Source organism: Humulus lupulus, chromosome 2 (assembly GCF_963169125.1).
Source record: "Humulus lupulus chromosome 2, drHumLupu1.1, whole genome shotgun sequence".
NCBI lineage: Eukaryota > Viridiplantae > Streptophyta > Magnoliopsida > Rosales > Cannabaceae > Humulus > Humulus lupulus.
The window spans coordinates 146,932,421-147,004,509 of NC_084794.1; the positions used below are offsets into that span (position 1 = coordinate 146,932,421).

General features: G+C 39.8%; 1 protein-coding gene and 1 pseudogene across 1 annotated transcript; both read right to left on the reverse strand.

Moving 5' to 3' along the window:
• Positions 1-28,267: 28,267 nt before the first annotated feature.
• Positions 28,268-29,692, reverse strand: LOC133814827 (uncharacterized). The gene is made up of 3 exons (XM_062247739.1): positions 29,414-29,692; positions 28,867-29,139; positions 28,268-28,795 (listed from the first exon to the last, which is right to left on the reverse strand). Exons 1-3 carry the CDS (start codon positions 29,690-29,692, stop codon positions 28,268-28,270), a joined length of 1,080 nt encoding a protein of 359 aa, XP_062103723.1.
• Positions 29,693-38,413: 8,721 nt separating this feature from the next.
• Positions 38,414-40,562, reverse strand: LOC133814828 (serine/threonine-protein kinase BSK5-like; annotated as a pseudogene).
• Between the last annotated feature and the right edge of the window lie 31,527 nt (positions 40,563-72,089).

The following is a 72,089-nucleotide window of genomic DNA, read 5'->3' on the forward strand; positions in this document are numbered from 1 at the left end:
ACAAGTGGACAGTTCCCAAGGACATAAAAATATGCAAGTTAGGGTACCCGTTGAGAAAAAATTAGTTAGTCGGCCGAAGAAGAAATAGGTAGGAAGAACGAAGACGAAACGTTATCCATCGACCGGTGAAGTGTTGCGCAAAGAGCGAAAGTGTAGTATGTGTGGTGGTCTTGGCCACAACAAGGCTTCATGCAAAGCTGGAGAAAAAACTATTTGTATCAATTTTGACACGCTTTTATTATTAAGTTTGCTTGGTTTCCCTTATTTTTCTTTTATTTTCCCCAAATTCTGAGTAGCTCGATATAAACACGACATGTTTGATAATAGCTTGATACAGACTCGATGACTGCTCAATATAAGCTCGATGACTACTTGATATGAGCTCGATGGTTACTCGATAATATCTTCTAAAATTAAATTTAAAGTCGAATATGTTTGTTGCTTGATAGAGACCAATTACAGCTCGATAGAGCTCGGTGCAGCTTGATGGAACTCGTTTACAACTCGATGGAGCTCGATAACACCTTTACAATAGTTATATAGTTCTATACTTATCACAAAGAAACCCTAAACACAAACAAAACATGAAAAGAACTTGTATATATACAGTCATCATAAAAAATGAAGAGCCTATCATAATCATTTTTACGAAATATGTCTAAATAAAAAAATATAAGTATCTAATGGTGTGGAAGCCAGTCAAGGTCACATATTCTGATACCACAAGTCTGTCGTCCACTTGTTCTTGAACAACTTTATATTTTCATCACAAATGGGGTCCAATGGAAGGTTGGAAATTATGAGCTCAATATGCTTGATAGCACCACAATTTCCGTTGTAAAAAAACTTATAAACATTAAATGTACAATACTATAAATTTCCTTAGAATCTGATATAGTATAGAGATGATGTTATTTACCTTCTCTTGGACTGAGTGAGCTCGTGTCTCTGTAGGTGGCGCCATACGAACTGATGTGGCATCTTTCCTGTTGCAGGAATCTTCAACATCAAGCTATCCTTGAACAATTTACTCTCCAGCAACAAAGAAGAAAACAACATGCACCATGGCTTCATAATTTCCTCCATCAATGCGTCACTAATCACCGATGTCTGAATCATATAAGGTGAGTGTCCAACAAGAAATAGAAGCCTCAAAGGCAAACCAATGAGATTGTCTATAGTTCTGGCACCAATATACATCCTGAGCTCCTTACCAAGACACTAGAAACAGTTGCTCGAGGTCGGTCACCATGGACATCACGTCAGCATTCCAAAGGTACTTTTCTTTGTTAGTATTGTTCTCGTATTGATCATATCTGTCAGGTATTACTTGTGAGAAAACCATGTTCATCATAATAGCACTCTAGCGATATGTTGGGGGAAAAAACTTGCGATGCCTACGAAGCATGTGTTGTGCCGCATCAATGTGCTAGAAAGAAAAAGTTAGCGAAAATAATCATATATGGCTGAAATGTAGTTTGAAAACCATGCATTGAGCTCATATCAAGCCCTACCGAGCCCTGCCGAGCTCATATTGAGCTACTATCAAGACAGTCAAAATAGTTAACCTCAAAACCTAGCTTGTTCCCCCCATCGAGCACCTCTCGAGCTCATATCGAGTACCTATCGAGCTAGTCAAAATAGTTAACCTCAAAACCTAGCTTGTTTCCCCCATCGAGCCCTTTTCGAGCTCCTATCGAGCTCATATCAAGCTCATACCCCCCATCGAGCTCATATCGAGCCAGTCAAAACATAACTTAACACAATGGTAAAATATGATACAATTTATTAACATTTTAAATAAATAACTTACCCCATCATCGAGCCATGACCAGGGTGTCTTCCAAGAATTTAAAAGCCTCTTGTAAGAGAACTTCCCCCATGGGTAGCTGAAGAAGTAGTCTATGTTGTCAACCATTTTCAATATATCTCGCCATATATTCAACTTTCCTTATATGGCATTTAGAACCCCCTCAACCAACAAACAAATACCCAGCTTGTACACATCTTCGACCACTGTACAAGTTTTGAAGGCATTCTCCAACTGTAGGAGCTTTAATTTCTCAACATCATTGAAATACTCCTTTATCAAGCAGTCACTGGTTAGACGCTCATCCAACTCTGCTTGTGGCGGTGCTAAACTGAAATTCAGCCTCGTCATCAGAGCAAACTCTCCCACACCGAATCTACAGAACTTGGAGCCCAAAAAGAAATGCACCTCATCTTCTTTCTAACTTTCTATTTTCGTCAACATCAGCTCGTGTAACAAAAATCTTGAGAAATGAAACTCTGAAGCCAAGAAGAACTGCTTGAAAGGGGATTCCTTAGCCCTTTCTGTAACGACCCAAAATCATTAATATGGCTTAAGGGCCTTAATTAGTGTGCCAGGAGGGCATAATTGGTTTATGTGTGAATTTATTGATTTAATGCATGATTATATGATAAGCATGCTTGTATGGTTATGTAAATGTTAATGTGATTATATGCTATAATTGTGAGAACCACATTATTATGTGGGTAAATCCGCACCATGCAACTTGAGGCGATCCTAGGGAGCTAGCTAGCGAGAAAGTCACAATGGGGCTTAGTACTTGACTCCGGGTAAGTCAAGGGGTATTTTTAGTATTGGATGGTTATTTAGGCTATTGGGTTATGGAAATAAATAATTGGAGAAATATTTGAGGTTAGGAAGTCTAGGTGGGAATACTGGGGAATCTTACCATTTTGCCATCGAGGATGTTTCTGGTACCTCGAGCCTTGGGATTAACTTAATTGCCTTAGAATAGACTAAGTAAAACATAGAATTCGCTATAAAACTAGGAACCGACCTACTCTCCTTCTCTCTTTTTCTCTCAAAGGAAACCATTTGAATTTAAGGGAAACCTCAGCTGGAAACTCTGTAATTTGAGCTGGGGTTTTGAGGGATTAGCTTAGTTTTAGCAAGGGAATCCAACTAGGACTGAGGTAAGGATTGAATCACACTTTTCTTGTTGAAATTCTGAGGTTTTGATTGAGTTCTAAGAGGTTTTTGGGTTTTGAATTTAAGGACTGAATTGAAGCTAGGAAGCTTGGGTTTTAGCTCAAAAATCGTTAAGGGAGTTGGTTCATCAAAGAAGGTAAGCTCTAATTCGTGATTTAGTGTTTGAATTCTGAGTTTTAATGGCTAGTTTTAGTGTTTTTGAGTAAATGAGTTTCAAAGATTGAAGTGGGATTTTGGTAAGTTTCTAGGCTAGGTTTCAGCTGGGTTGTGTAGCTGGAATTGTGTTAGAAGTTTTGTGATAATTAAGTTGTGGAATTGGGATAGTTTTGGATGGTTTTGGGTAAGATTTTAGAGTAAAAAATGGTGGTTTTTCTGGGTTCGAAGGGGTCGGGCCGCGGCATAGTTCTTGGTGAGCTGCGGCCCTTTGAAGCTGATGCATGCTGAGGAAGGAGGGCGGGCCGCAGCATGGGGCTTGTAGGGCCGCGGCCCGTGTCTAGTTCTGAGCCCAGATGGGCTCTGTTTGGGGGCCATGCCGCGACATGGGTGGCTTGAGCCGCGGCCCTTAAGGGATTTTTGGATTTTGGGACTTAAAGCATGGGAATTTTACCTAGAGTGCTCAGGATTGAATCTACTACCGTGTTTGGTGGAATTCAATGTTTCGGAGACTAGAACTCTATCTAGAAGCCCTTTTACGGTTATTGATGGTATCCCTTATCTTGGTTGTGACTAGGTACTAAGCTAGGGCTCGAGAATCAGATCGTGCTCAAGAGGCATCGCTCGTGACCAGTTTATTTGGAAACTAAAGGTAAGAAAACTGCACCCGGTTGTGGATTTATAATGAGACTAAGGGTTCCCTGTCTTGTATGCTTTGAAAGGATGGTATTACGCCATGTAAACAGTAAACCAACGGCCTAAGAGTGTCGAAGTTTACACTAGCGCACAGGGCATGGCACGGCCACTGGTAGCTAAGGACAGCTTATTATTCACTGAGCTCAGTTTAAGCGGGCTGGAGTCAGTGGGGTAAACAAAGGGTGCGACCTAAGGTGTTGACCCTGCTAATTATGTGATTTGCTTGTTATTATTGATTGGTGGATTGTTATGTTGTATAGTTGGGTGATGATTAGCTGATTCTTTGGTTGAATCTTCATGCTTTGTGATTGTTGTGGTATGTTAAGTGTACGAACATGCTTAAAAGGTTATCCAAATGTTACAATTTCTTGTTATATAATATGATATGTTTTCTTGCTGGGCCTTGGCTCATAGGTGCTTCGTGGTGCAGGTAAAGGCAAGGGAAAGCTTGATCAGCCCTGATTGGAGAGTTCTGAGAGCAGAATGTACATGATCAGTTGCTCAGCCGCCACGATTGAGAGGGAGTCAGGATCAGGAGAACCAGAAACGTCTGTTTTGCCTTAGAGTGGCTAATGGTTGTTTAAACTTTGGAAATTTTGTAAACTAACTTTTGAACGCTGTTCCTTTTGGGATCCCATGTGTAAAAAAAAATGTTAGTTATATGAAATGTTCTTATTGAGACCAAAACCTTTTAACCCTAGCACATTAATGATTTCAGTGACACGCTTTTAACTAAATGACTTGATTAGCAAGTCCTGCACCTTTATAAGTACACAGTTTGGCAGTCTTAGCTATCCAGGGCGTTACAACTTGGTATCAGAGTGTCCTAGGTTTAAGGGTTCCTGAAGATCGGCTGGACATGTACATTCGCTACTAGAGACAAGCTCGATTCAGGGTTTGGTAATGTGTATATGGGCTTATATGCTTGTATGCTTGGAATGAGTTATGAATGCTTATATCTTAGCTGTTGTGTGGAAATGTTGGGGCATGCTTATTAGCAGTTGGTGCATGTGGATAAATGTCTATATCTTGATTGTTTGTGATTGGCTATGTCCCTTTGGTTGATTTTGGAGAAGCTTTTACCCTGTCATCATAGTTTGATTGATGAGTCGTTGATTGTAGATTGACTTGGATAACTATGCGTCCAAGAAAATCTACACAACTGGTCGACACTAGGTTTGGAACTGGGGGTGATGACCAGGGCCAGATTCATCCGCCAGTCCCTGAGAACTGGCAGCAAATCATGGCAGATATGCAAGCACGGCTGCAGAGCCAGGATGAGCAGATCCATATTCTACGACAGCAGGTACCATCAAGGGGTGCTGCCACTATCGTACCACCTGTAGGGGTACCAGTTGTACAGCCAAGAGAGGTTGGGAACAGGTGGGAGCTGTTATATGAGCGGTTCAGGAAGCAGTAGCTCCCAATCTTCGAGGGTGGACCAGACCCACTGAAGGCCGAGCAATGGCTGACTATGATTACTACTATTATGGATTTTATGAGATAGATGGGTATGACAGAGTGGCCTGTGCCACGTATATGTTGAGAGAGGATGCCCGCATTTGGTGGGAAATGGCATCACAGACCAAGGACATCACTACTTTGAGTTGGGAAGGATTTAAGGACTTGTTCATCCATAAATACTGTAATGTTGCCATCAGGGCAGCAAAAGTTAATGAGTTTGTGGGTTTGCTGTAGGGCAACATGACAGTTACTGAATATGCCCTGAAGTTTGACAGACTTAAGAAGTTTGCACCAGATCTTGTGCCTACTGATGCAGCTAGGCAGGACAGATTTATCAGAGGGCTTAATGCTATGATAGCCCGAGATGTGAGGATTACGACAGTTCCTGGGGGGACAACTTATGCCCAGACTATGGAGAAGGCCCTTACCGCTGAGGAAGCAGAGAATAAGATCTAGAGGGAAAGTGCAGTAAGGAGGGAGGGCCGCAGAGTGGTGCCTCCTTATTCTAGGTTAGGTAGGGGCGGAGGCCCCAGTGATTTCAAGAGAAAGACTCTTGACACTTAGACCGCTGCTGGTCCTGATAGGAGGGATCGGGGTGGCCTTCAGGGCGGTAGTGAAGCATGGCGGAGTTACCTGAAGTGCCCAAGGTGTAGAAGACGCTATCAGGGCGAATGTCGGGCCAAGGCTTGCTATGTGTGTGGAATGGTGGGGCATCTCAAGAAGGACTGCCCAACAGTGAAGAAAGGGGAAGCAGGAAAGGTGGATAGCTTGACTCCAGCTCGAGTATTCACTTTGACACAGGCAGAGGTCGAGGCTAGTCCCTCGGTAGTGATAGGTCAGTTTTCTAGCCCTGGCTCTCCTTTTACTGTATTGATTGATTCTGGTGCTACACATTCCTTTGTTTCTAGTGAAGTGAATGATAGACTGTGTAGACCTAGTGAGTATCAGACTGCAGGCTTTGGGACTGTATTGCCTACATGTGAAATGGTAGTTTCTAGGAGGTGGATTAGGGCACTGCCAGTGATGGTTGATAGTAGGGAGCTTTCGGTAGATCTGATTGAGTTAGACATGGAAGATTTTGATATGATCTTAGGGATGGATTGGTTGGTTAGGTATGGAACTACTATTGACTGCAGGAAGAAGATGGTGACTTTTGAGCCTAAGGGCGAGGATCCTTTTGTCTTCGTGGGTGCGGTATGTGGACCCCGCGTACCCATGATATCAGCATTGAGAGCTAGAGACTTGTTACAGGGTGGATGTATAGGTTTTCTGGCTAGTGTGGTGAACACTACCGAGGTGTTTCCAGTGGGGCCGGGAGAGACCAGGGTGGTTTGTGAGTTTTTGGATGTATTTCTTGAGGAGCTACCGGGGTTACCGCCACACAGCGAGATTCAGTTTGTTATCGAGTTAGCACCGGGGATAGAACCAGTATCAAGGGCACCATATAGGATGGCACTAGTAGAGTTGAAGGAATTGAAGATACAGTGGCAGGAACTTCTGGATTTGGGATTCATCAGGCCTAGTTACTCTCCATGGGGCGCTCTAGTGTTGTTTGTTAAGAAGAAAGATGGGACTCTGAGAATGTGCATAGACTACAGGGAATTGAACAAGTTGACCATTAAGAATAAGTACCCTCTGTTGGAAAAACTCATTGCAGGATCTTTATTTATTTTTATGCAATTTACATATTATAAAAAAAACATGCAAATTCCTAGAACATGCTCCTATGAAATTGATACAAATACAGAGTAAAGTAAAAACTTACATTACGCAGCGGAACTGGAACAACTCCATCCTTCAATCTCTCTAACCCTTGATTCCTTTCTGTAGCAGAGTATTATCAAGAGATTGAACAGGATCAGCAACACAGTCTTCCTCACCAAGCCTTTGATCAACCTAGAACTAGTGTGGGCTGGTTCTCAACACATGAGATAGAGATCTTGAAGAGAAGAAGAAGAGAAAGTGGCCAAGAAAGGTTAGACTGTCTAGGTTTTCACTTACCAATCAACTGAAACTCACTTCCTTATAAAAACCATAGATATCATATTCCTTATATAGGCAACATAATGGGATTTATTTAAGTTTAAATTAATTAAAAATAATAAACAAAAATAAAAGCCTTGGGCTGCCATAAATGGACTTGGGCCCAATCTCTTTGTTTTGAATTTAAATCCCAACTGGGCCTAAATTCAAAACCTTTTATTTATTTATTTTAATTAATTAAATCCTTATTCAAATTAACTAATTATAATTTGAAACTTGATTTAATATTATTTATTTATATTGATACTAATTTATCAATATTAATAATTTTACCCAAAGATTCTCTTTTATTCTCTAAATCTCATATCTCTGTAAATTTTCAAAAATTGACCTAGTCAACTTTAAAAATCCTAATTGATAATTAAATCAATTAATTGAGACATTCTAGATGATATACTCAAAGGTGATGCGGGGACCATGGATCCATGAAATCAAGCTCCAACAAGTTACCGTGAATTTATTTACGAATAATTTCACTACCTTATTAATTCCTCGTGACTCCACTATAGACTCGGAATTGAACTCTTGAATTCATAGAATGTATTTTCAAAACCATAAATACGTTATCCATTGTTATAACCATTACAATCAGTCAATCCTCTATCGATGACTTACTAACGAGCTGGGTGCAAATTACCATTTTACCCCTCATCAGTATTTTATCCTTAACACCCACTAAGTTCCTTATAAATGATATATCCGTGAACTTAATCACAGAAATGATATCTCAATCATTTAACATTTTGAACAAAGAAATTAAGGAAATCATCTTTTAACTTCTATACAGAAGTTATAGATTTCGTATCTATGAATAATACTTCCACTCAATTACACTAATAAATCTCCAAGATGTAAGTATGGGCTAGACCGTAGGGTAACCTGGTAACGAACAAGTCAAAATATTTCAATAATACAATTAGTAGAATATTATCACTCAGAATTAAGATCGACTTAACATATGGTCAACGTTGTGACATTGATTAGATTTGATAAAAACGATACTTATTTATCAATCAATAATCAATATCGGTCCTAGTCCGATGTAACTAAATACATTCGATCTTATCTACTTGGTCAATGCCTTGGACAAGACATCACACCCTGAGTGTGTAAGTCGATCATATCATAGATTGCCTAATCAGTGAAAATCCAATGCACTGATCTAATCTTAGGACTCGTTCTTTTGAACATATAATTACAACTATAATCCACTGTGACCTAGTCACTATAATTGTAACTATCCATATGTTTGGGATTTTATAAATGTTTGTATTATTTCAATAATCATGTAATAAAACAAGCAAGCAACATGATTTTCAAACTAAATGATTTCTACTACTTTTATTGATAATATGAAATCGTGCTACATGTCCGACATGGTTTTATAAGGGTATAAAACCCAACACCCTCTACCAAGGATTGATGACTTGTTCGATTAGCTGCAGGGAAAGACGGTGTTCTCAAAGATTGATCTTCGATCTGGTTATCACCAGTTGAGGATCAAGGATGAGGATATACCAAAGACGGCCTTCCGAACACGGTATGGGCACTATGAATTCTTGGTCATGTCTTTTGGTTTGACCAACGCCCCGGCAGCTTTTATGGATCTGATGAACAGAGTGTTCAAGGACTTCTTGGATCAGTTCCTCATTGTCTTCATCGACAACATCTTAGTGTACTCTAGTTCAGAGGCAGAGCACGAGCGGCATCTTCGATAGGTTTTACAGAGGTTAAGGGAGCATCAGTTATACGCCAAGTTTAAGAAGTGTGAGTTTTGGTTGCCTGAGGTGACTTTTCTTGGGCATGTGGTTGGCGCAGAAGGGATTAAGGTTGATCCGACCAAGGTGGGAGCAGTGAGAGATTGGCCGAGGCCAAGGAACTCCTCAGAGGTGCGGAGTTTTCTTGGGTTGGCAGGCTATTACAAGCGGTTTGTAGAGGGATTTTCGAAGATTTCTTCACCAATGACAGAGTTGACAAGAAAGAACCAGAAGTTTTTTTGGTCAGAGAAGTGCGAGCATAGTTTCCAAGAGTTGAAGCCACAACTTATTACTGCACCTGTACTGAGTCTTCCTTCGGATGAAGGAAAGTTTGTAGTATACTGTGACGTATCGAGGATGGGTTTAGGCTATGTGTTGATGCAGAATGAGAAAGTTATAGCTTATGCATCACGGAAGTTGAAGGAATACGAGCAGTGGTATCCTACCCATGATTTGGAGCTGGCGGTAGTGGTATTCTCACTAAAGGTTTGGCGGCATTATCTGTATGGGGAGAAGTGCAAGATATACACTGACCATAAGAGTTTGAAGTATTTTTTCACCCAGAAGGATCTGAACATGAGGTAGAGGCGTTGGTTAGAGCTGGTTAAAGATTATGATTGTGATATTCTTTATCATCCGGGGAAAGCCAATGTAGTGGCGGATGCGTTGAGCTGGAGGGGCCCAGGTCAGTTGTATAGTTCCATCCAGATCTCGAGAGAGTTAGCGGATGAGATGGCCAGGGCAAGGATAGAACTGGTGGTAGGCCAGTTAGCCAATATTACCTTGCAGTCGACCCTACTAGAGGGGATCAAGGAGGGTCAATTGGTGGACACGCAAATGCAGAAGATTAGACAGCATGTCTTAGCGGGGACAACTAAGGATTATTCTGTTTCAGAGACTGGTATGCTTCGATATCAGGGGCGGATTTGTGTTCCGGTAGATGAGAGGATCAAACGAGAGATACTGGATGAATCTCACACTACGCCATACTCGCTTCATCCGGGTACCACAAAGATGTATCAGGATCTACGGACATTATATTGGTGGCCTGGGATGAAGAAGGATGTGGTAGGGTATGTGGCCAGATGTTTGACATGTCAACAAGTGAAGGCTGAGCATCAGCAACCAGCAGGGTTGCTTCAGCCTTTGGGTATTCCTGAGTGGAAGTGGGAGGACATCACAATGGATTTTGTGGGAGGTCTACCCAGGACAGTGGGACTTTGTGACTCGATGTGGGTGATAGTGGACAGATACACCAAGTCAGCTCATTTTCTACTAGTAAAATTGACTTATACAGTGGAATAGTATGCAGAGTTGTATATGAGGGAGATAGTTCGTCTCCATGGGTTTCCAAAGTCTATTGTATCTGATCGAGACCCTATCTTTACCTCTAAGTTCTGGGGAGCACTGCAGAGAGCCATGGGGACTCAGTTGAAGTTTAACACAGCCTTTCATCCTCAGACTGATGGGCAGTCTGAGAGGACGATTCAAGTGTTGGAGGACATTCTTAGGGCGTGTGTGATTGATTTCGAGGGATCTTGGAGTAGGTATCTTCCGTTGATCGAATTCTCGTATAACAACAGTTATCAGTCCCCGATTGGAGTGGCTCCTTATGAGTTGCTATATGGAAGGAAGTGTAGGTCGCCCCTTAATTGGGATGAGATGGGTGAGAGAAAATATTTGGGGCTGGACATGGTTTTGATTTTGGACCAGAAGGATAAAGTTCTACGGAATAAGACAATTCCATTAGTTAAAGTATTGTGGAGAAATAACAACGTCGAAGAAGCGACCTGGGAGCTAGAGACGGTGATGCGAGATCAGTATCCCGAGCTATTCAGGTAAATTTTGAGGACGAAATTCTCAGTAGGAGGGGATAGTTGTAACAACCCAAAATCACTAATATGGCTTAAGAGCCTTGATTAGTGTGCCAGGAGGGCATAATTGGTTTATGTTCGAATTTATTGATTTAATGCATGATTATATGATAAGAATGCTTGTATGGTTATGTAAATGTTAATGTGATTATATGCTATGATTGTGAGAACCACATTATTATGTGGGTAAATCTGCAGCATGCGACTTGAGGCGATCCTAGGGAGCTAGTTAGTGGGAAAGTCACAATGGGGCTTAGTACTTGACTCCGGGTAAGTCAAGGGGTATTTTTAGTATTGAATGGTTATTTAGGTTATCGGGTTATGGAAATAAATAATTTGAGATATATTTGAGGTCAGGAAGTCTAGATGGGAATACTGGGGAATTTTACCATTTTTCCCTCGGGGACGTTTCCAGTACCCCGAGCCTTGGGATTAATTTAATTTATATCAATGGACACTTTATTCTTTAATAAAGAACTCAATAAGTATATGTCTGTAACTATCAGGAGTTCAATCTCATATTTATAGTGGAATAATCATGAAATTAACAAATATGATTATTTAATCAAAGAGCTTTGATTAATAATGTATTATTTATTCGAGCTTGATATTATAGGTCCATAGGTCCCCAGGGTGGCTCCATCAACACCATATCAAGGTAAGAGTTGATACTGTTTGGAAAAAATAGATTGCCTCAATGGAAATAGGTAAGAATATTACAACTCTAGACAATATATTACAAATAAATATTGATTGATTGAATAAGGTTACAACTCTATAACTGAAAATACAAATAAACTAAAGAACAAGACGAAGAGAATAGTGAAAAATACAACTCGAAGCAAAATATTACAAGTAAAGTAAAAGTGTTTGAAATAAAGAAAAGAAGATTACAACTCAAAACAAGATTACAACTCAAAACAAGAAATACAAATAAACAAAAGAGTAGAATATGAAGATGAAGAGAAATAGAATAGAAAGAAAGAACAAACCAACTAAATAGAAACAACTCTCACTCACACTACCAAAGTGAAGAGTATTGGGGATCACCAACTTGAACAAGGTTTGAAACCTTTGTCCAAAAGCTTATTTTCCCCTAACTCAAGCACTAAGGGATCTCTCACAGATTATAGGAAATGCTTTATGGAATTATCAAGCCTCAAGGTGTTTCTAGCCAAGTGCTCCAATGGATAGAAATGTTGTGTCTTTCAAGTGAGCTATAGGCTCCTATTTATAGAGTTTAGAGACACCCTTTGAATTTCAAATTCCACCAACCCCCATGGCTGTTACCAATGTTTAATTGGATTAATATGGAATTAAAAATGAGATTTGAGAGTTATTTGGGCTTTTTGAGCCGTTCAACAAAGATTGAAAAAAATGAAAAATTGGTCAGTTTTTGGCTTGTGGTCGCGGCCACTACTCTCTGTCCCACTGGCCGCAGCCACTGACCATTTTTAGCACTTAAAAATGTGCTGTTTTTCCAAACGGTTCCAAACCCTCCCAAATGATTTTGTAACTCCCAAAACAAATTATTGGGGTTAAAATCATATCTCTAACAACCATTTCACATATAGCTTTATGAAACTCATCTCAATATTATGTGACACTAAATTTACACAATAAAGGGTAATATTTGGAAGTTACAAATTTGTAACACCAAATATGTTACATTATGTGACACTCTTGGTCATATTTATTTAATCTAAAACATTATATTATAAAATAATATAACATATACAAGGGTATAATTGTACTTTGAGAAATTAAGAAGAATTTTTTTCTTCGAGTCAAGTATGTAATTATATGATAATTGAGGTTGAATAATTAATTTGAAATTAATTATTAATTTTCGAAAATATATTTATGCATTTAAATATGTAAAATTTTGAAATTCATATATATAAAAAAATTAATTAATTTTTGAAATCAATTATTTTATTTGAGTGGGAGAAAATAAAATTGATAAGTCAAAAATAGTATTTTGATTTATTGAATTTTAAAAGATGATGATAATGATGATCATCAATTTGAATTTTGAATTTAAAATTTAAATCTTGAAACATGGTTGTCATCTAAAGATAAATACCTTATTTTGTAGAAGATTGATTCTAATTAAATAATTAAATAAAAGCAAAATGCAATATCCCTGAAAAGGATATTGTAGTCCACACATGACATAGTCCAAGGACTGTGCCATGTGTGTATGACTACACTGATATTGTATCAGTGTTGTTTTTATTTTATATATTTAATAATTTGAAAATAGTTTTTTCAAATTTGGTAAGTTGGATATTTACCTAAATCAAATCCTATCATCATTATGATGTTATTATTATTATTATTATATTACTATTATTATTAGGAATAATAGGATAATATAAATCTCTATATATATGATATAGAAGAAGAAGAGAAAACACACAACAAAACAACACAATACACAATTCAGAATAGTTATCAAAATTTTGTCAGACAAAAACTCTTTCTTCTTCTTATTTATTCTAGCCATTCTCAGACTATAATCCAAGCTCTCATGTGTTGAGAAATACTTGTGATTCCTAAAATACAAACTCATGTTCTCTATGTGCCCACGCACGTCAGGAGATGTAGAGAACACTCTGAAAGATTGTGGTTTGAGTGCTCAATGCTTTGGATAGGAAGATCGAAAAATATATAAAGAGACTCAATGACACTTGATCGGTTTCAAGAGGTAATTGTTTATGTTCTTAAAGTATTTTTGTTTATATGTTATATATAAATATATTGTATATATATATGTTGCATGATTAATAATAATGTATATTAATGTTTCTAGATGTTTTCTTGTTCATATAAACTGTTTATATGAGTGATGAAATCTTTTGATTGTTGTTGTTCCTAAAACAATGAGCCCACCACGCCAATTTCGTTGCATGCTCTGAATATTTTTCCAGCAATTAGTACCAGAGTAGATCATTAATCTATATCTATTATTAATTGATGAGTGGGATTATATGCATTTTTTATATTATATGTGATATATGTTTGAATGGATGGATGTTTATTTTCTTGATGATAGATTATTAAGGGTTGTTTGTTATGGTGCTTTTGGGTTTAGGAGTTGTTCCTAAAATTTCTAGATGAAATATGTAAGCCATTTTAGGGCATAGGAATTTTGTAATTTTTTGTTTAAAATCCTTGAAAAAAATTCTATTGGAGCTTGAGCCCTAAGCCCGAGCCCGAAACCCGAGTTATTGCTTACATTCCAGCCATACGACTAGCCGTGCTGCCCAGCCAGCGTGTGCCCAAACCCCTGTAGCGCCCCTGCCACACACCCTAGTGCACATGTATGCCTAGCCAGTCGCACCCCTACGCCCAGCCAACGCAACCCAGCCGTGCCCTGCCCCGCGCGCAGCCAAGCCCCTCGCTGGACGACCCTCTGCTGCTGCACCATGGTACACACCTAGGTTTTGTTTTTACAAAGCTTAGTGTGTTGTTACCATAATATTTTTTTAATTATTCATTTTATTAAAAAAATTAGAAATTAAATTAAAATGGTTTTAATTGAGAAATTTCTTTAATTGAAATAGTGTTGATTATTTTCCTTAATTAAAAATGTTTTAATTGTTATATTCCATATTTAAAATTGTTTTAATTAAAATATCCAAAATTAAAATTATCTTGAATTTTAATTTATTCAAATTAAATTGTTTAATTTTATTTTTGAAATAAATTACGCTAATTCAAATTGGTATTAGAAACTTTTGGGTGTTAAAACTCAAAGTTTAATTATTTTTAAAAGTTTGTTTAAAATAATTAAAAAGTTCTATAATTCAAAATGGACATGGAAAAGTGTGGCATTGGCTCAACAAGACTACATCTCAAGGTTCAAGATCAAAGTGTTCTTAATCAAGCCTTAGTTAGCTTAGGTTGCATTTTCATGTATATTTTACAAGTGTTGTAATTTTTTCTAGAAATACCCAAAAAGTTATCATACTCGCTTTAATTTACTTATTATAAATGTTTGCATGTGATTAATATGCTTAATATTTTGTCATGCATTATAACATGCCATTCATATACCCACACAATATGCAATAAGCATGCGTTACATTCGTGTAGAAACATGCTATTAGGAACGTCCTATGTATATATTTTGTTATATGTCTATATTTGATAATTCATATAATAATAAATTTAGTCTTAATTAGTTAAGATGGTAAATCAAAATTAAAGTTGTTTAATTTGTTGTTTTAATGAAAAATATTTTATTAAAATAAAAATGATATTCTCTTAATTAAAACAAAATTAGAATTAGAATTAGGGGCACAACATTGTTTTATTTTGCTTAATTGGATTAGTAATTAATAGAATATCATTTGGTAAAAATAATTAAACTTATTTTTACAACTAAATTAAAAAATATTTATTTTGTGAAAAACACTTTTTTTTTCCGAAATAATGAGTGGGAGAGGGAGTTATGACGACAAGTCTCATGGTCTCCATTATTGGTTGAATGCCGAGAGGCATAGGAAGGGCCTCGTGTCGCCTCCGTTTGTGGCCTCCCTAAGGAAAGACTTTCGAATATGTTTATTTTATCTCAAGGTTGACTTCTCTTATGAGAATATAATTAGTGATGTATTTCAAGTTTAACTGACCCTAAAGCACACTCTTGAGTTAAGTCATTGATTGAAAATAATGGGATACACTCGAAAGGTGTATCGAGGTTTTCAAGCACGACTAGTGCATCTTGACCAAAGTAGCGGTAGTTTATAAGTCAAAAAAGAAAAATGTAGTTTTAAGTTTTCACTTATAAAATTGAGATTTGTCTCAAAATTAATTTGGAGTTAGTCTGACCTACCCTAAGGCGGTCCATTAAATTTTCAAATTAATTTATCGTGGATTAGTATATATTTTTTTAAGAATTTTTATATTTTAAATTCATGCATCATATTTACTTTTCCAAATAAAATATGATAATTCTTATATGTTTTAATTCATTATATTTCATTTATTTATTTCCAGCAATAATGGTTAATTCTCTTAATCCTGATTATGTACTTGAAATCTTGGGAAATCAAGCATATCTTATTGACAAACTCTTGGAAATGATTCCATTTAGTCTTAACCACATGAGAAGATGGTACGATGAGATTCAAATTGTCTTCAGCACACAAAACTTGTATGGAGCGATCTATGATCTACCACCAGATGCTCCAAAATTTTCATCTAGCTTTGAAGAACATGAAAATATAGTGAATGGATGAGATCAAATCACCTGGCTTGTCAATGCATGTTATCGATCATGCATGACGACATTAAAGAAAGATACATGGTTATTGAAACTGCATACGAGATGTGGGCCATGATAAGGGATGATGCTATAACACATGCTTAGTTTTTGAAATATGGGGTAAATTCAATTTACTCAAAAACTCTTCTTTAATATTTTTGAATGCTTGATTCAAAATTACGCCACACTACAAGAAAAAACAGTATTCATAACACTTAAAAAGTGCTATCTGGGACTATTGATAGCACTTCTGAAAATGCTAACGTAGCCCATGTTATTAAAAGTCCAGTCTTTTCTATAACATTTTTTGAATGTTATGTTCGGTGTTATCTTAAACTATTCAATAACACATTTTTAGGTGCTATAATATTCAAATAATAACATTTAGATAGAGTTTTTGATTATAAATTTGAAGTTTAATCTTGTACTTTTTTCATAACACTTTTCAACTGTTACATTTGATTATTTTGATAACATTTTTAGTTTGTTATATTATATAAACCATAACGATTTTTTACGCTTATAATATGTTTTTAAATCATAACATATTAAAAGTCTGGTAATAAAATTTTGTTACTTTAGTGTAGATAATATATTTTAAATTTTATTTTGATAAATATACTTATAAGGTTTTTTTTTAATTAAAAGATTTTCATTATTGTATTTTGATAAAAAAAAAATCAAAATTAATCATAAAATGTAATTCTCAATAGATTGATAAACCACAAGTATTACATTAATCAATAACTAATTCAAACCATGAATATGTCTAATTCATGAGATCTTAGTTCTAACTTAAATTTGAAAGCATAACATAATAAAGTAATATAATCTTGAACATTTTTTACTTTAAAAATGAAAAACAGAAACATTACAAAATACACAAAAGTAAACCATGCATGAAACTTGCTCCATCCTTCAATTCATCATCCAACCAAGTACTTGCTGCTGAAGTTGTTTGTTGTCATCTGAAGCTCTCTAAATTGAAATCTCCTCAGGTTTCCAAGGCAAACCTCCTCATGATGTTGCTCTGAAATTTTTTAAAACACTGCAAAATTTAGTCAAATAAACAGTATGGTAATAGTTCAAAAGCTTGGCATCTATCACTCTCTAATCCAGTGAGTCAAAGAGACCTCTTCTATGCTCATATAAGTTGCATATTAATTACAAACTTTTCCACAAAAAATTAGCAAAATGAGAGCTGAATAAAATGACTAAAAATTAATCAAAAGAAAACAGAGAAAAACCATATACACACGTACATACATACATACAATGTGTAGTGACTGAAACATATTAGTATTATATTTAACTAAATATCAACCCTAATATAGCTGAAACATGAAAGTTGGAAACTCCCAAAAAAGAAAAATGTATAAATAAAAGTTGTCACTATTGCACAAGAAAATGTTAGCATGTAGTCTTTCTTGATACTAGATATGATAATCAATTAGTGAACCTCAATCAGTAACATTAGCTGCAAAAATAGCTTAAGAAAAACTTGTTAAGATCTTACGAAGAGATTCAGAATGTGGTCTTTCATTGTATCAAATAAACAACATTATCCCTTCCACAAATATTCAAATAAGCAGCTATATTTTAGGCACAAGTTTAGGACATTCATAAACAAAACGAATCTGATTGGCATGGAATGCATTTTGATTTACAAGACTAATGAATGACTTATGCAAAGCAAAACTCCATATCTCTATCCGTGTTTATATTTCATTAGCATAGCTGAAATTCCCAAATACCAAAACTAAACATGAATAGAAGATCTTGGGACAAAGCAGAGAAACATTCCCACTTAAAATAAATTCGAAAAAAAAATGTTAAACCAATAACCAGTGATACATCATGACACATATCTTAATTAACCTATCTTTTAGCACCCAATTAATCAGACACTTTACAACAAGTTGTATAATCAGACACTTTTTGTACCACCAGACCAGGACCAACTAGGAAAGAAGGAACCTTGGAAAACTGGGCTAATAAATAAAGAAATAAAAAAGAATGGTCTAATGGAATAAAAAGTTTGAGAATTTTTCCTTTTGTTTTTTCTTTTTTGTAAGAATGTGTAATACATATTAACATGACAGAACACAACCCTCAAAAGCTGCAAAGGCTGCAAAGTTAAAGCACAGGGTGAAAAAACAAGCTCCAAGGACCAGGACCAAGCATTTCATAATATTTTTTATCTTCACTAAAGAGAAAAAACACTTGCCCAAAAAGGAGCAACTCAAACCATATTTTAAACAACTCAAATATTAAGAAACAACATCTGGGAACAAGAAACTAAAACTACTATCCTTGCATCAAAAAGCTATTATACTGATTTAGTTTGCATTGGTAGCTGTTGTTATATCATGTCTTGTGATAGTAGTTCTTGGTTCATATGCTTGCTATTATGCACTTAACAGAAGACACAAAAAGAGTAATAAAGATTTTGTTCAAGCTTATCTATGAGTTACTTGCTTGTCTTTTTTTTTTTTGTTCTCTACTTAATCGACAGCTTGATTCCTTATTCAGGGAATAATGAAAATCTCTGGAAAATTTCTCATAAGAACATCAATGGAGATGATTCAACAGATCAGGAGTTTCCATACATTGGTTTGGCTTCCATAAAAATTTCTACTAACAACTCTTCTGATTCAAACAAGTTAGGAGAGGGTGGTTTGGCCCTGTTTACAAGGTAATTAATAAAGTATTTCTTTATTATTATTTTTCAATCTGAAAAAGAAGTCAACATATATAGGATTACACAAAAACAAAATGGTTATTTGCAGGGGGCACTAAGAGATGGAAAGGAAGTGACAGTGAAGAGGCTCTCAATATGTTCTGAGCAAGGTTCAGAAGAATTCACTAATGATGTTCTACTGATATTGAAACTTCAACATTACAATCTTGTCAAGCTTTTGGGTTTCACTAGATTAAGGAGCCCAAATTTTACAAATATGTATTGTTGTCCCAAAAATTTGAAAAGAATGACGTGGCGGTGAAATGGACACGTGGCATAAGTTAGTAGGGTGATCTGGCTTGGTAATGGCCTAATACATTAGTTAAGGAATGGGACAGAGAGTCAAGCCAAATACGCCCAATCGAAGAGAGTATTTAGACTGGGGGTCGCTTGGAGAAAGGAGGCTTACCCAAGGTTGGAGAACTTTGAGTTTGCTTGGCTCAGACCTCAGTTTAAAGACCCCTATAATTAAATTGGTGCCAAGACCAAGAAAGTGAAAGGGAGGTATGAATTTTGGTTCAAGATATAAAAACAGTAGGTCCGATCAGACCTAAGCTTAGGGGACCTCTTGTTAAGCTTGGCTCGAATAAGTTCAAAAAGAATAAGGCTCAAGTTTTACTCAAAAGGGGAAAGCCACATAGTGGCCGATCGAGCATACACATAGGAGGTACCTTCGACCATTCAGGTCCAAGGAGGAATAGATGGTGGCTCGGAGCACCTTGGTCCGAGGAGAGAAGCCTAATGCCCGATCGAGCATTTGGTTGAGCGAAGGGGTTCAAACCTAGTTGGCCCAAGGAGAAGGATGTGTGCCCGATCGGACGTGGTACTTATGAGTACCTTGGACCATTTTGATCCAAGGAGAGGTGGTGGCTCAGACCACCTAGGTCCGAAGAGAGAGGACCAAGATCCGATCGGACCTTGGTTAAACAAAGGAAGCTTGGACCATTTAGGTCCAAGGGGCATTATGCCCGATCGCACAAGGCCTCCCCCCGATCGCACAAGGCCTCCCCCGATCGCACCTTGGTTAAACAAAGGAAGCTTGGACCATTTAGGTCCAAGGGGCATTATGCCCGATCGCACAAGGCCTCCCCCGATCGCACAAGGCCTCCCCCGATCGCACATGACCTCCCCCGATCGCGCAAGACGCCTGCAGGAGCGCTTGGACCATGTTGGTCCGAGGATAAGCTAGGAAGAAGATGGCTCGGACCATCTTGGTCCGAGGTGCAAAGTGTAAGGTCATATTGGACCTTGATTGAAGGAGTCAAATAAGATGGTTTGAACCACCTTAAGCCAAAGAAGACAACCATTGTGTCCGATCGGACACAATGGAGAAGTATACCTCGAGTGTAGTTGGCCTTTGGTCCAAGGATAGCCATGCGTATGCCACCTTTGACCTACGTAAAGCTTGAAAGCTTGAAGAATAGTCAACATGCATGAGAAGCTACGTCAAACTGCCCGAAACTACTTCAGTGAGAATTGGTCCAAGCATCCGGGAATCACTCAATCCTCACTCGAAATTAGGGATCAGTTATATTTTGAATGTTTATTTTGTAATATAAATATTAGGTAAATAATGGAATATCCCTATCAAAAGGGGATATCAGTTGAGAACCCAGGTCTATAAATAGGGACTTGGGAGGATCGTAAAAGGACTTTTGGCAAAAAATTGAGAGTGAATCGGTATTCTAGAGAGAGAAAGTGTGTTGTTCTTGAGAAAAACCCATTTTTGTATTCTAGAGTATCTCACACTGAAGAAACTCAGTTGACAAGGTTCATCTGATCTTGAGTGTGAATATAGTAATAAAATCTCTAAGTGGAGTAGGCTATTACCGATCATCGGGGCTGAACCACTATAAAAACCTTGTGTTATTTACTTCCGTTCATAAAAAACTGTCTGTTGTCGTTTATAATTCTCTTGAAGGTTGTCGTAGTTGACGTTCTCACGTCGTTGGCTAAATTCACAGTCAACATTTTGGTGCTTTCATTGAGAGCCTGAAGAGAAAACAGACAGTCCCTAAAGCGATATGGCGCCTAAGAACACCACTGCGGCCTCCAAGAGGGCAAGCACCTCCAGGGAGCATGCTAGATCGGAAAATCCTAACGTTCAAGATCGTGAGAATGAGCCTAGGGTCGTGCTTGAGGATGTAGCTCCTGAAGTTGAGGAGCTCCAGGAGACCATGAGCGCGTTCCAGGATGAGTTGGCCCAGTTCAATGCTAGGCAGGAGGCCTTTGCTGAGGAAATGGCCAAGCAGAGACAAGAGATGGACGCTAGGAGCGAGGAGATCCGTCGACAGCAAGAGGAGGCCGACAGGCGACACCGCGAAGCTGCACTTGCTCTGGAGGTAGCTGCGCAGTTGACCCGAGCCAATGCTCAAGCTATGCCTGGGGTGATACCCACTCAAAAAGCAAGGACCATAGAGGCTGGTCAAAAGAAAGCTGATAGACCAGCAAGAGGTGGTGGTAACCCACCTGGTCATGAGGAGGAGGGAGTACGATCACGCACTGCCTCTACCCAAAGGGGGAATTCTAAGACCCCCTCAAGGAGCCATAGATCAGAGACTTCCAGGTCAGGAAGTCATAAGTCTGGCAGTAAGAAAACACCTTCTGAGCAGGGGCATAACAAAGCCCCTCGTGGCAAGGAAACTTCACACTTCAAAGATGGACATGGGCGTGATGAAGGTGACAGTTACCACACCAACCAGTCGAAAGAGAAGAATAATAACCGACGAGAGGGAGATAATCAACCAGCTCAAACGGGGAAGCCACCACGACATCCCAACCAGCGTAATGGCAAAGAGCACGCTCCACCTAATAGACCCTCCGAAAAGACTCGGAGTACGGTGTTCGACCGGTTGGGAAAAAACACTGCTCAGAAGGACCTAAGGGACATCATTGATGACAGAAGGAGGACCGCTCCGTTCGAAGGACAGGAACCGATCCGTCCTACTAGTCGAGTAGAAATACTTGACGTGGATGCGCTGGATAGGAGTGCCCGACTTAGCGGTCCCGAAAGTGCGTCCCCAGCAGTGGCCCCAGCCATCCAAGCCCAGCTTGATGCTTTGACGGCGGCAGTACAAGGTTTATCCAAACAACCAGTTATTGATCCAGTAGACCACAGAAATGGTAGCCCTTTTTGTGCTAGAATAAGAGCAGCCCAACCACCAAGGAAATACAAGGCGCCGATATTGCCAGTTTATACAGAAAAGGCAGACCCGGTGAGACACGTTGGGAAGTTCGAAGATCAGATGGAGCTGCTTGGGGTGAGTGACGATTACCGCTGTAGAGTCTTCCCCACCACCTTGTCAGACACTGCCCAAGAGTGGTACTGGAAGTTCAAACCCGACTCCATCACCTCTTGGGAGAGCTTTAGGAAGGAGTTCTGCAGGCAGTTTAGCACTGCCCGAACCCCTCCAGTTTATGCCAACCACTTGGTGGATATTAGGCAAGGCAAAGATGAATCTCTCAAGAACTACATACAGAGGTTTATGAGAGAAGCCAATCGGGCTACCGCTGTTGGAGATGAAGGGAAGATGGTTGCGATCTCCTCGGGTATTATTTATCGAAGTCCTTTGTGGGACAGCATTCACCGCCATCCAATTTCAACTTTACAACAGTTCTTGGACCGTGCAGATAAGTACATGAAGTTGGACGATGCCATTGAGAAGGGAGAGAACGGGTTGAACAACCCAAGTGGATCGGGGGATACTCCAAAGGATAGCGGAAATGATCAAGGCGGTAGTAAGAAACGTGGGAATAACGGGTCTGACCACCGCAGTGAGAAGAAAGCTAAGTCTGGGTCGAATGACAAACCTACGAAGTATGAACCTCGATTCACCAACTACACTACTCTTTCGGCAACCCGAGCAGAGATCTATCTAGCCAGCCATCAGGAGGTCCCTTACCGAAGGCCCCCTCCGATCAAGAAGGAAATGAGTAAGAGGGATAAGAACAAGTTCTGTCGTTTCCATGGAGACTATGGTCATGACACGAACGAGTGTAACCACCTTAAGGATGAGATAGAGTTTCTCCTCCGTTCGGGGAAACTAAAAAAATATAAGGCAGAGAAAGCCCAAGGAGAGGGAAGCAACAATAATCCTGGGTTCAAGCGACAACGGTCCCCACCTTTGCAACCTGAACCTGTGGACTTCACACTAGATACAATATGTGGAGGACCACATCTTGCGGGTGATAGCAGCAAGGCGAGGGAAAGATATGCTCGCACCCTTCGTCATGAGTTGGAGGCAGCGTCCACATCCGAGGTTATGACGATGGAGGAGAGACCATCAAAGAACCCAAGGTATGAAAGTGAGTCCCTCACCTTCACTGAGGAGGATGCCAAACACGTGAGGTATCCTCACAATGACCCTCTCGTAGTGACAGTTCAAATAGCTAACATGAAGGTGAAAAGATGTCTGGTTGATACGGGAAGTTCCGTAAACATTATTTATAAGTCCTCTTTTGAAAAAATGAAGCTATCCATCAATGACTTGAAACCATGCTCTCACGTCATTTACGGGTTTACTGGAGAGGGACTATCACCAGCTGGAACAATAAAGTTGCCAGTCACCACAGGGGAAGCTCCCAAGCATGAAACCGTGATGACTGAATTTTTGATTGTTGACTGCCCGTCTGCCTACAATGTGGTTATTGGTCGACCACTACTCACCAACTTGCATGCGGTAGTTTCAATTTGGCACCTCTCTATGAAGTTCCCGACCAGCGTTGGCGTAGGCTACGTCCAAGGAGACCAAAGGGAAGCTAGAGAGTGTTATAATGCCTCCATAGCTAAGGCAAAGAAAGGTGCCAAGGAAAACAACATGATTGTGTGTGTTGAAGGAGGGGAAGTGGATGAGATGGACGTAGACCAGAGTCTTGTTGTAGTAAACGATGAAGAGGTGTTGAAGGGGTGTGACCAGGAGAGCACTCCCAGTTCGAAAAAGCAGAAGACCCCATCAGGTGATGAAGTCACCAAATAGGGCGTTGCCCAAAGCGAGGAAAGAGATATTGATCCTCGCTTTGGGGATTATGAGAGTGATGTGGGACCGTCCGAGGAATTAGAGGAGGTCCCTATAGATGAGAATGACCCGACAAGAGGGGTCAAGATTGGGAAGAAATTGAAAGCTGAGGTGAGAGCACAACTGATAGAGTTCTTGCGAAGGAATCGGGATGTCTTCGCCTGGTCTCACAAGGATATGGTGGGTATCTCACCAACTGTGATCAGCCATGTGCTCAACGTAGATGAAAGGTATCCAGCGGTACAGCAGAAGAGGAGGTTACTTGACAAGGATCGAGCAAAGGCTCTTAAGGAGGAAGTAGAGCGGTTGAAGGAGAACGGGTTTATTAGAGAGGCATACTACCCAGCTTGGGTTTCAAACCCAGTCTTGGTGCCTAAACCCAATGGAAAATGGAGGACTTGTGTAGATTTTACTGATCTAAACAAAGCATGCCCGAAGGATTGTTTCCCTTTACCGAGAATAGACCAGTTGGTGGATGCAACCTCTGGTCACGAGACCTTGTCCTTCATGGACGCATATTCGGGATACAACCAAATCAGCATGCATCCTCCTGATGAAGAACATACCAGCTTCCGAACGGATATAGGGCTCTATTGCTATAGAGTGATGCCCTTCGGGTTAAAGAATGCAGGAGCTACCTACCAGCGCCTGGTGAATGGCATGTTTCGTGACTTAATCGGCAAAAGCATGGAGGTATACGTAGATGATATGCTGGTGAAGTCGAAAGAAGCTGGGGGGCACGTGGGAGACTTAGAGGATTGCTTTGCAATCTTGAGGAAGTATAACATGAAATTAAACCCCCTCAAATGTTCGTTTGGAGTGGGTTCTGGGAAATTCCTTGGGTTTATTGTCAACTCCCGAGGAATAGAGGCAAACCCTGAAAAGATCAAGGCTCTCATAGAGATGAAGTCTCCCACAAGAATAAAGGAGGTGCAAAGCTTGACTGGGCGGATTGCGGCTCTAAGCAGGTTCGTCTCAAAATCAACGGACAAGTGCGTCCCGTTTTTTAACCTGCTTAAAGGAGGCAAGAAGTTCGAGTGGACCGCAGAGTGTGAACAAGCTTTCCAGGCGATAAAGGAACATTTGGCTCAACCTCCTGTTCTTTCTAAACCAGTTGATGGAGAGGACCTACTTGTATATCTAGCAGTCACGGAACACGCTGTTAGCGCTGCTTTAGTACGTGAGGAGGATAAAGTGCAGCACCCAGTGTATTACGTTAGCAAGCGTTTGATAGGAGCAGAGTCCCGATACCCCATGATTGAGAAGTTGGCTTACTGCTTGGTACTTGCATCACGAAAGTTGAGGCCGTATTTCCAAGCACACCCCATCAAGGTCCTCACTGACCAGCCTCTTCGCCAAGTTTTGCAAAAACCAGAGTCGTCTGGTCGGCTACTTAAATGGGCGGTCGAGCTAGGCCAGTTTGAAATCAAGTACCAACCAAGGACTGCTATTAAGGGTCAAGCCTTGGCGGATTTCATCGCTGAGTGTACCGGAATCGTTGAGGTCCCTAACCAACAGGAGAGTGTTACTGGGTTAAAAGAAGAAGTTCCTGCTTGGCAACTTTTCGTTGATGGATCGTCGAACGAGCACCATTCAGGAGCTGGGATTATACTAGTCACACCAGAGAAGCACCGAATTCATTGTGCACTGAGGTTCGGATTCAATGCTTCTAATAACGAAGCAGAGTATGAGGCCCTCTTAGCAGGCTTGCGACTGGCTAGAGATGTACGTGCCCGGTCGGTGGAGATAAACAGTGATTCCCAATTGGTGGTTTATCAAGTATTAGGGGAATACCAGGCGAGGGGCCTACGCATGGTGGCATACTTAAACAAAACTAAAGATTTACTAGCCCAGTTCGAGGAGTATACCATTAAGCTAGTACCAAGGGAGCAGAATTCCAATGCTGATGCTCTGGCAAAGCTTGCAAGTGCGAAAGATGCCGAAACACTGAATATAGTTCCAGTAGAGTACTTGGCAGAGCCAAGTATTGATAGAAAAGAGGCCATGCCGATTACGATAGTCGACACCTGGATGACTCCCATCATTGCTTACCTTGAACATGGGACGCTCCCAGATGGTCGTAATGAAGCAAGAAAAGTTATGAGGCAAGCTGCTAGGTACACCATGGTGGGTGGAGTGTTATATAGGAGAGGATACTCCTTACCTCTCCTCAGATGCATAACCCCCGACCAGTCAAAGAGCTTATTAGCTGAAGTGCATGAGGGGTTTTGTGGAGATCATGCTGGGGGGCAGAGTCTATCTAAAAAGATCTTGAGGCAAGGATTTTTCTGGCCTACTATGAACGAAGACTCTATGGAATATGTGAAAAGGTGTGACAAGTGCCAAAGATTTTCTAAGGTACCCAGAGCACCACCAAATCTTTTGAAGCAAATGCAAAGTCCGTGGCCTTTTGCAGTATGGGGCATTGATTTGATCGGGAAGTTACCCAAAGGAAAGGGAGGAGTGCAATTCGCTGTGGTTGCAGTAGATTATTTTACTAAATGGACTGAGGCCGAACCATTAGCCACGATTACATCGAAGAAAGTGTTGGACTTTGTTGTTAAAAATATAATATGTCGCTATGGTCTACCTAAAAAGATAGTGTCTGACAATGGCACCCAGTTTGACAGCGGCATATTTACCGATTTTTGCACTCGGCATGGCATCACCAAAAGTTTCTCCTCGGTGGCCCATCCTCAGGCCAATGGGCAGGTTGAAGCAGTGAACAAAACATTGAAGGACACTTTGAAGAAGCGCCTGGAACAAGCTAAGGGTGCTTGGGCAGATGAGTTACCAGAAGTCCTTTGGTCGTATAGGACTACCGCTCGGACGGCAACTGGCCATACCCCATTCTCTTTAGCATATGGGTATGAAGCCATGTTACCTGTGGAGATAGATCCACCCTCTCATAGAAGGACCGTCTACAACCAAGAGGAGAACCATCAGTTGTTGACAGAATCATTGGACTTCCTCGAAGAGAGAAGAGAGGAGGCAAGCCTCAGAGTAGCAGCTCATCAACAAAAAGTGGCACGCTACTTCAATTCCAGAGTGCGAGATCGAAAGTTCCAGGTTGGAGATTTAGTCCTAAGGAAGGTGTTTGTTAGAGACCCAGCAGCCGGTGTGCTAGGACCGAACTGGGAAGGACCATATCAAATTGAACAGGTCTTACCGCCCGGCACTTACAAGCTTGCTCGATTGAATGGGGAGCTAATCAGAAACTACTGGAATGGCGAGCACTTGAGAAAATATTATCAATAAATACTACTTGCAGAGTAGTAGCTTTGTATCAAGTGCTTAACTTGTTATTTAAGTTTTTTGTTTGTGAACTGGTTATTTGCTACCCAGTCACATTATTTTGAACAATGTTATTTTGTTTGGAACTCGTTGTTAGACACGTTTTGTCATTTATTATTACGAGTAATAAAAGAGACCACACGCATTGTGGTCGTACCTTGCTACAAACTTTGCATATGTGTTGATTATTTTTGTTGGGCAGTGTTCAACTGTCATAATAATTTAAACAAAACAGGTCTTTTAAAAACTAATGTACTGGACAGTGTTCAACTGGTCGGTATCATAATATGGAGGACCAACGTTTAGATAATATTTATGTAGTGGTCAACTACTGATATATTTTCGTGTATTTCATGTGTTTCACGAGTAGTAACTACTCGAACAAATCCGATCAAGTAGTAAGTGATCAAGGATTTATCCACCCTCAATCACTTGGGGGGCACATAGGGTATACTGGTATGTATTTCAACACAGGCAATAAGAGCACGAGCAAATATGTTTGTTTTTGGGCTGACTTAAGCTAACTTGTTTTACAAAGCTTAAGTAACTTAGAATTTTTCAAATTCTAAGTTAAAAACTGATATTCGTGTAACAAGACATTTACGCTAAATATGTTTGTTTTTGGGCTGACTTAAGCTAACTTGTTTTACAAAGCTTAAGTAACTTAGAATTTTTCAAATTCTAAGTTAAAAACTGATATTCGTGTAATAAGACATTTACGCTCATAAAAAGTTAGAGCAATAAGAGCATGAGGAAGTATATTTGGTGTGAACTTATGGAATGGTAAAAATTTCTAAGTTAAAAAACTAAATTCTCATGTGAAATTAAAGGCATCCAAAAACTTTGCTATGCACAATAAAAACTTAGAAGTTTGAAATTGTCAACAAGGAAAGAGTAAAGTGCTAAATGTCAAAATAGCTCACTAGTTCGAGCAACAAAATACAAAGTAAAGTAGACTGTGATGAACTACGAGAGGGAGTCACAGGCGAGCTCCTCTAGAGGGTTGATCGACTCCCTCCTCTGCATCAGATGCTCCTCTCGCTCGAAATGATATAGCAGAGCACGTTGGGGCGAGTGCAGGAGGGTTAGCGGCTTCTTCAGCGGCTCTTGCTTCACATCTGGCAAGATCCTCTGCTTGGGCCTCCTTGGGGAAACAATCAAGATTAAGAGGCTTGTTCAGCTTCCAGACCTTATAGAAGCAGTCAAAACTGGCATCCTCAAAGCGAATCAAGTCAAGCTCTTTTTCTTGCTTCAGCTCTTCGTTCTCGCTAATCAACCTCTCATTGTCTCGAACTAACTCTTTAATATCAAGGGATTGCTTCTCCAATTGAGTTGTCAAGGAAGCATTGTTTTGAGCCTGCTTTTTGAGAGACTCGTCCCGTTCAGCTATAGTTCTCTCTGCTTGCTCCAGCTTGGACCTGGCCTCCACCAGTTGATCGTCCTGCACCTTGATCAGCTCCTTGTAATCTACGGCTCGAAGCTGAGCATGACCAATGGTGACAAGTGACTGCATGAAAGACAAAAAGTTAATACAAGTAAAAATACTAATAACAAAGTATCTCGAGGAAAAATGCTTACCTTCATCAATTGAGCGAGTCCTCTCTTCAAGACAACTTCGACACTAAGTCGAGGGTAGGAGTCTAGGCTTTGAAGCGTCGATGCATCACGGCCAATATCCTCAAGAAGCCCCTTGCCCAGGTCGCTAACAGCACGAAAAAGCTCACTCGAACTACCCTGGTGAGTAGGAGTTAGGCTCGCAGAAGGAGGAAGGGAAGAGGGGGTCAATGGCGGAAGTGTAGTTGGTCCCCCAGGTTGCCTCCCTTGACTTGGCGGTACTACCTTCTGAATCTTCTGTGGAGGCGTAGAGCCACTTCCATCACCAGTTTTCCTCTTTGAAGCAACGCAATCTCTGAACATGTCTGAATCTGCCAAGGATGAAAAAACAAGATTGTTAGAGAAATAAACATAATGAAACATATGCAAGTGTATACTACAATTGTGATGCTCTCTAATTACCAATTATAAAAAATATGCCTATTTTCACTAAGCATGTGTTACCTGCGTTGAAGATCTGATCAAGGAACTCATCCTCGTCGTCCAAGGATGAGCTAAGTTCCCCTTCAACCTGGATAGCTTTTCCTTTCCCAGGTTGAGCGGGAATAGTAGATCTACGCTGAGGATCAGGCTCTCTAATGACTAAGTCGCCAGGTCTACGGGAAAGCGGAGAAGGCCCAGGAGAATGCCGATCAGTCATTTGCTCTGTGCCCTCGGTAGACTGACCAGGCGTGTCGTTCTCCCCGGTGGTACTTTCCACCACCAGATCCTGCTCACATGGCACCAGACTCACCATCTGGAGAAGGTCCAACGTGACCAACTTTTTTACATCCTTCTCTTTAAGACTCATGTTAGCCAATTTCTTGGCCCGCCTAAACATCCCTTCAGTGGGCAATGGTCGCTCGAACGGACCCGAGCGCGTAAAAGCCAAGTTGTTGGCCTCAATATCCAATGTGAGGAAGTATTCCTTATGATATTTCCCGGCGTTTGACTTATGGGAGATGCCATTGAGATATGTAACCCCCCTATGCCTGTGATAGAAATGGAAGAAACCTGAGTTGTTATGAGAAGGGTTGGTCCGAAGATCAAACAGGTAATGCACCTCATGAGGGGTGGGCTCGTCCCAACCATTCAGAAAATAAAGAATATACAGCGCAGAGAGTGCCTGTATCCCATTCGGCGTGATCTGAAATGGGGAGATGTTGAAGTAGTCTGCTACGGACCGGAAATAGATGTGCAGCGGGAGTGTTGCTCCAGCTTGTACATGGTACCTGGACCAGGCACAGTACCTTCCACCGGGCCTATTGGCTCTTTGATGCGAGCCCGGACACGTCATGTTTGCCCCACTCAAGCCTAAAGCTTCAATGTGTTTCTGGAATAGAGCGGGATTAAGTTTTGAGGCTTCGGCAACGAACCAGGAGGGTTCTTCTTCTCCCTCATCACGTGGCTTCTGAACAGCCAAATCCAGGATCGCAGTAGCAAATTTCAGAAAAGGCTTTCTTGAAGCTGTGGTAGTGCAGGTTTGATTGCGCTTTACCACCTTCTGTACTGCTCTGCGGGCAACCTGCGGATCGTGTTCCTGAGGGAGCCTGTTAGATTGCTTCACCCTCATCGTCGACTGAGAAGCCTGTCGAAGAAATTGTTCCTCGTGAAGAAGATATAAGGCTGAGCGAGGGAGGATCTGCTTGAAGCGGCAAAGACGATCCTCTGGAGTGTAACCAATAGACGAGCCTGGTGAGGAATCGCTATTCAAGGGAGTCTCGATTGTTTGCGGGGCGGATGATTCGGAGTCCGTATGATTGTCACCTCCCCTATAGTCAGAGCGATTCATCTGCAAAAATGAATAAAAAATGGGGAGGTGAGTAACCATACAGAAAAAATTCATCGAAAATAAGAATTATTTATATACTTGGAAAATTTTGTCCAAGTTATAAAAATATAGCGCATGTGGAAAAAATAATTTTAATGCCCAAAAGTGCCTAAAAGGCACTTAAAGTATTGAACTTATTAAACTTTGTAGAAGGAGGCATTTTTGGGATTTTCCTATAAGGCTAGGTTCCTTATGTACACAGTTAACATACAGAGGTTGGTTGCATGTTTGGAAGGAAAAAAGGCCAAAGCCTAAGAAAAGTATGTATGGTCCGATCGGACCACATTTTGAGCTCAGGAGGGAGGTTCTATGCATTCGATCGTACATAGCTTGGCTGGGAGGGCATTCGACCTTACCTCCATGCGAGCCTAACCCCAAAGCGCCTGTGACACGTCCGATCGGACACATTCCAGCCAGGAGACGTCCTGCCTCGCCACCTCACGAGCCTCGCGCAAGCCTCCAGAACGCCCGATCGGGCGTAGCGTGCCCGAGGAGAGGTGTGCACCCTGGTCCCGAGAGTTCGCCTGGTGTGCCTCGTGCCTCCAAAGCTTCTAGCCAGCAGCAACAAGTTAGGTTCGACTGGGCATTGGTGTCTAGGGAAGTTCGGATTTAACTAGTAAAAATCTGGGCACTTAAAAGCAAAGGAAGGAGCGTGTGGTCCGATCGGACCACACACTTATCTGAAACTTTTCAAGGCCCGATCGGAAGTGGTTGTCTCACCTCGTTCAGAAGAGATACACGCCTCAAGCTTGAACCATGGTTCATCATCCCCGATCGAACATGAGTTCACCATGAGGACAAAGTGTGGTCCGATCGGACCACTCGCTTATGCCCAGAATTTCTGGGCAAAAAACTATGTAAAAAATGACCCCTAATGGCATACTTTGCCTACCTTGAATCCGAACCAAATAAACAAAGCCCTAAAAATCCCTAGTCTCAAACACATTCCATCATTTACATAAACAAAAAACAAGATCAAAACATATAAGTGAAAGGTTTTCTTCATGTTCTTAAAAACCCATTACATTACACTATCAAAACCCTCAAAACCCATATTCATGTTTATGTCAAAATACCAAAAATGTCTTGAAATTCCTAAAAGCTTAAGGGAAAATTCGGGTTACCCATGCCACAAACCTTATCAAGACCACAAGCAAACACATTGAACAAGACATATTCAAGAACTTCAAGAACATCCAAGGGACAAGCATATTCGGCCATGACATTTTTTTTAGAAAAGAAAATGTAGCAATCTAAGAGGCATGGAGAAGAAGACTTACCCAAGGTTGGAGAGCTTTGATTTTGCTTGGAGGATGCTTGAAGATGAGGAGCTCCCCTTGAAGATTGTAAAGTCGGCAAGAGGAGGGAGTCCTTGAGAGGGTTTCGGCCAAGGGAGAAGATGAAGGGTTTTTAGAATATATTTTTTATTTATTTTTTTTTTTTTGTATGTGTGAAGAAGAGAATGTAAAGTGGGGATATTTGAAGGGAAAAAAGTGGGTTTTTCATTTACTTTTGAACCTCTGGTATTCTGGGATTATCTTTCCTCCACGATCATGGGTGGATTTTTGCAGTCATCGTGGGTCTGCTGCATGAAGATGAACAGTTATTATTTTTTATAATGACGTCAGCCGAAGAAAAAGTTTATTACGTGAATAAATCATATAATAAACTTGGGGGGCAAATGTTGTCCCAAAAATTTGAAAAGAATGACGTGGCGGTGAAATGGACACGTGGCATAAGTTAGTAGGGTGATCTGGCTTGGTAATGGCCTAATACATTAGTTAAGGAATGGGACAGAGAGTCAAGCCAAATACGCCCAATCGAAGAGAGTATTTAGACTGGGGGTCGCTTGGAGAAAGGAGGCTTACCCAAGGTTGGAGAACTTTGAGTTTGCTTGGCTCAGACCTCAGTTTAAAGACCCCTATAATTAAATTGGTGCCAAGACCAAGAAAGTGAAAGGGAGGTATGAATTTTGGTTCAAGATATAAAAACAGTAGGTCCGATCAGACCTAAGCTTAGGGGACCTCTTGTTAAGCTTGGCTCGAATAAGTTCAAAAAGAATAAGGCTCAAGTTTTACTCAAAAGGGGAAAGCCACATAGTGGCCGATCGAGCATACACATAGGAGGTACCTTCGACCATTCAGGTCCAAGGAGGAATAGATGGTGGCTCGGACCACCTTGGTCCGAGGAGAGAAGCCTAATGCCCGATCGAGCATTTGGTTGAGCGAAGGGGTTCAAACCTAGTTGGCCCAAGGAGAAGGATGTGTGCCCGATCGGACGTGGTACTTATGAGTACCTTGGACCATTTTGATCCAAGGAGAGGTGGTGGCTCAGACCACCTAGGTCCGAAGAGAGAGGACCAAGATCCGATCGGACCTTGGTTAAACAAAGGAAGCTTGGACCATTTAGGTCCAAGGGGCATTATGCCCGATCGCACAAGGCCTCCCCCCGATCGCACAAGGCCTCCCCCGATCGCACCTTGGTTAAACAAAGGAAGCTTGGACCATTTAGGTCCAAGGGGCATTATGCCCGATCGCACAAGGCCTCCCCCGATCGCACAAGGCCTCCCCCGATCGCACATGACCTCCCCCGATCGCGCAAGACGCCTGCAGGAGCGCTTGGACCATGTTGGTCCGAGGATAAGCTAGGAAGAAGATGGCTCGGACCATCTTGGTCCGAGGTGCAAAGTGTAAGGTCATATTGGACCTTGATTGAAGGAGTCAAATAAGATGGTTTGAACCACCTTAAGCCAAAGAAGACAACCATTGTGTCCGATCGGACACAATGGAGAAGTATACCTCGAGTGTAGTTGGCCTTTGGTCCAAGGATAGCCATGCGTATGCCACCTTTGACCTACGTAAAGCTTGAAAGCTTGAAGAATAGTCAACATGCATGAGAAGCTACGTCAAACTGCCCGAAACTACTTCAGTGAGAATTGGTCCAAGCATCCGGGAATCACTCAATCCTCACTCGAAATTAGGGATCAGTTATATTTTGAATGTTTATTTTGTAATATAAATATTAGGTAAATAATGGAATATCCCTATCAAAAGGGGATATCAGTTGAGAACCCAGGTCTATAAATAGGGACTTGGGAGGATCGTAAAAGGACTTTTGGCAAAAAATTGAGAGTGAATCGGTATTCTAGAGAGAGAAAGTGTGTTGTTCTTGAGAAAAACCCATTTTTGTATTCTAGAGTATCTCACACTGAAGAAACTCAGTTGACAAGGTTCATCTGATCTTGAGTGTGAATATAGTAATAAAATCTCTAAGTGGAGTAGGCTATTACCGATCATCGGGGCTGAACCACTATAAAAACCTTGTGTTATTTACTTCCGTTCATAAAAAACTGTCTGTTGTCGTTTATAATTCTCTTGAAGGTTGTCGTAGTTGACGTTCTCACGTCGTTGGCTAAATTCACAGTCAACATGTATAAAATTGAAAGTTAATAGAATAAAAGGAATGATCTAACAGAGTTAGTAAAGCAGAATAATACAATTTTTATTTACCAAACAATGTTTATGAATTTCTCATAATTAACTCTAGAGAAAAAGAAACTACTTAAATTATAAATGACTTGCAAGATGAGATGAGATGAGATGAGATGAAAAGAGACATACTGGCTCATGCAGCACATTAGCAGTTTCAGTCCTGGAAGTCCATTCCTCCAAATCAAGCTCTCTAGCAATGCTGCAAGTTATTCAACATATTTTTGTGTGAGGTAGATTCGAACTACTATAAAATGAACCAAAAATATGCTGGCTGAGATCCCTGTGGTCAGAAAGGAGCCCATATTGGACTCAAATTGAAGTCTATGGTTTCAAATTTTGCATATTAAAACTAAAGTACCAAGAGAAAGTTAAGCCCTTTAGTTCAAATTTTGTATACTCTTTAACTGTACAAGAATATTGTAAGCCAATCAAATCTGAAGTGCCAACTAAAATTCCCCAAAATTTCCCATATCAGATTATCAAATCAATTTCAAAAAACAAATCAAAATATATATTCCTAATTAACAAGCAACAAAACCAGAAAAAAAAGCTTCGAACAACTAAGAAAATCAAGAACACCGGATTTACAAATGAAAGAAAACTTATGGGAACAAAGGTGTTACCTCTCAATAAGTTTAACTATCACAACTTAGTTTCTTAGTAGTCATTGCCAATGAATCTCGTTCTTATGAGTTGCAGAAAAAGAACAAGTGGTGAGAGAAATCATGGGTACTTATGTAAGCTACTAAGTTGAAATATCTACACTAGCAGCAATTTATTGTTTCAACAATTTACTAGTTGAAACAATACATAAAAAAAATAAAATAGATAACAAACACACAAGCTTTAGTGCTAAATCAACATGCCATTGTAAAGCTGGTAAAATAAACATTACTATACTTCTTCCTAGAAACTGAACAAAGAGAAAATCTTTGATAAAAAGCAAGAGGACACCTGAAGTGTGCACGCATCAACTCGTTGTTGCCAAGTATATTTAGAAAACACAGGAGAACCATACCTTCAAAAAATCTAGATAAGCGAATTCATAAACCAGCAAGTCCACAAATATACCAAACCATAAGATTTTTAAAACAAGTACTGCTATAAATTTCAGCAATAAAATCTCACCTTATTACTCGAGTTTCACTTTTTTATTTTCTTGAAGGACTGCTATGTCAGAACCAGATCAAGACATGAGAAATCAAGAAGAATAGTATAAAAAACTAGAGCAGGAATTATATAAAATAAATAAACTCTAATTTAGATTAAAATGGCATTATTAATGTATCAATGATAGTTCCTACAATAGCTTTCAGCTTCTGTATAGAACAGAATAGAAAATTGTAAATAGCAAGAGTATATAAATAGGTTGACACCTTATTCAAACAAAAGAAAAACACGGATAAAATACATATTTGTTATTCAAAACCAAATAATAAAACAAACCATGACTAATTTAACATATGAAAGATCTGTCTAACACTTTGATTTCACCATATATGGAATCATAAGAGAGCATTACTTTACTTAGGCACTCTTCATCATAAGTTTTTTACATCTTTTAATTACGAACTTTAAAATTTATCATCTAACATTAAAAATACCAAAAATAATTAAGATATCATTATATTCTAACAAATACTTAATTCCAGCACCTGTTATCCATGTCAAAAATAGAACTAAATATTAAGGAAATGCACCTAAAGAGAGCAAAAAATCAAAGATATATAAAATCTTGAAAAATAAATAAATAAACTATACCTTCAACAAACATGTGTTGTAAATCAAACCACCTCGGCAGTATATCCAGAACTTCGACTATTTCCTTGCCAATCGATGGGAGAGCCTGTAATAAAGTCCAAAATATACTGTAAAAAATGTGCACTAATATACAAAAAATGTGCAAACATATTTTATCCTAATCTTCCAACACTAATTAACTATAACCACCAACAGAAACTAGAGTTGGATACAAGAGCAGAATTTCAACTTCATATCAAAACACATGAATTATGGATTTGTCCTATTATTAATAAAGAAATCTCCATATTTATATATCCAAATGTGCACATCTTAAGCACATAATATTAGTAAAAATCAAAATTGAAAACTCATTCAAGAAAAAGCACTAAAACCTAAAAGCCAAGTCAGATTGAATTTTTCAATATAAATACTTAAGAATTGGAATTGATAAAAATCTATTTCAAGTGATGCACATACCTCAAGACCCCATGAACATTTTGGATCTTTCAATACTCCTTGAACCTTATCAAAACAATTAATTAGTTTTTCAAAATTGATAAATCAAATCAATAAAATTACTCGTACCTAAATCAATGGGGGATTACTTAGCAAAAAGAGATTGAGGCATAGAGAATGTATCTAAATCAATGGAGAAAAAAAATAGAAAACAGTAGAAAGAGAAGGAAATGAAAAAACAGAGGAAAGGTAAAATGGAGCTTTGAAAGAAAATCTGAATAAATCAAGAAAACAAAACAAAAAGTTAAAGAAAACCCAAAGAAACAAGAAAATAATAACCTTGGCAACAAGAAAATGAAGAAATACTCAAAGAAACAAAGAAGCGAAATATATAATTTGAGCTGACCTGGTACAAAACCACCATCAAGAATCATGAAAGCATCTTTCCTTACTAATTTCCCATATCAGATTATCAAATCAAAAAACATTATTGTATACACAAATACAATAATGTTTTCCATTATTGTAAATGCATTATTCGCCTAGTTTTCCATTATGTACTAGTGCATTCCATTCATCAACAACAACCATATACTTCACACTAGTTAAAACAGAACATTTCACAAATGACAAATATGGAATAGAATATAGAAATAAGTTGAGACAACTGCAGTTATATAAATATATATAGAGAGAGAGAAAGAGACCTTTTCTGAACTATGAGGCCTTGAAAGTGAGTATCAAAATCTGAAATTCCAGAGCTTAACTGGTCAGAATCCATTGATGCTTCTGCTGCTTCAGCAATGCCCAAAAGCTTTAAACACTCATTCCAACACTCAGCACCCCTCCATAGAAGCTTAGCTCCCTCCATAGAAGCTTAGCTGCAAGACCATAATACCCAACATCATTAACATCTTACATGAACACCCTATTACATTAACTGTGAATTGTCTAAGAATTTGGCCAACTAGAACTAAATAAGTTAATCACAAATTTAAATGTTGTATTTATCTTTCCTAAAACTTCATAGAAAAAAAATAAAAATACTATTCAATGCAAAAATATAAACCTAAACTTCAGTTTTTCCTTAAAACTACTGTATTTGAGACTTAAAACCCATTATCATCTCTATCAAGCCATAAATCCAGATAAACAGAAGAAAAAAACCAAAACTGTATTATTTTTCTTCAAACTCAATCTCAAACTAAATCAAAACATTTACCAAACCCATAAAATCCATTTGTTGCAGTATAACCTCATTGAAGTCAAAATAATATACCTTGTTGATGATAAGGCCGGTCAAAGAAATATCGTGAGAGCTCCTTGTTGGATCTTTTTCCAAACCATTTTCCTCAAAGTGTTCTCTGTAAACACAAAGAAACAATTATGCAAGTCTTCTAATTTGATCACTTATGTTAGAAGCTTATCAAGTCTGTCTAATTATAGGAGTAATTCATTAGAAAACAATCAAACATCACTTTAACATCACTTCAACAAAAGCACAAAGCCTGTTTTACTGGCAGGGAAAACACTGTCTTTAATGTGAAACCAATAGTACCAACTATTGGTTTAGTAGTATCAGTGCACACAGAAACATAAAATACCAGGTCCAAGCCTTTCATATGGGCATAAATGAAAGTTACAATGCATCCTAGCTTTTTCCCATTTCACTCTAAATTTGTCATCTTTTCCCAACTTTTGAACCAAAAGCACATGTACTACAAACAAAAAAGTTATTTTAGGGCAAAAAGCTTAAGTTTGTATATCTTTTAAACTTCTTGATTTCCCCTAATCCCAGAATCAGTTTTAAACTTTTAGATGTCACTATTAGCTCAAAATCTCCATTCTTAAGGAAAAAGGGAAAAGATACAGACACAACCAACAATAAGAAAAACGTAAATTACATTAAGAAAAACAATAACTCTGTATAAAACTACTAATTTGGATCGAAAAACTACTATTCTATTTCAAACCCAACGAAATAATGAAGTAGAAACTAATAATTTGAATCCTAAAAGAATAAGCTTTTTCGAAGGGGGCAGGTGACTAAGCATGAATCCATCAGCATAGAAATATTTTTACCATGTATTAAGTCAAGTGCCTGTTGGGAAAGGAAATTAAGAAATTAGATATATCTCATTAGCTTAAAATTATTTTGATAATATGACCATAATTCGCATCATAATCAGAATCCAAGTAGGAAACATTTTTTTTTCTTCAGAAATTTGTCTCACTACATTCTTTGTAAAAGACATAATAGCAGCAACTATAAGCGAACTTAAACATTATGAACTACTATCGTTGGTTAAAAGTTTCACCTGAAAGTCAATGTGTAACCATCCCCCTTAAATATAGCTTTGTAAAGAAAAGAAAGCTTACATGGCTGGGTGGAATGTGTTTTCCACTTAGCAAATCAAGTAGCAGGGTTCCAAAGCTGTAAACCACACTTTCTGATGTCACTCTTCCTGGCAGGGGAAAATGAATAACTAATTATTGCTCCATTTGAATAAATTTGTGCAATATGTTGAAAGATTCTGTAAAAAATTTATATATGTGGTGGGAAAGGCATCGTTCTGGTTGTCCAAATTATACAAAATCAATTATGAGCTACTTAGAAATTCGCAAAAGTAAACATAAGTTATATTATAAGAATGAAGATTGCACTCTCTGTGACCATGATTAGTACCTGTCCTCAAGTATTCCGGAGGGGTGAAAGCCAGGTTGGTACTATAGCTCTTGCCATCTCTACTATTCTTCATAAGACCAAAGTAGGAGAGTCTTGGATTACCATCCTGTCAAGTTCAGGGTTTTAGAAAATAGGAATAGCTTACCAGAGACACCCTAGCCACAAAAAAATTCAGAAACAGAGAAAGCGTGAAAAGGAAGAGTACCTAATCAAACAAGACTCTATAAGCATTAAGATCATGATATAGTGCTCACCTTTTGCTGCTGCAATATTCTAAGGCCTGTGCCAGATACAAAGCCACCCAGACTCTCATTGCCCATTTCATAGGCTGGGTATCCCCTACAATTCAAAATAGATAACCTTTAAAATCAATTATATGCCTATGGTGCATAAATGAATCCTTTAAATAAAGAAGAAAAAAAGACTCAATTCATTTCCCTTTTATAGATCCTAAAGTATGTATTATATTGAGATAATTCCTAAGGGGGCGGGCATAATTTGATTAGAGCAAAAAGTGCACCAGAAATAAAGAACTCTCTCCAATTATAAAACCAATCGATGATCTTCATTCATATATTGTTAAATTTGATATGTTTTCCCATCGACAAATACCTTGTAACCATCAAATTTGAATGCAAGATCAACTCGAAGAGGGAGAGAAAAAAGAAAAACAGACAAAAGGAGGAGACACCTTACAATGAAAAAGATGCTTAGAGAGAGTCTCATTAGGCCTGAACTCAGCAACAAGGAGTCTCTCATCGCCTTCACAGCAACACCCAATCAAATTTGCCAAGCGCTCACTGCGCAGCTGTCCCACCGTCTTGGCTTCCTCCTGAAAACCCAAAACAAGCACAATGGATCAACAAAACCAGCCAAACAATATCATCAAAACACGCACATTCTTTCTCCATAAGAGTCAGAGTAAATAGAGCACAAAACATAAATTGGCCAGCATCGGGCCAAGCCGACCTATTGAAACGCTTCACAGCAATATAAAATTCATCGTCAACCTTGCCTTTGTAAACAACATTGGGAGCCTTTTCTCCGTGCTCCGATACATAACTCTCTCAGTCACAAAACCGGCTCCTCTTCTTCGAATAACTTCAACAAGTCGCGAATCCTCCTAGCCTCTTCATAGTCCTATAACTTCCAAAACATATAAACACATAACTCTCTGATTGGCATCCGATAAAATCCTAATAGAAAGAGTGGAGAATACCCCGAACCCTGACCTTAGATTTTGCTGCCACTTCCATTTGGTGCTTCAACAGAGCATAAGTTTGGCTCTGAGAAAGAAACGAGCTAGACTCGTTACTCGAACTCGAGCTCGAACTCGAGCTCGAACTCCGACTTCTTCCTCTGCCATTGGAATCCCTATTCGAAGAACTCACCGTAATCCTACAACCCCTCCAATTCGAATCTCCGCCTCCATAAACAAACCTTCTCGTCCCGAAATCCAATTCTGAGACGCCATATCTACCTCGACCCGACGGCATACACCTCGTCACCATCACCTTACCATTAAAATCAGCGATGAATGACGTTTGGGCTCAACTATTCGGACAGAACAAGATGAAGGGGAATGGGTTGGAAGCTCAAAGATGAAGGGTCTCAGCCTAAGGGAGAGAGGGAAGAGATTGAGAGAGATTAGGGATTCAAAGAATAGAGAACAAGAGAATAGGGAGAGAGATTAGAGATTAGGGATTCAGACTGAGAGAACGAGAGAATAGAGAAAACCCTTCTTCATTTTTTATTTTGCTTTTTTATTTGTGAAGTAAAATTTCATTTGGCGCCTGTTACTTTTCATTTGGCGCCGATAATGTGTCCGTGTATTTTTTTTGGCATGTATTAATAGCACTTCTAAAGTTATGTAATATTTTGCCGTAATATTTGGTAAAAAATGTTGTAGTGCCACTAATAATATTTTTCATATGTTCTTGTTTTTAGGAATGCAGAAATCTTTTGAGAAAAGAATAGTTGCATTGAAACCAAAGCAAAGATGAAATGATGAAGACAATTGAATAAAGAAAAGATTAGTTTAGAAATTTATTTTGTTTCATTTAAAACAATTTAAATTTTTTGTCATTTTGAAATAGTTGATTTTCATTATGAAAGAAATTAATAAGTTCTTTTTCTTTAAAGTAGTTATAGAATTCTTTCTAGAAAATATATTTTAGATTACTTTATTTGATAAATAAACAAGTTTGGTATTTCTTTTGAATAAAAAATTCAAAATTTATTTTTGAAATATACTTGTTCCACCTATTTCATCAATGAGTATAAATGATAATTATGAATTATTTAATATTGTGCAAATCATAGATTTAATAAGACATCTTATTCCAATCACAATTAGGTGAAACATATATGTGAATTATTTTTTGATTGACTTGTAATTAATTAGACACATAAAACAAATAAAAGATAGTCTTTTATTGCAACCATTCAATGGTTCTCTCCCTGTTTATATAGTCTGTTAATTAAAGTTAACCAAAAGACCTTTCTCTAATAAAGGCTCAAAAATCACATAATAGTTTAGCTAATGTTGAACCTTTTAATGCTCAAAGCTAAAAGAAATAATGGTAAGTCAATATTGATTGACATTTATTTTAGATATGTTTAACCTTTATTGAATGCAAAGAAAATTTCTAGAAATTTTCATGCAACATTCAAAGTAAAGTCACTTAGAGACTTCTTTGATCTGATAAAAAGAAAGTCTAAACTCGAATTTGGAATTCAAGTAATTTTTATGTGAACTTGGGATTCAAACATAACTCACATACAACTAGACTACTAAGCAAATTAGTATTTTGGAAATGGAACATAATCTTATTAGATAAGATTAAATGGATAATGACTAATCATTATCGTCTTTATTATTTCTATAATTTTAACACTTGTTGTACTCTGTACATGTTTGATTGTACAACATCAAACACATAGAAGTTGGGATTCACAAGAGGTTATGTGAATAAATTGAAAAAATTTGATGGAGTCATTTAGTGAAACAGTTTAATAATCATAAAAGACTACAAAAGAGTTTGTATCTCTTTAAATGCTACTTTAGTGAAGCGTTATTATTATAATAACAATATTTTCTAGTTAAGTTGTACTAGAAATAATGACTGCAAGTCAAGTAAGTAAGTTACTGATAATTAACAATGAAATAACCAAAGAATATCACAAATTCTATAATGCCTTGTTGTAGTGGGAACGTTAGTTAGTAACTACTCCATTACAAATGTAAAGATAATTAAATTGTGAAACACAATCTAATTATACTTCATTCACATACTAGTATATGAAATGAAAAAGTTTTTACGAAAAAAATGGTTGAAAGACCATGAATCTAGAAATGGAATTTGGAATTCTATATCATCTAGATTCTTGAACATCCTACTAAAGTTCATTGAACTTCAGTTTGAAACAAGATATTCAAGATGAAGAGGAGAACAGAGGAACGCACAAACTTTTCAAAGTTATGTTAATAGCCTCAGGCTATGAACAGAAAGATGAATTTATTACTTGAATAAATATCTTCTACTATAACCAAACTTAAATCTGTTTACATACTCTTGTCCACTGCTTTATGCATGGATTATGAGATTAAATTAAATGGATGTCTAAGTAGTATTTACGTAATGGCTAACATGAAAAAATCATTTGAAGATCTCGACCAGAAAGATTTTGTTGTGATTTCTATTCTTAATATTAACAACATTCTAATCATTGAGAATGATGTAGCAAAATTGTCAATAGAAAAGAAATGGTTAGTTGAACGTTTCTAAATATTAGATTTAGAAAAGCCAAGAATGTTCTATACATTCACATCTATAGAGAATGAAAGAACAATTCTTAGGCACTGTCTCAAGTGAATTATATAGATAAGAAGCTTAAATGCTTTAGTTTACAAAATCCAAGAAAGGTTTTTTGCCTTCTCACTTCAGAGAATGTATTATCTAAATAATAAATGTCAATTTATTCTTTGACTAGATGTGGATGCCAAAAATCCATCAAAAAGAAAAAATCTCTAAGTCCATGGTTGTAATATGTGGATGCTCAGATTCCACTAAGGGAAAATATGGAGGTTAACCCTCATCAGCCCCAGGCAATCAAAGCGACCCAGTATTTTTCCCCGCAACCCATGTCTCATAGGAAGCCTTAAAGAGGATGCCCCGAGAGGCCCGAGAGCCTCGCCATGCAAGGGTGTCCAACATGCATGAGTGCCTACCAAGGCCACAAGGGTCTCACTACACGCGACCGTCCGTGTGGCAACTTGGCTGCGCACGCCAGCCACGCACGCGAGGCCCCGCCTCGCGTCCCCCGCGCTAGGCACAGCCTCGCCTCACGCCGCGCGCACCCAACAGCTCCACGCGAGGCCTCGCCTCGCCTCATGCCACGCGCACCCAACAGCCCCACGCGAGGCATCGCCTCGGCTCACGCCGCACGCACACGACAGCTCCACGCGAGGCCCCGCCTCGCCTCATGCCACGCGCACCCAACAGCCCCATGCGAGGCACTGCCTCGCCTCACTCTGCGCGCACCCGACAGCTCCACGCAAGGCACCGCCTCGCCTCACGCCGCGCGCACTCGACAGCCCCACATGGGGCACCGCCTCGCCTCACACCGCGCGCACCCGAGTGCCCCGCGCGAGGCCAATGCCTCGCCCACGCATCAGCTGCACCAGGGGGTCGTGAGGCCGACACCACGTCCTCGCCTCGCCCGCGCACCTACCGCGCCAAGGGCTCGCGAGGCCAACGCCTCGCCCACGTTGCGCTAGGGGCTCGCGAGAGACACCCCTACCTCGGCACGTCATGTCCATTCCACTAAGAGTTGCCTACATAGTGGGCCTCGTTGGAGGGGCTTAGTCGCTCCCCTTGATAGGAGCTGATGACGGGACACCACTCTTGCTGGGGGTCTAACGTGAGGTAAGGTCAAGAACCTATTTCACACACCCTTGAGAATGAAGTGGGGAAGCCTCATAGCGGTTCATTCAAAGTCGGAAGGAATCAGAGTACGGACAGGCTATTCGTACCAGACAGGTAGTGGTCGTAAAAATGAGGTACCTGTTGTGGTCCTCACCAGCCCATCTCTAACACCCGTACAAGGCAAGTAGTGGAGGCATAACCGAGTACAAAAGCTGAGGTGCTCCCACAAACTCTGACCATGTACCAGAGCTGACAGCACTACATCTGATACCACTCTCCGATAGCGTACTTGTGTACAAATTGGTCCCATGGACCACAATGTATCAGGGGCCATTAGAGCCCCCTATAAAAGGAACCCCTCTTCAACATTGAGGGGGGTAGGAAGATTCATTGTATGCAGAGGCTATTGAGAAATATACAAAGGCTTGCTCCATTGTTGATCTGTGTTTACTTTTCCTTAAAGTTTATTTTAAGTTCTTATATAAACATCACCTGACTTACCTTTGAGTTTCCCGGTCTAATTTCGTTGACGAGATTTCACCGTCAACACCACATGAGACATGTATTCCTACAACTCAGTGATAGACTGTTTGATGTATCGAATGTTATGTTTTGACATTTGTTAAACGGTGGGAATAGTCACAAGTAGTAAATTCATTATGGATTGAGTCATTGAATAATTATAAAGACTTATTTTTGAGTATCTTGAACATAATAGAGATTATATGTATATGCATTTAGGCAGAGACCTAAAATCCCAAAGGATGAACTGATTTTAAATATTCAAATATTGATATCAGAATCAACTTCCATAACTTTTGAGCATACACATTAATCTAGAAATGTGTTACATTTCAGATTTATATGTTTCTCCACAAAAGCTAAAATATAACAGTTACAAGCAGTTGAATAAGATATTTGATTTAGTGAGTTCTTTGTCATTCTGGAAAGAGTTTCAAACTAGAATAAACAGCAAGTATCTCATTGCAAAAGCAATGGAGATACAACTATTCTAGAAGAACTAGAAATCATGAAAGGGTAAAGCACATGAAATGAGGTATCATTTAATTCAAGACAATTTTGCATAATTGATGTAATAATCTTGAAGATAACTTCAAAACAGTTTCTTACAAAACTGTTACAAAGACTTTGTTAGAAAAAATCGTTCAGGATAATATGATTGACATATTAAAATATATGCCTCAATTTTCTTTAGGGAAAGTGGGAGATTGTTGGGAATTGTGCCCTTAAAAGAATTGTAGTTGACAAATGTTTTAAATGAAATAAATAATTTAATTGCATCATATATATAGACTATGCCCGATATTTTATTGATAATATTATGTAAATATCAGAAAATTCTAAAGTTTATCTATGTGGTCTTATTCTTATATTGGAATGAGAGGATCAAAATTAAGATAATAAACTTAAAATGGTTCGCAGTAAAATAAAGTTATGAAATCTTTAGATTAATTATTGCTAGTATGGTCCACTAGTATTATGAAAATATGTAACCTAGATCTGGGTTACTAGTGTAGTAGTATACTTTAGTGGATGTACTTTGTATGTTGAGAGTATGTAGAACTGGACTAGATGTGATTTGTTAATACTTGTTTAAATATCATTTCATAGTATTAATCAAACACATCAAACAATGATCATATACACAATGATCTTAATCCTGAGGTTGCTATGAACTCCTATATATGTCATCTGATCCTTTGATTCATGCGTTAAGGTTTGTCAGAATGATCAGGCTAAGAACAATAGTTTTGAGGACTCAATGATGTATATGGTTGGGGACGTAGTTTAACATATATGGAATCTATACCTTCTTGTAGATTGAATAATGGTTCCCTATTGGGTTGGATTTTGGAACTGAAAAGATTATGAACGCTCACGTCACAAACTTGTTATGACACAACCTTCACTAGTAATGTCAATGGTACTATAGGAACAAGATATAACTAAAAGGGTAAACCGGTAATTTTATTCCCTTTTAATTATGAACCACTAATAGAGGATTAACGTTGTATGTAATGACTACATCAATGGACACTTTATTCTTTAATAAAATACTCAGTATATATATGTCTGTAGTTATCAAGAGTTCAATCTCATATTTATAGTGGATTAATCATGAGATTAATAAATATGATTATTTAATCAAAGGGCTTTGATTAATAATGTAATATTTATTGGAGCTTGATATTAGAGGTCCATAGGTCCCCAGGGTGGCTCTATCAACACCATATCAACATAAGGGTTGATACAAGAGTATAACTGTAATTTGGGAATTTAAGAAGAACTTTATTCTTCAGGTCAAGTATGCAATTATATGATATTTGGGGTTGAGCAGTTAATTTGGAATTAATTGTTAATATTCGAAAATATATTATAAATTTAAATATGTAAAATTTTGAAATTCATATCTATAAATAAATAAATTAATTTTTGAAATTAATTATTTTATTTGAGTGGGAGAAAATAAAATTGGTAAGTAAAAAATAGTTTTTTGATTTATTGAATTTTAAAAGATGATGATAATGATGATCATCAATTTGAATTTTGAATTTAAAATTTAAATCTTGAAATATGGTTGTCATCTTTTCCTTAAAAAGATAAATACCTTATTTTGTAGAATATTAATTTTAATTGTATAATTAAATAAAAGAAAAATGCAATATCCGTGAAAATGATATTGCAGTCCACGCATAGCACAATCACGCATGACAAAGTCCAAGAACTGTGCCATGCGTGTGTGACTACACTAATATTGTATCAATATTGTTTTTATTATATTTATTTAATTATTTAATAATTTGAAAATATTTTTTTCAAATTTGGTAAATTAGATATGTACCTAAATCAAATCAAATCCTACCATCATTATGATAATATTATTATATTACTATTATTATTAGGAATAATAAGGTAATATAAATCTCTATACATATGATATATAAGAAGAAGAAAAAACACACAACAAAACAACATAATACACAATTCATAATAGTTCTCAGAATTTTGTCAGAAAAATACTCTTTCTTCTTCTTCTTCTTCTTCTTCTTTATTCTAGTCATTCTCAGACCATAATCCAAGTTTTCATGTGTTGAAAAATATTTATGATTCCTAAAATACAAACCCATGTTCTCTATGTGCCCACACACGTCTTGAGTTGTAGAGAACACTCCGAAAGATTGCGGTTTAAGTGCTCAATGCATTGGATAGGAAGATAAAAAAATATACAAAGTGACTCAAGGACACTTGATCAGTTTCAAGAGGTAATTGTTTATGTTCTTGAATTTTTTTTTGTTTATATGTTATATATACAATATATTTATATATATGTTGCATGATTAATAATACTGTATCTTAATGTTTTTGGATGTTTTCTTGTTCATATAAATTGCTTATATGATTGATGAATTTTTTTTATTGTTGTTGTTCCTAAAATAATGGGACCACCACACCAATTTCGCTGCGTGCTCTGAATATTTTTCCAACAGCATCTGCATTGACAAATGAAAACAATTGGTAAGAAAACAGTTAAACAAATTCAGGCAATTTTTTTAAAAAAAATTATAAGAAAACTGAAGCACGCCTACTCTATCATCTAAGCATGTCTAGTAACTATTATATTATTTTATAATATAATGTAATATTATATTATATTATAATATAATGTTTTAGATTAAATAAGTGTGACAAAGAGTGTCACATATTGTAACATATAATAGAGAGTTACAATATTTAGATATATGAGATATATCCAAATAATGTAACATATTTGGTGTTACAAATTTGTAACTTCCAAATATTACCCTTTATTGTGTAAATTTGGTGTTACACAATATTGAGATGAATTTCATAAAACCATATGTTAAATGACTGTTAGAGATATGATTTTAACCCCCAATAATGTGTTTTTGGAGTTACAAAATCATTTGGGAGGGTTTGGAACCGTTTGGAAAAACATCACATTTTTAAGTGCTGAAAATGGTCAGTGGCCGCGGCCAGTGGGACAGAGAGTAGTGGCCGCGGCCACCAATGTCTCTGGCTGCGGCCACAGGCCAAAACTGACAATTTTTTTTTCAATTTTTTCAATCTTTGTTGAACGGCTCAAAAAACCCAAATAACTCCCAAATCTCATTTTTAATTCCATATTAATCCAATTAAACATTGGTAACAGCCATGGGGGTTTGTGGAATTTGAAATTCAAAGGGTGTCTCTAAACTCTATAAATAGGAGCCTATAGCTCACTTGAAAGACACAACATTTCTATCCATTAGAGCACTTGGCTAGAAACACCTTGAGGCTTGATAATTCCAAAAAGCATTTCCAAAATCTGAGAAAGATCCCTTAGTGCTTGAGCTAGGGGGAAATAAGCTTTTGGACAAAGGTTTTCAACCTTGTTCAAGTTGGTGATCCCTAACCCTCTTCACTTAGGTTGTGTAAGTGAGAGTTTACTTGTGTTTATTATCTTCCCTTTTATTCTATTGCTTTTCTTCTCATTCTCTTGTTCTATTTACTTGTAACTTTTGTTTAGAGTTGTAATCTTCTTCTTTTGTTCCAAACACTTTTACTTTACTTGTAATCTTTTGCTTAGAGTTGTATTTTCACTATTCTATTCTTCTTCTCTTCTTCTTCTTCTTTTGTTTATTTGTACTTTCAGTTATAGAGTTGTTACCTTATTTAATCAATCTATATTTATTTGTAATATATTGCCTAGAGTTGTAATATTCTTACCTATTTCCATTGAGGCAATACATATTTTCCTAACATTCAAAAGTTTACCCTTGTTTGTTTCAATTAAAGGTGAGACCATCAAAATCATGAATCAAGACCTAGTGAGGTTGGATAGGTTTGATGGGTCCAATTTCACTAGGTGGAAAGACAAGGTGAGATTCCTTTTGACCACTCTCAATGTAACGACCCAAATTCAGTGTTAAGGTTTAAGGGCCTGGAGTAGTGTGCCTGGAGGGCATGATGGGATTTTGTGTGTGACTTTATTAAGTTTAATGCATCATTATGATTTATTGCGCGTTATATGACTATTTGATTATTTGAGATGCATGACTATGTGAATCAGTTTGCATGTAGAACTGATTGTCTTAAAATGAGCATGATTGTAACTTGGCCATGTTAGGGCATAACTGTGATAATTGTATTATGTGAATTGTGCCATGTGAGTGTGATGTTTTATCAGGATGCACGCATCGAGACGGTCCTAGAGAGCCAGTTAGTCTAAAAGTCACGACGGGATGTTGTACCCGGCTCGGGAGGAGCCCAGGGGTACTTTGGGAATCTTATAAGTTGAGTTTAGAAAGAATGATTGGTTATTGGTGTTTTGGTAACCATTTGTAACTGCTGTGAGTAACAAGTTTTGAGATAGGAAGTGGTAGAATTGAAATGAAAGTGTTAAGACTTAAGTACCCTTGAAGGTTTAGCTTAGAAGGATTAGTAAGGAGGGGTAAATTGGTCTTTTGGCAAGGGTAATAGACAAAAGGCAGCTGGGATATAGGGGGCACGGTTTGGAGTATTGGGCATTTAGTGTCTTGATAAAATTTGAAGAGAAGGAAAAGAAGAGAAGAGAAAGGCTAGGGCAAGCAAGAAGAAGAAGAAGAAGAGAAGGAGGAGTGGGAGTCTAGGAGGGGATCAAGGACTTGTGTGGATTCTTCATTTGAGGTAAAGGTTTTATACATATCTAAGTATGGATTTTGTTTTGATTTAAGGAATTAAAATGCCTAAGCTAAACATTGTTGGGTTTTGGGGTTAGTTGTTGAAATTTGAAATCATAGGAGTGAATCTTGGGTGTGTTGATGTTTTGAATTGATTCTAGTGTTTATAGGATGTTAGATTGTTCATATGAGGTTTGGATTTGAGTTTTGGGGTTTAGGTATTGGTTTGGGGTGATTTGGAGAGGTTAAAGCTCGGGGAAAATGCAGGAAAAACCCAGATTTTCTGGGTTCGCGATGGAGCGTCGCGGCCCTATTCTTGGGCGCCGCGGCGCGAGGAGGCTTCAGGATGAGGGCATGGGCTCTGGGCGCCGCGGACCTAGGCCATTTTGGCAGCCCAAAAGTTGAGTCTTTGGGGCTTTTTCCCGGGGACTCGGGGGATGGTTCCGATACTTTGCTTTATGGATTTAGAGGTCCCGGGAGTGCGGGATTGGTCCCGGGAAGTGGTTCTAGGCTTGGTTAGTATTGAAAGTATTTTATGTGTGTTGTGACTAGGATTTCGGAGGGGCTCGTGCTTGTGGACCGTGCTCGTGATCGTGGTGCATCGGAAAGCACGGAATACAGGTAAGAAAACCGTAACACCCGAGTTTAGGGCATGGCCCCACTGTGTGATTGTAGGGCGTGGCCCCGGATTGTATTACGTGCAAATGCTTAACCTTAAATGAACCGTGATGTGTGTGAATGTTTATTTTGAATGTACTATATGTGTGATTATGATGAAATGAGCGGCAGAGGCCGGGTACGGCGTAGGCCGGGGCGGCCGTGGGCCGAAAGTAACACACAGCACATGGGATGCTTATATTCAGGGTGGGACCCAAGGGATACATGAGTTATCCTCGCGGTGAGAACCGAAACTCCAGGCTTTGGTAAGGCCTTGGGAGCGGCATGGCCGTACTTGTTTATTATGATGGTTTTCCTATGTGTCAGTGAATTATTGCCAGCTATTTGTTTTGCATATGTTATGTGTTATTTGGGTTTTCTTGCTGGGCTTCGGCTCACGGGTGCTCCGTGTGGCAGGTAAAAGCAAGGAGTCAGTCAACCGGCCATGAGTATGGAGAGCGTGGGGGCGGCGCGTACATGTTCGGCCTGCCCGACTGCTTTGGTTGGGGGCATTTTGTATATGGCTGTATTTAACCATTCTTTTGATAGCTGATCAAGTGTAAATCTATTTTGGTGTTGTAAACATTTTGTAAACCTTATTTTGGGATCCCAGATGTTTTATATTTAACGTTTTCAATGAAGTTGACCATTTTAAAAGAATACAGCCTTAAACTCTGGTTTAATCACACTTTTGGTTTTAGAAACCACTTTGAGTCAATTAAATGCACAATTTCTGTTTTAAACTCACTTAGTAACGGCTCTAAGGTAGTAGGGCGTTACACTCAAAATCGCCTACATTCTAGAATCTACTCTAGAACCTCTCCCAACGCCATCCGACAAAGACACCCCCGAGGAGGTAGAGAAAAGAAGGAAGAGGGAGGAGGACAATCTCCTTTGTAGGGGTCATATCCTCAATGCCCTTTCCGATCTATGACCTCTACACTGAGACCAAATTGGCCAAGGAGATATGGGATGCACTTGAGAAATAGTTCAAGGCGGAAGAGGAAGTTACCAAAAGGTTTTTGATATCTCAATACTTTGATTTCAAATTTTTTGCTGATAAACCTGTTCTTCCACAAATTCATGAATTGAAAATAATTGTTAACAAACTGAAAGTTTTAAAGATTGAGCTTCCCGAAGCCTTTCAAGTTGGTGCTATAGTGGCTAAATTACCACAAACTTGGAAGAGCTATAGGAAAAGAATCCTTCATAAAAATGAGGATTATTCTTTGGAGGAAATCCAAAAGCATATTTGAATCGACGAGGAATCAATATGTAGAGATAAACTTGTGGAGATGTCTAATGGAGAGACTTTCAAAGCAAATGCGGTGTCACAACCAAAACATCCCAAAAACAAAGGGAAAAAGGGTAATGAGAAACCTTTGGGTCCAAAAACCAACCCAACAAGTTTAATGGCGAGAAAGGTCCTTGCTTTGTGTGTGGGAAAAATGGTCACTATGCTAGAGAGTATATGCATAAAAAAGACCAACAAGGACCTAAGGTGAACGCAACTCAAGAGGAAAACATAGTTGCTACCCTTAGTGAGGTGAATGCAGTCCAAGGCAAGGTGAAAGGGTGGTGTATGATACATGTGCCATCGTCCATGTCACCTATGACAAATCATTGTTCAAGACCTTTGAAGCGTCAAAGGGCAACCTTGAGATTCAAATGGGCAATGAGGGAAAATCCAAGGTACTTGGCAAAGGTACCATTGCAGTCTTTTTCACCTCCGGCAAGAAAGTTACATTAGTGAATGTACTTTATGTTTCCGAAATGAGTAGAAACTTGGTAAGTGGTGATTTTCTTGGCAAGCCTGGCATTAAATACATTTTTGAGTCCGGTAAACTTATACTTACCAAATCAAATGTATTTTTGGGAAAATGGTACTCTTGTGAGGGTATGGTTAAATTGTGCACCAATGATGTAACTTTCAATGTTATCAATAAAAATGCTAATTCCGCCTATATTGTTGAGTATGATTCTTTATTTTTGTGGCATCTTAGACTATCGCATATAGGTTTTTCAACCTTGAAAATAGTAGTTAAATGTGGTATGATTGCATGCAATATTAAAATCTATGGTAAATGTGAAACATGTGTTAAGGAAAAAATGATTAAGACACCATTTCCTAGTGTAGAAAGATCATCTAATTTACTAGATTTAATCCATAGTGATCTTTGTGAATTAAATGGTGTTTTAACTAGAGGTGGTAAATGGTATTTTCTTACTTTTATAGATTATTTTAGTAGATATACCTATGTGTTTCTTTTAAAGCATAAAGATGAAACTTTTGATGCTTTTAAATTGTATAAATTAGAAGTTGAAAATCAACTAAATAAAAAGATTAAGGTGCTAAGAAGTGATAGAGGAGGAGAGTACTTCTCTAATGAATTCAATACATTTTGTGAAGAAAATTGTATAATTCATGAGGGTATTGCACCTTATACACCACAACACAATGGTGTTGCCAAAAGGAAAAATATGACTTATATAGAGATGATAAATTCTATGTTGGTGTTTTCTAAGTTGAACTTCAACTTATGGGGTGAAGCGCTTTTAACTGCTTGTCACATTCTTAATCGAATACCGATGAAGAAAAATGAGATATCTCCATATGAGTTATGGAAAGGAAGAAAACCCAACATATGGTACTTCAAAGTGTGGGGGTGTCTTGCATATTGCAAGAAAAACGAACCTAATAGAACAAAGTTAGGTTCAAGAGCCATAAAGTGTGCTTTTGTTGGTTATGCCAACAATAGTAAAGCTTATAGGCTATTAGACTTAGAGTCTAATATTGTGATTGAATCTAGAGAAGTTGAATTTTTTGAGAATATGTTATGTGACAACAATTCTCAAGCTTCAACATCTCTAAAGGAGAATTCGTTATATGAGAAAAATTCTCAAGCTTCTACATCCAAAGTTGATTTTCAAGAGGAGAATTCTCAAAAGGATGTAAAGCAACCCTTTGAACCTAGAAGAAGTCAAATGCTTAAAAATCATAAAAGTCTAGTAGTGGATGAGATAGATTCTCAACGAATTTCATTCTACATGGTAAAAGGAAATAGAGAGGAAGTTATTAGGAAAATTCCTATTGTACTTCTCGTTGAGGATGATCCTAAGACTTATAGAGAAGCTATGCAATCGAGAGATAGTGCATTTTGGAAAGAAGTCATCAATGATGAGATGGATTCCATTCTTTCCAATAACACTTGGGAATTGGTAGACCTCCCACCGAGGTCTAAGCCAATTGGGTGTAAGTGGGTATTTAGGAGAAAATACCGCACTGAAGGCACTATCCAAACCTTTAAAGCTAGATTAGTAGCTAAAGGGTTTAGGCAAAAAGAGGGTATCAATTATTTTGATACCTATGCACCTGTTGCAAGAACAACTTCTATAAGAATTTTGTTCGCTTTAGCTTCTATACCCAACTTGTATGTTCATCAAATGGATGTCAAAATGGCATTCCTTAATGGTGACCTCAATGAGGAGGTCTATATGGAGCAACCTGAAGGGTTTGTCCTACCAAAATATGAACATAAAGTATGTTGACTTGTAAAATCCTTATATGGATTGAAACAAGCTCCTAAGCAATGGCATGAGAAATTTAATCAAGCCATCATGTCTAATGGGTTTAAACATAACAATGGAGACAAGTGTTAAGGGACATGTGATCATTGTTTGCTTATATGTGGATGACATGCTTATTCTAAGTAATAGCATGAAAGGGATAGAAGAAACAAAGAGGTTTCTATCATTAATCTTCAAGATGAAAGATCTTGGAGAAGTTGACACCATACTTGGTATCAAAGTAAAGAAACATAGTGGGGGTTTTGCATTAGAGCAAGCCCACTATGTTGAGAAAGTATTGAACAAATTTAACCATCTCAAGGTTAAAGATGCCAATACTCCATTCGATTATAGTGTAAAACTAGAGAAGAATGAAGCAGGAATGGTGGCTCAATTGGAGTACGCTAGTGCTATATGGAGTCTAATGTACGATGCCTAATGTACTAGACCTGATATAGCATTTGTGGTAAGTAAACTTAGTAGGTTTACAAGTAATGCAAGTGTAGATCACTGGAAGGCATTTGGAAGAGTCCTAGGTTATCTCAAGAAAACCAAAGGACTAAGCCTTCACTACTCCAAGTTTCCTTCAATTTTAGAAGGATATACAGATGCAAGTTGGATATCCAATCTTGGGGACAACTTGTCCACAACTGGTTGGGTATTTACACTTGGTGGAGGTGCAATTTCTTAGGGTTCCAAGAAACAAACCTGTATATCTCATTCCACTATGGAAGCAGAGTTTATAGCTGTAGCTGCTACCGACAAAGAGGTCAAATGGTTAAGGGATCTGTTGATAGAGATTCCCCCAATCAAAGAAAATGTATCTACTATATCGATACATTGTGATAGCCAGGAGACATTGGCTAGAGCATATAGCAGAGTGTATAATGGGATGTCTAGACATATTAGTCTAAGACATGGATATGTAAGAGAATTGATTCAAAGAGGAGTCATCTCAATATCCTATGTGAGAACAAGTGAAAATCTGGCAGATCCTTTCACTAAGCCACTAATGAGGGATTTAGTGGCTGCAGCATCTCGAGGGATGGGAGTTAAACTCCCTAAAGAGATTCAAAATTGATGGTAACCTATCTTAACACTAGTTATTCAACTAGTGTTAGGTTCAATAGGCAACAACAAGTCAATCAAGTGAATATTAGTTGTACTCAAGACAAGTCCCATCTGAGATATTGAGTACTTGTGTGTTACAAAGTTAAGGGTTAAAATTGAAAGGTTTTTTAATAGAATTCAATCTTGTGAAGACAAGTATTTTTGGTAACAAAATACTGTAAGAATTCTACCTATATGGACCTAGGGGTGGTGCCGCCTCTCATGAGAATTTGGAGTATTCTTAAGAACGTCCATGAATGGAAAGTGCACATGGTCATTAACGGTGCAAAGCGAGACATAGAGGTCTCAAGTGAACATCGCAAATGTGTGTGTTATTACCGATTTGTTATCATGAAAAAGTGGTTCAATGCGTAGTGCAACCAAATTTTCGACAAATTTTGTGATAATTACACTATAGTAAAGTTCAAGTTGAAAAACACTTCAATGAGTCCTATAAGAGAGAGTTTTTATTTAATCAAGTGGGGGATATGTTATATTTTAAAATATAATGATTTATTAAATAAGTGTTACAATAGATAACTATTTAATATAGTGGGGGAATGTTATATTATTTAATAATATAATGTAATATTATATTATATTATAATATAATGTTTTAGATTAAATAAGTGTGACAAAGAGTGTCACATATTGTAACATATGATAGAGAGTTACAATATTTAGATATAGGAGATATATCCAAATAATGTAACATATTTGGTGTTACAAATTTGTAACTTCCAAATATTACCCTTTATTGTGTAAATTTGGTGTTACACAATATTGAGATAAATTTCATAAAGCCATTTGATAAATGGCTGTTAGAGATATGATTTTAACCCCAATAATGTGTTTTGGGAGTTACAAAATCATTTGGGAGGGTTTGGAACCGTTTGGAAAAACATCACATTTTTAAGTGCTGAAAATGGTCAGTGGCCGCGGCCAGTGGGATAGAGAGTAGTGGCCGCGGCCACCAATGTCTCTGGCTGCGGCCACAGGCCAAAACTGACAATTTTTTTTTCAATTTTTTCAATCTTTGTTGAACGGCTCAAAAAACCCAAATAACTCCCAAATCTCATTTTTAATTCCATATTAATCCAATTAAACATTGGTAACAGCCATGGGGGTTGGTGGAATTTGAAATTCAAAGGGTGTCTCTAAACTCTATAAATAGGAGCCTATAGCTCACTTGAAAGACACAACATTTATATCCATTAGAGCACTTGGCTAGAAACACCTTGAGGCTTGATAATTCTAGAAAGCATTTCCAAAATCTGAGAGAGATCCCTTAGTGCTTGAGTTAGGGGGAAATAAGCTTTTGGACAATGGTTTTAAACCTTGTTCAAGTTGGTGATCCCCAACCCTCTTCACTTAGGTTGTGTAAGTGAGAGTTTACTTGTGTTTCTGTTCTTACATTTTATTCTATTGCTTTTCTTCTCATTCTCTCGTTCTATTTACTTGTAACTTTTGTTTAGAGTTGTAATCTTCTTCTTTTGTTCGAAACACTTTTACTTTACTTGTAATCTTTTTCTTAGAGTTATATTTTCACTATTCTATTCTTCTTCTCTTCTTCTTCTTCTTCTTTTGTTTATTTGTACTTTCAGTTATAGAGTTGTAACCTTATTTAATCAATCTATATTTATTTGTAATATATTGCCTAGAGTTGTAATATTCTTACCTATTTCTATTGAGGCAATACATATTTTCCTAACAGTAACTAAAATCCATAACACTATCATCATGCTAGTCAATCTAATGCAACAATATAGGTCACAAATATACTACATAATTAAACAAATAAGAAAACAAGATTGTACGCATAACGTACACCATGTGCGCAGATATCCACTCTTCTTACCTTAAGCAATGCATTGTCCGCTGATGTGTCCCAAACCACTTGTTGTGTCACCTCGATGACCGCTATCTCCTAGACATCCAATTACACAGTGAAAATTCTGGAAAAATAAAAATAAGCGTTAGGGTTTTATTTCAAAAACCTAATTATCGAAATAATTTAACTATGTAATTTTAACGGGCATGGCACGTAAATTAACATAATTTTTTCACAAAGGTTCAAACCATCATGTCACATGCACAAACAAGGATGTTTCTAACGCATCGCATGATTTCATATAAATAATTTTTATGTGAAAAATTACCAAAATGCCCTTTAATATCATATTTACATAAAAGACTCAATAATTTCTAAAGATTATCAAATTTAACAACCAACTTTCAAAAACCCTAAATAATGAGCAAAGGCTCATATAAGACCAGAATTTTTTTTTTAACATTTATAAATTATTTTTCCTCAATTTCCTAAATAAAACCCAAATAAATATAAAACTAGCCCAAAAATCAAAATAAACATACAAAACTGTTCAAAATCCAAAATAAACTATTGAAAATTATTTTAGAATTTTCTGGGCAAAATAACTATTTTTCTTAATTAATTTAATAGAAAAACAAATTAATTCAAGAAAAATACATAAATGATTAAAAATAGAATCTAACTATACAAACCAGTTTCAACAACCTACAGTAACACACAAAAATTACCTAGGGTTCAGAACAGTAGCATTAATATTTTTCATAATTAAATTATAAAATAAGCCAAGTAAATCATGAAAATTACAGGAATGATACAAATTCAAAATAAAATTACAGAAAATCTAAGAATCTCATTTTAAACGTATAGAAATTTTTTGAGAAGTTTTAGAATAATTTAAATAATTTTTTCACATTTATTTCCTTAAATAACATATTTAAAAGAAAATAATTTAAGAAAATTATCAAACATGATCAAAACTTAAATGGAAATATAGATAGTCATTCTAAATCATATAGAGATCATTGAAACATAAACTCATTTTTTTGAACAAGAAAAATATTTTTCATAATTAATCTCTCTTTAAACTTCAATAAATCATAGTAATTAAAAGAAAAATACCAAACCAGTTGGAAAATGCTCTAAAATGAATGTACTAATTTTTATAATTGAAAAACAAAAAACACATCCAGAAACACCCAGTTTGGGTTCGCCGGAGCGTCGTTGGGATCTTCTTCTTCTCCGTCGCCTGCGAGATTCTAACTCCACTTTCCGCTTATTTTTGACACTCTAAATCGGTCGGAAGTTGTTCCCATAGATCTCAACACCTCAAACAACTCTTGAAGCTCAAGAAAATCCACATATGATGGCAGATCGTGGTTGTCTTTCTCATCGCCAATGTACCGCAAAAAATGGTGGTCAAAATGAAAATTTTGTTTTAGAGCTTTTTGATATGTTTCTTTACGTCCAAAAAACTTCTTAGGGTTCCTCTACGCTTTCTAAACACTTCAAACCAACCAGGAACCTCTCATGTTCCCTTAGATCTGGAATCATTCAAGAGTACCCACTTTGATGGTGAAAATTAGTGATTTTTTAAAAGGACATTTCTAGCCCCTTTTGTCACATCAAAAACGTTCCTTAGATCATAGGAAAGATATTTCAAACACTCAAAACCACCCAGAAATTTCCTATAGCTCTCAAACCTGAAATCTCCCTTTCTCTCTCTAAAAAAATTCAAGAACGACACTACGCTTCTCTCTCTCTCTTCCCACGATTTTCCCTTCTTCAGAACACTATCTAATCGTTCTTTAACAAGAAAATAAATGAAGAAATCATCTGTTTAGAATGTGTAGCTATTCTCTCTCCTTAATTCTAGGTTATCACTGATTTTAAAATAAATAAATAAATAAAGCTATAATATTGTAACTGATCTAAATTTTGAATTTAATCAATTTATCTAGATTTTAATCACATTTTAATGTCCCTTAATTGCTCCTTAACCAAATCCCATCATAAGGGCATTATGATATTTTCCAATTTTCACAAAGTTATTATTATTTAATCCAATCAATAACAATAATGCATCAAACCATATAATAACGTTAAATATGGTAAATCATATAGAATAAAATAAATTCCTACATATTATTGTTAATGTGCCCATAATAACAGTATTCAATTAAATAATTAATATCTTAGCCCGAGTCATTAATTATTTACTAGACATTATACTCATGTCGTGATTCCACAAAAACACAAACCTGAGAAACCATGAATTTTATTGCCATTGGAAATCATACATATCAAATTTAAAAAAAAAATAGAAAAAGACTAAATGCCCTCAGTGGAAAAATTACATAATTACCCTTTCAAGAAGATGGATATTACAGTTAACCCCTCCTGAAAAGAAATTTTGTCCCGAAATTTTACACAAACATTCCCGGGATACTGCTGCTGCATATCATACTCTAATTCCCAGGTTGCCTCCTCAACAACAATGTTCCTGTACAATACCTTCACCAAGGAAATGGTCTTATTCATTAGGACTTTATCCTTTCGATCGAGTATTTTCACTAGACGGTCATCGAATGAAAAATCCTCCTACAAACCCAAGGTCTCATAGCTCAGCACATGCGATGGGTCGGACACATATTTTCGAAGTTGTGACACATGAGATATGTTGTGCCTTCCAGACAATGATGCTGGTAAAGCTACCCTGTAAGCCACATTGCCCACTTTATCCAAAATCTCAAAAGGTCCGACATATCTAGGAGTTAGCTTTCCCTTATTGCCAAACCTCTCGACCAAGATTCCTTTCCTTGGAGTCACAAGTAGAAATACATGATCACCAACTTCAAACTCAACATGCCTGCTGTTGACTGCCTTTTTCTCTATCAACCTTAAAACGAGAGATTAAAGAAACAAGCAATACGAACACAAGGATTTTTATGAAGTTCAAGTTATAAAAGAACCCTAGTCCACGAGTCTCTGGTTTTAAGAGGATTTGAAGCTTGTGATGGAAAGTTCCAATGGTGTATTCTCAGGCAGCGTTTAGATTGCTTTGAGTACAAGGTATTTTCTCTCTAAAAAACTAATCCATTACAGTGAGACCCCAAGCTCTATTTATAGAGGCTGGGGTAATCAATACTAATCATTTGTCATTAATATACATTCTTCCCGTTGTTGGTGGATTTATAACAATTCAATGCATTGGGCTGCATCGACTAGAGACCACGACCTAAGCAAGATTTGCGGGGCCCAGTGTAGAAAGGTATCTACTTTATGGGAAACATGCCCCTGATAATGATAGTGGGAGTGCGAATTGTCGAGTCCTCCAATCGACAACACTATAGGCGTATTGGCCAAAAAGGTTGTCATGTATTCCTTTGATGTCGTTAACCCGCATTGGCTGACATCTGTCTTATTTTTTAGATCCCGAGGGCAAGGTCCTCGGCCTGGAATATAACTGATGGTAAGAAACTCGTGGACTGCCAAGCATCTCTCGGGACATAGCCTTGGAAAGATGTTCGTAGCTTTCGGGACATGGCCCTGGGGATGTCCGCGTCCTTCCTCTGTCCAAGGGGAGTAATCTCTAACTGTAAGACCAACCCCCCAAGGATTGATCCTCGGGGCGTGGCCTCATTGAAAGAAGTGCATGTCCTGCCACATGTCCTACTTGTGTTTCCTTTGGTGAAAACACGGACAACATTTGCGTCCAAGTCTCTACTCGTCCTCAGATAGTGGAGACTTAAAAGGGACTCAAAAAGTCCTCAGATAGAAACGTTTGGAATACTGCTGATGTCACCATGAGATTTATCGCCATGCGCTGAATCCCCATTTCTAGGCCACTAAATCTGTACAATTAATAAAGGTCAAATCCACGGCCCGAAACGTCTTTTCCGTACCCTAGTTGTCGTTTCAGGTTATACTCAAGATTTCCCTTTTCCAAGGCCAATGATCACGATGCGACCTCTCTGATCTTCGGCTCTTAGATCGTTCTCGTGTACCCATGTCATAGATAATTCGATGATTGGGTTGAACTTACTTTGCCCCCAAGCACCGGACCAATAAATGGTTGAGAATCAAATTTTCACCGTTATTTTAGCCCATTTCAAATTTCTCGTGCCTTCAACTCTTCAACCTCTCTCAACCTCTCAACCCATTTTGTGGCATTGCATCCTCTCCAACCCCCTTTCCATTCTGGATGAATGGCACGAAGCTTCGTACTTCTAGGTGAACGGCAAACAGTTCTTCAGAGTTCGCACTCGGTTCAACACAATTCGACGATACACTTCGAGTAAGTATCCTTGAATTGTGACTTTTCGTTTTCATGAGTATTTTAGAATTCAGGCTGCATGCTTAGGGGTAGTTTTTTGAGCCTTTCATAGGCTGGTTTTTCCTTATTTAAAGTCATAAATGGCCTAAATGGCTCATTTAAGCGTTCTGGGACGTTTTTCCTCATTTTGTGTCTTCAGCCATAATCTGTAAAATTTCAAGATTCCAGCGATGTTCATCATCTTCGATGGTGTTCATATTTTCTGGTGGTGTCTCTGGTGCCAAGTTCTTGGCTTCGAGGATACCCCAGTGTCATTAGTCTATTTTTTTTCTCATTCCCCGAGCAGTTGTCTTAGGGGTTCTTATTTTGGCCCAACATTCTTCTGGTCAAGGAGCTAACTGCTTGGTGTTTGTTTTCAGATGTTCGAGTGTGGATGCTCAAAATTCAACACCGTTAAAGAACCCACCTCTCACGCCTCAGGTCCCTGGAAGGTCCAAAGAAACCATGTCTGAAGTCCATTTGAACCCTTAAATTAGTGCTCAAATTGACCCTGCTTCAAATGACCACTTCGCCTTGGACCCCCACGGATATCCCAGACGTCTCGCGGGACCATTGTCTCACCACACCTCGGCGCACCTAGCAAGGGCCTCGCCTCGCCTTGGCGCATTCGTCATCCACGAGGCCATCATGCGAGGCGCTCCAAGGGCCTCGCCTCGCCTTGGTGCGTCCGCCATCCGCGATCCCATCACGCGAGGTCATCACGTGAGGTGGTCCAAGGGCCTCACCTCGGCACATCCGTCATCCGCGAGGAAATCATGCGAGGCAGTCCAAGGGCCTCGCCTTGCCTTGGTGGCTATCACGTGAGGCGCTCCACGAGCCTTGCCTCGCCTTGGCGCATCTGCCATCCGCGAGCCCGTCATGCGAGGTCATCATGCAAGGCGGTCCAGGGGCCTTGTCTCGCCTTGGCGCGTCCGCCATCCGTGAGGCCATCACGCGAGGCGGTCTAAGGGCCTCGCCTCTCCTTGGCGCGTCCGTCATCTGGGAGGCCCTTCCCACGAGGCCATCTCGTGAGGAAATCTCCAGGGCCTCGCCTCGCCTTAGCGCACCCACCATCCGCAGGGCCTCGCCTCGGCTGTGTCCGTGCTCCAGCATCCGCGAGGCCACTCCCACGGGGCCGTCCGTAGGGCACGACTCGGCTACGTTCACATACCTGCATCCCCTATGATATAAGCTTAGGCCCCATTGATGAGGCCCTTCTTTACTCTCTAAGGAAGGTGTCACCAGCGGGGTATGACACCCCCCTGCTTAGCATACTCAAAGCTGCAAGTACACTTATATTTTGCAAAATAAAAAGGGGTTGGAGCAAGGGCATATCTTGAATACACGAGAGAGACCTCCAAATACAAATCACGTGTATGGGAATGGATTGTACGACCAGGAGGAGCACAGGGGCGTGATTCTGGGGGCCGTACTAGACAGGTGTTGGTTGTACAAGTTTGTACCAATGGCAAAAGCACTACTTGTACGTCGTCGACCATGTGTCAGGGTCGACACCACAGCCACCTGCACCACTACATCTGGTGCCACCTTTCCTGACACTCATACTGGGTGAGTAGTGGAGGCACAATCAAGTACTAAAGTGGAGGTGCTCCCACCAACCCTGATCACGTACTGAAGCCAACACCACTACACCTGATACCACTCTCCTGACACCGTACTTGCGTACTATCTGGTCCCCTGGACCACATTGTATCAGGGGCCATTAAAGCCCACTATAAAAGGAATTCTACTTCCACTTGGAAGGGGGTTGGAAAAAACACTGTAGCACTACACCATAAGAAACGCAAATTTAGTTCACATTTTTCTTCTGCAAGTGTTCTTTGAGTTTTGATAATCTCTACATTTCTATTTTTTCTAACTTAACTTGGTTGACGAGTTCTCACCGTCAACAGTTTGGCACCGTCTGTGGGAAGGATAGATTGCAAGTCACTATTCTTCCGTCGATTCCGATAAGAAAAAATGCCGCGATGTTCGAAACGGTTGAGAGAGCTGCGCGAGGTGGAACTCCACCTTGACGGAGACCAGCTAAAAGCCTCCATGAGGGAACCTCCTCCACCCGCAAGCATGGAGGCCCCAAGGGAGCCTGAGGTGCCAGGAGATGAAAGGGAGGCCTCGTCCCCGGCAGTCCCACCTGAGGAGGATTGCCCAAGGTCAGCGGCTGCCCCAGCAAAGGGCGCCGATGAGTTCCTGCCTCCAAGGCCGCTGCAGGTGCCAAACCCCGGTCGGCAGGATCCAGGCCCATCAAAGCGCAGGGCTGATAAGCACCCTAGGGTCCTCTCTATCAGCTCAAGCTCGATGTCTCAATTCTGCGAAGATGAGATACAAGAACTTCACCACAAGAATCAGAGGTTAGAAACCTCCCTGGAAAACATGCAAGAGGTGCTAAATGGCCTGTTGCAAGGGAGATCACACATGACACTCCCTAAGCAAAAAGAGAGAGGCCAGGAGGGGGGTAGAAACCACCATCCCAGTAGATGATGGAAGGACCCGACTCTCCACTAGTAACACCCCCCGGACGAAGCAGCATGAACGCCTTGGACCACTGAAGCAGCCCCAGGGCCAGGGCCGAAGACCAATATTGCCCCTCGTAACGATGTCGAGGTCACCTCAGATCTACGGGAAGAACTCAACAAAAAGAGGGCGGGAAAAAGGACCAGACCCCCTGCGGCGCCCCTGGGAGGCGAAGGAACGGGGGATCCTAACCCATCCACACTGATAAATTCCTTGAACAAGAGGAGGCAAGACCTGTACACGGAAATGAGAAGCCTACGGAGCAAAATCGTCACTGCCTTTGGAGGTCAAGCCTTTGAGGACGAGTTCGACCATGAGTCGCCCTTCACCAAGGAGATCCAAGCCATCTGGATCCCAACCAAATTTAAGGAGCCCCATATGACCCCCTACGAAGGAAGCACAGATCCAAAATACCATCTGGACGCATTTAACGATCTGATGAAACTGAGGAGAATTAGTAGCGGGGCCAGATGTCACTGCTTCGCTATCACATTGAAAGGACCTGCGTAAAAATGGTTCAAAAGACTTAGACCGGGGTCCATCAGATCCTGGCAACAATTTTCTGATGAATTCCTCCAGCAGCACCACGCCGTATGGGACTACAGAATGCCAGGCACCAGCCTCGCCAATGTGAAGCAAGGAGAAAATGAGAGTCTAAATAGCTACATTCACAGGTTCAATATGGAGGCAGCTAGAGTAGGGAGCTTGACCCGCAGAGAGCTAAAAATGGCTATCACAGCTGGAGTGCGCCCGGGAAGCAAGTTATGGGATAGCATGCTCAAGAGGGAGGTCACAGACTTGGATGATTTCTACGAGCGAGCACAAAAATATATTCGCATGGAGGATGGTCACGAAAGCCTCAAAGCCGGAAAAGGCCAGTCGCCACCAAAACCTTCAATCCGAGAAAGCCAAAGTGGTGCAAAGAAGAAGGGGGTCTATGAGGGAACGAGAGATGATCGACCTTGGAAGCATCAACAATCTGATGAGTGCATACAGGGCCCCTACACCTTTTATACTGACCTCACCCATGCGAGAGAGCATATTTTCGTTACGAACGAAAACCAGGTCCCTTTCAAAAGGCCCCACCAATGAAAAAAGACCGGTATAAAAGAGACCCCAACAGGTACTGCCAGTATCACAAAGATATCGGCCACACCACCGCGGAATGCAACCATTTGAAGGTGGAAATCGAGGAGCTCATCCGCAGGGGACATTTGGGCAGATATGTGCGCAAGGATTACCAGAGGCCAGAAGAAGGAGCGTCCCTGCCACGGGCGCGAGAGGTGGCCCCAGAAGTACAGGGAGAGGTCAGGACCATCTTTGGAGGACCGGGATTCAGAGGTGATTCAAGGAAGGGATGAGACAAATATGCCAAGGAGGCCAGACAAAGTCCACCACCGTGCGTCTTAAGTTTGGAGCAACGTCCCCCGGAGAGTTTCAAGGGCGAGAATGACTCGATAACCTTCACCGAAGGAGACGCGCAGGGGGTACATTTCCCTCATAATGACCCCCTGGTGCTGACTGTCCAGCTTGCGAACATGAGAGTACATCGAGTCCTAGTGGATAATGGAAGTTCTGTAGACATCCTGCATCGCCCCACTTTGGAGAAGATTGGACTGAGCATCCGACACCTGAAACCCTACAATACCTCCCTTTACGGGTTCACAGGGGACTCGATACAGCCCCTAGGTGCAATTGAATTAGCCCTCACCATGGGGGAACAACCTAGGAAAACCACCATAATGGCAAAATTTGTCGTGGTGGATTGCGCCTCAGCCTTCAATGCGGTATTAGGGAGACCCTCTCTGAGAGAATTGAAGGCGATAACTTCTGTGTATCACCTAGCTATGAAATTCCCAACCCCTGGGGGAGTAGCATGCATGAAAGGGGAGAAGAAGGAAGCGAGGTAATGCTATAACATGTCCCTTCGCACGGCCACAAAACCATCGGTGAAGATGGCAATGGATGTGTATGAAGGCGCGATCCACACGGGTTGGACCCACGAGTTATGGAACACCTCAAGAAATGCTACTAGTGAGGCTTCTGCACCCAGTGCCAAGAAGACCTATGTTTAGATTGTTCCTTGTTATGTTAGCTTAGTGAGTAAGAATCAAAGAGGCTGCCTAGGTAATCTCCCAATTAGATGTAACCCTTTTTTATATGCCGTTGTAAACCACTTGCTATGAATGAAACTGTTCGCAACTTCACGTGTTATTTTTCTTCTCTATGCGAGCATCAGCCAAAGTGCCTGCTGAAATAAATTTCACCAAACACTTGGGGGGTAAGACAGGAGGCAAAAGCATATAGCAAGCAAGAGGATCCTAAAAAGGACTCCTCACATCAGGAGGATCCTAAAAAGGAGGAACCCAAAAGGACCCCTTATATCAGGGCCTTAAACGAGTTCCTTAAAGGGACTCCTTGTATCCTAAAAAGGGCTCCTAAAAAGGAGGATCCTAAAAAGGACTCTCTATCAGGAGGATCTTAAAAAGGGCTCCTAAAAAGGAGGATCCTTAAAAGGACCCCCTGTATCAGGGCATGGTGAACCCTAACAAATAGGGAGGAGACCTTGCAAGGTATCTCCTGAAGTTCACAAGGATTAGCTACCCTTACGAACATCAAGGAGCCCAAAAGGTCCTATATAAAAAAAAAATAAAAAACAACAACAACGAGCCCCCAAATAGAGGCAGCTACTCTCTCAAAGGGAGAAGCCCCAGAAAGAGCACCTGCCGATAAGCCTAGAGCGGCCACCAAGCCGTTTAGCCAAAAAGGGTCCTGAAAGAGACCCTTGCAAAAATAGTACTATGAATAATGATGAGAAGGACGCTTTTCGCAAGAAATAATAAACGCGCGCAAAAATATATAAAAGGATAGCTAGAACCCAAGGGGTCAATATATCCTTATAAAAATAATCAAGAGGCGCCGAAAAAGGACCCACTGAACCCTTTCACATGGGCTCCAAAGGACCTCTAGCCTGATAAATAAAAGAGGGGAACCTAGCAAACCCCATCATACGGGCTCAAAAAGACCTCAAACATAGAGGAATAAGAGATGAATAACTGCATATGTATATATTAAAAGAGAGTCTTGGTAACACGACAGGATTTTAAAAAAATTATTACAAGCACAACAAGGCTCGAATGAGCATACAACCTACAACGGACTAACTGAAAAAAATTATGAAATGACGACCTCAAGGCCTCCTGCCACGGGCGTTCCACCCAGCTGCCCGGGCGACGGCGTGCACGCAAAAGGAAGAAAAATCAATGTTTGGGTCCTGCCTCCATACACCATAAAGGGCGCGCTCTATGGACCTGTACTCAATAGCTGCCCTATCCGCCTCTAAGGAAGCGACCCTCTCCTGCGACGTAGCTGTAGCAGCCTTGGCACCCTCAAGTTTGCCCTCTAAGGCAGCGACCCTCTCTTGCAACGTAGCCGCGGTAGCCCTGGCACCCTGGATTTCGGCCTCTAGGCTGGTGACCCTTTCCTGCAACATCGTGGCCTTGGCAATCGCCCTCTTCTTCTTTTTTGATGAGGCAGAAATTTTTTCCAAGGCCTTTTCCAGCATAGACCTAGTTTCAGCAACCTCCCTCTTGAGCTCCTGGACCCGAGTTGTAAGACAGTCCCTCTTGGCATTCGACGTGGAAAGGTTGTGAGCCGAGTCGGCAAACCGCTGCGCCACAGTATAGGCCTGCAAAAGAAAAATGACAACAACAGTGATAAGTAACAAAGAGAAAAGAATAAAAAGATATGATGCCGACATAAGATGCCATAACTCATTCAGGCAGTAGAGTGCGTGAGAGTCTCCCCAAGGTCCGACATAGTGAAGCTCCCAAGGCCACTCCAATCAGCTTCGGGGAGGCCTAAGGCGATCTAGACATACCGCCGCCTGTAAGAGGCCGCCATGCGACCCACCCAGGGTGCTCCTTTTGAGCCAAGGGTACCTGGCTGGGTGAGGACAGACGACCCACTCGCCGAAACAGGAGGGGGCACATGAAGATTGGAAAAATGAGCCCCGGGTAAATCAGGAAGGGGTGCAGGAAGATCGGGAAAGTAAGCCCCCGATGGATCGGGGTCAAGGGGAGCTTGAGGAAAATCTTCAAAGTCCACGGGGTCGGGGCAAACAAAATGCCCCGGCATGGCCTGTTGACCTTGGGATTGGAAAGCCATGTCAGGGTCGAAAGGGACAAAGGTAGGACATCCCCCGGGGGATGAAGACAGCTGGTAAGGTTGCCCGTGTCCAAGGGAGACTCACCTTCACCCGAACGAGGCTCCGCCGACGCAGCCTGCGTCTTCTTTGACCCAGGAATAGGCCACAACAACCTGAGATCTGAAACCGGGGAAAGCTTGTGAAGGTTAAGATTCTCCACAGTGAATAGGTATGCAACCTTTTTCACGGTGGGGTCAGCGTTGATAAGATCATTCACAGCGTTCGCGTCTGACCCAACAACTAAAGGTATGGCGAACTGCTCTGCACGATCCACACCATTGTCGACACAAACATAAGTTATAAAACAATAAGTTTCAAAAAAAAAAGAGAAGAAAAGGTGGTTCGAGGTACTTACTGGGAGTAGAACGGAAGTGCTCACGAACAGAGAGAGGGCCTTTCACAAAGAAAAAGTCCTGCTTCCAGGACCCCGAGTTGAACATTGCGCCCTCTATCAAAGGAACTTCATTATTGGCTTTTTGCAGGTAATAAAAGCCCTTGGATTTGGGAGAGGGCATGAGATTGTACAGTAAGTGCACCTCTAGGGCCGTAAGAGCACGTTTGGCAAGTTCCGCAAACGCGATAAAGAGGCAGCTCAAGGTCAGCCAACTGTTGGGTGCCAGATGAAGTGGAGCGAGGTCAAAATAGTTGAGGACTGTAATGAAGAACGGGTGTAATGGGATGGTACCATCTGCCTTCAAGATATGCTCGCTAAGCCACGAAGCCAGGACTAGGATAGTCAGCCCGGCACTTGTCCGAAGGGGTGTATAATGCATACTCCGGGGGAACACGGTAGTGCTCTACAATTTCCATCAATTTATTTTTGGACACGTGGGACACTAGGGTGGATGCCAATAGGGGGCATCGTCCTGGTCATTAACGGACACTTGTCGTCGTCCTCTCTTCGGCATATCTGCAAAACCAAAAGAAAAAGGTGAGGAGGAGACAGAACACTTGACCCTCCATTTTCTCTTCCTAGCAAGAGTCTTCCAGCGGGGCATTGGCTGTGGAAGCGCTAAGCTAGGGAAGATCGAAAATAAGGGCTGAAGAGAAGTAGGAGCGGCCCCATGACATTCATCAGGCAAGAATTGACTAGAAGGCTCAGGCGGAAGATGTCCCTCCATAAACTCCAACTCCCCCTGCAAATCTAAAAGGATCACCCTAAGGCTCGCTACATGGTCACTATGGTTAGGAGGGAAAGGTGCTCCGTCTCCTCTCAACACCGAGTCAATTTCGCTCTCTACCACCAAAATTTTACGCCTAAGTTCAGCCATGTGCTCAAGATGACAAATACGGGCCTGCCCCAAGGTGTCATGGTCATGGAAAGGATTTTCCTCAGGGGACTTTGAGTCTGAGGACAAGTCAACAAACTCAACCCCCGGAGGAATGCCGAACGGACCTTCACTTGCCTTGAGACCTCATCCCGAAAGCAAAAAGGGTTCACGTATAAATGAGAGGATTGCTACAAAACACAAAGGAATGGACTCAAAACCTCTACGCACAAACACTCTAAATGACCCACTACGGGGTTTGAATAAAGGGGCATGCAACAAGGCTAACTCACGACGAGCTCAGGCCAAAGTACCCCATCCCGAGTGGTGCTAATGTGGACCCAATAAACATAAGGGAGAAAGAAAGTATACCTCAAGCAAGAAAAATGGGGCGTTGACGTGGACAAAAGAAGGTCGAGGGCCAAAAGCGCCATCGCGGTCAAATAGAGGCAAGTGGTCAAAAGTACACGTCTGCAAAAATAAACAGAAAAGATGTGTTAGCCTTCAAATATATGAAGGGATATAAACATAACAAAAATTAACTCAAATATATATAAAAAAGGGAGGAAACTATAGCAAAAGGGAGGTTGTGGAGGATTGAACCCCTTACCTCTTGAAAGGAGCAAGGACCTAAATGCCACTAAGCTAAGGAGGTGAAGTGTAAATAATAGGCTTGGCATGAGGACCTATTTATAAGAATAAAAAAGAATAGTATACCAGAGCACCTAAAGGTCCTCTCCTAGACTGGGGGGCAAGTGTGGATGCTCAAAATTCAACACCGGTAAAGAACCCACCTCTCACGCCTCAGGTCCTTGGAAGGTCCAAAGCAACCATGTTCAAAGTCCATTTGAACCCTCAAATTAGTGCTCAAATCGACCCTGCTCCAAATGACCACCTCGCCTCGGACCCCCACAGACATCCCAGGCATCTCGCGGGACCATTGTCTCACCACACCTCGGCGCACCAGGCAAGGGCCTCGCCTTACCTTGGCGCATCCGTCATCCGCGAGGCCATCACGCGAGGCGCTCCAAGGGCCTTGCCTCGCCGCGAGGCCACTCCCACGGGGCCGTCCGCATGGCACGACTCGGCTACACCCACACACCTGCATCCCCTATGATATAAGCTTAGGCCCCATTGATGAGGCCCTTCTTTACTCTCTAAGGAAGGTGTCACCAGCGGGGTATGACACCCCCCTGCTTAGCATACTCAAAGTTGCAAGTACACTTATATTTCACAAAATAAAAAGGGGTTGGAGTAAGGGCATATCTTGAATACACGAGAGAGACCTCCAAATACAATGCACGTGTATGGGAAAAGATTATACGACCAAGAGGAGCACAGGGGCGTGATTCTGGGGGCCGTACTAGACAGGTATTGTTGGTACAAGTTAGTAAGAATGGCAAAAGCACTACTTGTACGTCGTCGACCATGTGTCAGGGTCGACACCACTGCCACCTGCACCACTACATCTGGTGCCACCTCTCCTGACACTCGTACTGGGTGAGTAGTGGAGGCACAATGAAGTACTAAAGTGGAGGTGCTCCCACCAACCCTGATCACGTACTGAAGCCAACACCACTACACCTGATACCATTCTCCTGACACCGTACTTGCGTACTATCTGGTCCCCTGGACCACATTGTATCCGGGGCCATTAGAGCCCACTATAAAAGGAATTCTACTTCCACTTAGAAGGGGGATGGAAAAAGCACTGTAGCACTACACCATAAAAAATGCAAATTCAGTTCACATTTTTCTTCTGCAAGTGTTCTTTGAGTTTCCAATTAGATCTTTAAACTTTTTATTTTGAGAATCTCTACGTTTCTATGTTTTCTAACTTAACTTGGTTGACGAGTTCTCATCGTCAACATTCAGATGTTCGAGGGATTCATTGGCTCCACCAACAAGGGTTCTACGCCTTTGAAAACAAAATCCTTTAGATGGCCCGAGAGGCAGAACAACGCCTCGAGAAGGGGAAACAAGTGGCTGGCAGCAGCCAGGCTCTTATTGCACGGGAGAGCTTAGAGCCGACATCGGTGAGGCCACGCAGAACTGGCCTCTCGAAGGAAGAGGCCAATGCTGGCTTGACAACGTAAGATTTGAAGCAGGAGACATTCTTAGTAAGCTACGACATCGGGGTGCCTTGGCTTAAATACTCACCAACTACGAGGTAGATGATAGTCAAATATTAGTGTGCTTGGCTTAGGAGGATGAGAGGGCACACGAAAGTATTCACGGGCTCGGGCCCTGGAGCGCTTCACTTCTCCAAGTGGGTGCAGCCCTGCCACTTCATCAATACTATGTCGACTTCCTGAAATTCATCGGCATAGCCCCATTTCAACTGTCTCTGAATGATTATCAGGTATTGGGCGGGCTCTACATTCTGTACAAAATCAAGAACTAGCCCACTCTGTCCGCCGCCAAAATACTGTATATCTATAGTTTTTGGTAATGCTCAAAGAAAGGGGAAAAATGGGGATATTATACCCTGATGAAGCACATGAGTCCAGGGACAGGCTATAAAGCCCTGTGCAGCAATGAGAACCACGCTCGAGCTTATAAAGATCAATTCTTTTGGGCGGACGATTTCCCAACGAGGACTAATCCCACTCTACTCCTGGACTTCACCACCGTGTGTAAGTATTGCTTTCGCGTAAGTTAGAATGATAGTATTTAACTTGCTACTTATCTCTGTTGATGTTGTCCTAATCAAGTCTGTATTGCCATACCCCTTTCGTTGACTCCTTCGATGAGAGGCTTCAGGTGATAGGCTCTCTCTGCAACGAGAAACTAGAACTCCCCCTCCTCATCACCAATGCCCGTCTTCGACAGTATGGGTTGTTGTAGGCGGGGCAAATCATAAAACCAGTAGTCCTAACCAAGTTTCGGGACTCGAAGAGATCTCAAA

Coding starts and splice junctions, on each gene's coding strand:
- LOC133814827 (XM_062247739.1), bottom strand. CDS start 29,692: ATGAGTCTTAAAGAGAAGGATGTAAAAAAGTTGGTCACGTTGGACCTT. Junction 29,140..29,413: donor GGAAAGGAAAAGCTATCCAG/GTTGAAGGGGAA, acceptor ACGCCTCCACAG/AAGATTCAGAAGGTAGTACC. Junction 28,796..28,866: donor GACTCGCTCAATTGATGAAG/GTAAGCATTTTT, acceptor TCTTTCATGCAG/TCACTTGTCACCATTGGTCA.